Source organism: Lagenorhynchus albirostris, chromosome 4 (assembly GCF_949774975.1).
Source record: "Lagenorhynchus albirostris chromosome 4, mLagAlb1.1, whole genome shotgun sequence".
Lineage (NCBI taxonomy): Eukaryota > Metazoa > Chordata > Mammalia > Artiodactyla > Delphinidae > Lagenorhynchus > Lagenorhynchus albirostris.
Genome location: NC_083098.1, coordinates 122,220,531 through 122,292,619, shown reverse-complemented (window position 1 = coordinate 122,292,619; position 72,089 = coordinate 122,220,531).

Below are 72,089 nucleotides of genomic sequence, written 5' to 3'. Positions count from 1 at the left end.
CTAAAATGAAAAACATGCTAGAAGGAATTAAGAACAGACTAATTGATACAGAAGAATGCATAAGTGATCAGAAAGGATAATGGAGACCACCCAATCAGAACAACAAAAAGAAAAACTAATTTAAAAATGAGAACAGTTTAAGGGACCTCTGGGACAACAATAAGCATACTAACATTTGCATTATAGGGGTCCCAGAAGGAGAGAAAGAGAAAAGGGTCAGAAAATGTATTTGATGAAATTATTGCTGAAAATTTCTTGAACCTGAAGAAGGAAACATATATCCAGGTATAGGAAGCACACAGTCCCAAATACAATGAACACAAAAAGACCCACACAAAGACATAGCATAATTAAAATGGCAAAAGGTAAAGAGAGAATTCTAAAGGCAGCAAGAGAAAAACAAAGAGTCACATATGACAGAACCTCCATAAAGCTATCAGCTGATTTTTCTGCAGAAAATTTGCAGGTTAGAAGGGAGTGGCGTGATACATTTAAAGTGATGAAGGGGGAAAAAAACTGCAACCTAGGGTATTCTACTCAGCAAGATTATCATTCAGAGTTGAAGGAGAGAGAAAGAAATTTTCAGACAAGCAAAAAAATGAAAGAGTTCATCAATGCTACACCAACCCTTAAAGAATGTTAAAAGATCTTTCTTAAGTGGAAAAAAGGCTACAGCAAGAGATAAGAATTAATAGGAAAGGAAAAAAATCCCACTAGTAAAGACTATTTAGTAAAGGCTGTGGGTCAACCATTTAAATAAGCTAGTTCAAAGATTAAAACGCAAAAAAACTGTAAAATCGTCTATAATTATAATAAACTGTTAAGGGATAAATTTGAAGATGTAAAATATGACATCAAAAACACAAAATGTGGAGGAGGGGTTTAAAAATGTGTAGATCTTTTAGAATGTATTTAAACTTAAATGACTACCAGTTTAAAACTAGTAGATATAGGTAAGCATGTATATACCCATGGTAACCACAAATCAAAAACCTATAACAGATGCACAACTAGAGAAAGAGGAACAGAAGCATATCATTAAGAAAATCATCAGGGCTTCCCTGGTGGTGCAGTGGTTGAGAGTCCGCCTGCCGATGCAGGGGACGCGGGTTCGTGCCCTGGTCCGGGAAGATCCCACATGCTGCGGAGCGGCTGGGCCCGTGAGCCATGGCCGCTGAGCCTGCGCATCCGGAGCCTGTGCTCCACAACGGGAGAGGCCACAACAGTGAGAGGTCCATGTACCACAAAAAAAATTTTTAAAAAACCCACAAGGGAAGAAACCAAAAGAAGAAGAAAATAACAGATAAGAACTGCAAAACAACCAGAAAACAAGTAAAAAATGGTAATAGCTACATACCTATCAATAATCAGTTTAAATGCAATGGACTAAATGCTCCAATTAGAAGATATAGGGTGGCTGACTGGATTAAAAAACAAGATGAATCTATATGTTGCTTACAAGAGACTCACATCAGAGCTAAAGACAGACACAAACTGAAAGCGAGGGGATGGAAAAAGCTATTCCACACAAATGGAAACAAAAAGAAAGAGAGGGCAGCAATACTCAAATCAGACAAAATAGATTAAAGAAAGTTTATAACAAAACACAAAGAAGGGCATTAGATAATAATAAAGGAATCAATACAAGAAAAGTGTATTCTCTGTAACACATATGCACCCAATACAGGAGAACCTAAACATATAAAGCAAATATTAACAGACAAAGGGGGAGAAATTGACAATAATACAATAATAGTAGGGGATGTTAAAACTCCACTTACATCAATGGAAAGATCATCCACACAGAAAATCAACAAGGAAACAGCAGTCTTCAATGACACATTAGACTAGTTGGACTTAATAGTTATCTACAAGACATTCCCTTCAAAAACAGCAGAAGACACATTCTTTTCAAGATCACATAGACCATTCTCCAGGACAGATCACATGTTAGGCTACAAAACAAATCTCAACAAATTTAAGAGGATACAAATTATATAAAGTATTTTTTCTGACCACAACAGTATGAAACTAGAAATGAATTACAGGGGAAAAAAATGGCAAAAACACAAACACGTGGAGACTAAACAACATGCTACTAAAAAAACCAGTGGGTCAATGAAGAGTTAAGGAAGAAATCAGAAAATACCTTGAGACTAATGAAAATAAAAACACAACTTTCAAAAATCTATGGAACTCAGCAAAAGCAGTTTTGAGAGGAAAGTTTACAATGATACCTCAAGAAACAAGAAAAATCTCCAACAAACAACCTAACCTACCACCTAAAGTTATTAGAAAAAGAAGGAACAAACCCCAAATTCAGCAGAAGGAAGGAAGTAATAAAGATCAGAAGGGAAATAAATAAAATAGAGACCAAAAAACAATAGGAAATATCAATGAAATTAAGAGCTAGTTTTTGGAAAAGGTAAAGAAAAGATAAAGAAAATTGATAAGGCTTACCAAAAAAAATGAGAGAGGACCCAAATAAACAAAATAAGAAATGAAAGAGGAGAAATTACAACCCATGTCACAAGGAACACAAAAAAATTATAAGAGAATACTGTGAACAGTTCTATGCCAACAAATTGGACAACCTAGAAGAAAGTGATAAATTCCAAGAAATATACATTCTTCCAAGACTGAATCAGGAAGAAATACACAATGTGAATAGACCAATCACTAGTAGTGAAATTGAATTAGTAATAAAAAAAACAAACTTATCAGCAAACAATAGTCCAGTACTGAATAGTTTCACAGGGGAATTCTACTAAACATACAAAGAAGAGCCTATCCTTCTCAAACTATTCCAAAAAATTTGAAGAAGACAGAACACTCTAAAATTCATTCTATGAGGCCACAATCACTCTGTTGGCAAAACCAGACAAAGACACTACAAAAAGAGAAAACTATAGGACAATATCTCTGATGAATATAGACTCAAAAATCCTCAACAAAATATTAGCAAAATGAATTCTACAATATCTAAAAAGGATCATAGTCAAGTGGGATTTATTCCAGGGATGTATATGGATGGTTCAATATCTGCAAATCAATCAGTGTAATACACCACATTAACAAAAGGAAAAATACAAATCACATGATCATCTCAATAGACACAGAAAAAGCATTTGACAAAATTCAACATTCATTCATGATAAAAAACTCTGGTCGAATTTGGTATACGTGGAACATATTTCAACATAATAAAGGCGATTTATGACAAACCCTCAGCTTACTCATACTGAAAGTATAGAAAACGCTAAAGTCTCCACCAAAAAACTATTAGAACTAATAAATGAAGTCAGTAAACTTGCAAGATACAAGATTAGTATACAGAAATATGTTGCATTTCTATATACTAATAACGAACTATCAGAAAGAAAAAGCAAGAAAACAATCCAGTTTAAAATCACATCAAAAAGAATAAAATACCTAGAGATAAGCTTAACCAAGGAGGTGAAAGATCTCTGCTATGAAAACTATAAAACATTGATGAATGAAATCAAAGATGACACAAAGAAATAGAAAGGTATTCTGAGTTCATGAATTAGAAGAATGTTAAAGTGTCCATACTGCCCAAAGCAATCTACAGATTTAATGCAATCCTTATCAAAATACCCATGACATTTTCAACAGAACTAGAACAAACAATTCTAAAATTAATTTGGAACCACAAAAGACTGAATAGCCAAAGCAGTCTTGAGAAAAAAGGACACACCTGGAGGTATCACAACTCCTTGACTTCAGACTATTCTACGAAGCTGTTGTAATCAAAACAGTATTTTATTGAAACAAAAATAAACACATGGATCAATGGAACAGAAGAATAGGAAATGCAGAAATAAATCCACTCACTTATGGTCAATTAATTTATGACACAGGAGGCAAGAATATACAATGGAGAAAAAACAGTCTCTTCAGTAAGTGGTGCTAGGAAAACTGGACAGCTACATGTAAAAGAATGAAATTAGAACATTTTCTCACATCATATACAAAAATAAACTTGAATTAAAGACCTAAATGTAAGATCAGAAACTATAAAACTCCTAGAAGGAAACAAACCGAACACTCTTTGACTTAAATTGTAGCAATATTGTTTTGTGTCTGTCTCCTATGGCAAAGGAAACAAAACCAAAAATAAACAAATGGGACTTAATTAAACTAAAAGCTTTTGCACAGCAAAGGAAATTATCAACAAAATGAAAAGACAACCTATGAATGGGAGAAAATATTTGCAAAGGATATGACCAATAAGGAGTTAATATCCAAATTATATAAAAATCCAAATTATATAAAAATCCAATTATATAAAAATCCAAATTATATAAAACAGCAAAATATATATACAACTCAGTATTAAAAAACCCAAACAACTCAATTAAAAAATGGGCAGAAAATCTGAACAGATATTTTTCCAAAGAAGAAACACGGACAGCCAACAGGCACACGAAAATATGCTCAACATCGCTAATCATCAGAGAAATGCAAATCAAAACCACGATGAGATAACACATCACACCTGTCAAATTGGTGTGGCCACTATGGAAAACAGTATGGAGCTTCCTCAAAAAAATAAAAATAGAACTGCCATATGATCCAGCAATGCCACTCCGGGTATATATCTAGAGAAAACAAAAACACTAATTCTAAAAGATATATGCACCCCAATGTTCATTGCAGCATTATTTACAGTAACCAAGATATGGAAGCAACCTGTTTGTCCATTAACAAATTAATGGATGTGGTATTTATATACAATGGAATATCCCTCAGCCATAAAAAAGTGAAATTCTGCCATTGACAGCAAGATGGACCTGGAGGGTATTATGCTTAGTGAAATATCAGACAAAGAAAGACAAACACTGTATGTTATTACTTATATGTCAAATCTAAAAAATAAAACAAACTAATGAATACAACAAAACAGAAACATACAGATATAGAGTACAAACTAGTGGTTACCAGTGAGGAGAGGGAATGGGGGAGGGGAAAGATAAGGGTAGGGAGTTAAGAGGTACAAACCACTACATATAATATATAAAATACACAAGCTACAGGATATATTGTACAGCACAGGGAATATAGCCAATATTTTATGATAACTTTAAGTGGAGTATAACCTATAATAATATTGAATCACAATGTTGTTCACTGAAACTGATATAGTATTGTAAATCCCCTATACTTCAATTTTTTAAAAGGCTACAAATATAAGATTTTAGAATTATTTAACCTGAAGTAGCTGAATACAAAGCATGGAAATAAGGATATACACACACACACACACACACACACACATATATTTTAATATATGTAAAGGTCTGTGACCAAAGGGATTTTATCAATAGCAGGAAAGTTTAGTGGTTTTGAGGAGACACTTGGGAATTGGACACATTTGGGTTAGAGTCTATATTGTAAATTTTTAAAACTTCAGATTTTCCTGATGCCTCAACATCCTCATAAACAGGCTGTGGGTACCACTCCCAGTTGACCAGGTACACCAGTGTGATAAGGCTGGTCTCTGAAGAAGTTCCCCTTCTTGCCTTCCTCTGATTGACCTAGTGACATTCAAACACATTGATGAAATTCCCCTTACCTCTTTGCTTGCGTACCCCACCCTGACTCCCAATAAAGGCACTTGCCCACAGATCCCCAGTCTCTCTTCTCCCCATCTGCTTTGCTGAGTTCACTCCCATGGCCCTCCTCCTGTGTGGTCCCCTGTTTGTGGCATGGCATGGTGTGGCGTGCCTCCCTCTTCTAGGACTCGTGGGTGTAATAAGTCTCTTTCACTTTCATATGCCTCTGCATGGTGTTATTCCATATCCACACTAGACCAACCATCAAAAAACTCCATTTTGAGTGACATAATTATTCCTTGTAACACAGAGTCTTAGCCTCTGTTTCTTCATCTAGAACAGGTTTGATAATTGAACCTGTATTATAAGGTTATGATGCTGCTTCAGTATCATCATGCTCATAAAGTGCTTAACTTGGAGTTTGATGCTTGGGGACTGCTCAATAAAAGTTAGTTGTTATTATTGCTAAAGTATTAGAAAACAGAAAGAAAGCAAGAAAGGCAAACAAGCTTGTGATGAGGAAATCTGGTGATATTTTATACTCTGGAAGAGTAGCATATGTGAAGGAGAGTAACATGCTGGAATCTTAAACAAATGACTTTAGGAGAAGCCATGATTCCAGGTGCTGGCATAATGGTAAGGAACACATGCAGGGTGACAGTGCTCTTGAGTAAGTTTGCCACACAGCCTTTGTTCAATACGCCTCAGTGCCAAGAAGGTTTGGAACACACCAAAACTTTCTTGATGTGTGGGTTTTAACTAGGAGGAACCTTGGCTATTTTACTGTGGAAATTATAAGATAGATATGGTTCCAAAACCAAATTTTCTTGCACATGCCCGAGTCCTTGCATGAGCAGCATGGCACCAGTGGCTGTAACATCCAAGGTTTTGTTCATACAGGGGATGATCAGAAGACCAGCATGCAGTAAAACTCCCGTATTGCCTGGCTTCACAGAAATAAAATACACAATTCTTATCCAATGTGAAACATGGTATGAGAATACATTCAAGAGAACAAAGAAAAGGTGAAACATAGCCATTGGCTATTTTTGCAGTGCAATATACAGCAAACCTCAATTACTTTGTAACTTTTTAAAATTGAAATATACAGTATAATGCAACAAGGAGAAAGAAAGGACTAAGGATGAAGGGCACAAGTTCTGGAATTGATTAAATTCATAAATTTATTATTAAGTCCTCAACAAAGTGCTGGAAAAATTAGGTACTCATAAGTTAACTGGTTTTGTTCACCTCTTTTGCTACTTTCCATCATCCGCTAAAGCATTATGGAGTCAGCATGTTTAGAGCAAAACCCATCGTTCTCACACAAACATAGTGCCTTTGAAATCAAAATGAAACCTTTTTTTAAATGGCAGAGTGATTTATTTTCTGACCACATTTTAATAAGAGCAAGTAGATTTATGCTGTGAATGAAAGAGAATAATTTATAGCTGGAAGATCAAGTAAGTTAGAAATCAGGATCATTAAAATGAGGATCAATGACCAGGGCAAATCATCTTACAGATTTTCTATTTCTACTGTTACTTCCCTTATCATTATGTATGCTTACATAAAACAAATGATTAAAAAATAGAAAATAAATTATCAAGGGCAGTTAGAAATAGAAGGTGGAGTGAGTGAAGGTGGTACTGTCTTTATCTCAATGCCTTACAGTGGAGATGGTGGCAATAAATTTTTGGAATTAGATGTGTATGAGTTCATGAGCCCAGAGGAAACATTCTCCTTCTCCTTCTTGGACTGTCCAGATAGGTCCTATCCTATAAGCCTGGACCTTATCACTGTTCTGCCAGTACCTTACCAATCTGTTTCCAAGGAAAGAAATCATATCACTCTAAATATACCAAGAAAAATTGAGAATAATTTGTACTTTTAGTTGTATTCTTCTTTTAAAAGCAACAGAGGCAATTTAAATTAAGATCATAAGATAAATATTTTATAATGAGATTGCCTAAATATTGACACTGAATTCCTGGATATTTATAGATGTAGGAAGAGAATCTTTATATTAAGTTCTTTAAGCTACTTCTGAGGAAGGTATACATGAGGCAGATTCATCATCTATAAATAAAACTATTATAACTTGAATTCACCAAAAATATGGAAATCAAATACATGCAGTGACTTGAAGCCCTGTGTGTTCATCTGACAAATATCTATTGTATGCACAGCAGTTATTAGATGTATATGAGAAAAAAATGATAAATTAGACATGGTCTCTGTTTAATAAAATGTAGGAAAAAATTATAAAGGTAATATATATGGAAATATCTAAATAGTTTGCTTTCATGAATAATATATAATGTCCATTCCTTGATACAACTAGTTATGAGAAGATAGGAAGAAAGGATGCGTTCATAAAACTTAAAGGGTGTTTTTCTATAAGGTAGTAAGTGAATGGTAAGAAATATACTAATTAATAAGGTATGTCAAAGTTAGTCATTTCCACTAAAAATATTTTAAAATGAGAAAATGGAAAAAAGAAAACATTTCCTGAATACTGACAACTGCATTATCTCATTTAATTATTTTATAGATGAGAAAACTAAATCAAAGAAAGGTTAAGTGAAAAGATAATAGGCAATAAAGCCGGGATTAAAATTAATATACTGGAATGACAAAATTGAAACAGAATATAATTCTCCAAGGTTCAGCCTGGTCAAATTCTCCTGGGCTCTTCACATGTTAATATTCGTGTCTTCTCCATGAGGCCTTTGAACACTGTGACAACCAATCACATAGTACGTACCAGGGTCAGCAGAAGACTCGAGAAGAGCCTTAGGTAACTTTGGAAACTTTTCCCATGAAAAACATCTGCCAACCGAATGCCATTATAGGCTTTTACTATAGAATTGGTCACGTGAGGGGCAGTACAAGTAGGAAGAAGAAATGGGTGCTTTTAACATTAAGGGATTTCAGTGCTCAACGGGATCATTATCGTTGACTTTAAATTGACCTAGAATATATTTAAATGAAGAAAATAAATACTACTACTGACCAGGAGAAGTGATGCCTTTCACCCACATCTATAAAGTAATTCAGTAGTTTTCAGTTGCATCTAATTTATTGACTAGCTATTCATTTTCCCTAAGGATAAAACAAAATGAACTTGGATGAATAAATTAATTAGTTTTGTGGTAAGTGGAATAGTCTCCCCGAAGATGTTCATGCTCTAATCCCCAAAATCTGTGAATATGTTACCTTATATGGCAGAAGGGACTTTGGAGATGTGATTAAGGGTAAAGGTCTTGAGGTGGGAGATTATTTTGGATTAATTGGCTGAACCCAATCTAATAACATGAATTCTACTAACTCTACTAATTCTACTAACTCTACTAACTCATGAATTCTACTAACTCAGAGCGATATGACATCAGAAAGGCTTGGTCCACTACTGCTGACTTTGAAGATGGTAAAAAGGGGCCAGGAGCCAGGGAATGCAGATGGCCCTAGGAGCTAGAAAAGTCAAAGAAACTGATCTCCCCTATGGTTTTCACAAAAGAATCAGCCCTGATAACACCTTTAATTTAGCCCAGTGAGATCCATGTTGTACTTCAAACCTACATAATATATTTGTGTTACCTTAAGCAAGTTTGTAATAATTTGTTGAAGTAGCAATAGATACATAAATAATAGTAAATATAAGCAATGTATATTATATATGTGATAAATATAAGCAATAGAAATAGTAATAATATCGACTATATATATTGTACAATGCAGTGGTAAATCCACAATAAATATAAAATATGACCCTTAAACCACAGTTCACCTTGCTAAAAGGAGCAAGGCTTCCAAACATGAAACAATTAGAAGATAATACAAATTATTGTGTATACAAGCGTTAACTTGTTTGATTCAGACAAAATATTTAAGACTTCAAAGAAAGATGTGTTTGAATATCAATGTGAGCCCATGGAATTAGATATGCCTTCTCCTTGAGTAGGAAATATGAGTGTTATATGGAAGATGTGAGAAAGATTTCCTTGATAACATTGACCATAATAAATAGCTGGCATTAAAAGAAAGCTTTGAATTCTTATTTCTGTACAACTCTTTTAGATCACAGATGAACAGTGTCTTTGTTTTTTGCGTTTTTCTCCTCAAAACAACTTGGTTTGATTGATAATGAGGCCCTGAAGAATACCTGAGATAGAACCTGAGATCTTATTTGAACTCAGTAGGATGGTGCCATGATCAATTAGAGATGTGTATTAGCGTCATAGGAAACATGCTTAGTTTGGATATTACCAGGGCTGACATTAGTATGTACTAGTTGATAAAATATGGACCTGTACTGACCTATATCAATTATTCAGGTTGATAAAAAGTGGCTCCCTAATTCCCCAAATGCTTTACTGTTACCTTGGTTACTTGGCTTCTACACCAGAGCCCTGAACCATCCCTTATCCAGCACCTAAAGGACTAATATATGGTGCAGTGGTCATACTGGTTGTTGCATATTTTGAATATTATTTGGATATTACATTGAATGAAGATAGGATGATATACTAGATGATTTTTCAAGGTCTGTTTGAATCTTATGTTTATGCAATACGTAAAACAATATATATACTGGGCCAATAGAATATACTGATTTATGTTTATAGACATAATTTATTTGGAATCAAACAGAAAAGTAGCTGTATTACATTTACTTCTCAGGAAAAGCCTATTAATCACCAGCGTGGAAAAGCTCTTGGTATAAGCACTTTATAAAATGCTTAGCAATGACCTCACAATAGTAGCAGGAGCTGGCAGATACATGCCATTGAGCTTTCTCAGGCCAAACAGTACAGTTTCTTGGCATACTTGGAAAAATTCTAAAAATGGCATTTTCCATGTACAAAGCAATGAGAATGGAATGTCTATTTTGCTACTACCATATGTGGAAGGAATCCAGAGTTTCTTATAAACATATAAATTCGTTGTGGTAGCTAGACACAATACCAACATGTGGTGGATAGACAAGCAGACATTTAGAATTACCTCACATAACATAATTTTAAAAAACCTCTTCCATTAGCAGTCATGTTGGGAGAATGTGTGACTATATTTCAGTTGTGACCATAGAAAAACAATTAAGTAAGGAAACTGCACCATATCCAGGTACAGCTGCTGTTCTCATCTGTGCTTTTATCTAAGAGGTCACTGATGACATGTTGAACTAGCCAAAACTTGACATTTTCTGTAAAAAGTGGACAGGGTGCCAGAGTCTACTTCACTTTATAATATTCCTTCTGTGTTTCTCAAACCTGTGCAAAATTTACCTATTCCATATGTCTACCCAGTCTTCATTCAGATTTTCTACTTTACCTGAAATCTTTGAGCAGTCTGGGAAATAAACCAGTGGAATAATTCTAGGGACTATTATACAGACCATGAGAAGTTTTGAGGAAACATTCATCAAAATAACAAAAATGAGAATGACCCAGAATTTTATTACTCAGTTTTACTCCGCCATTAATGATATGTGAATTGCATTGTCGCTAAATCTAGACCTGAAATTTCCCTCTACTTGTTATGGAAGTACTTTGGGGCTTGGAAGTATATTAAACTTTACATATGAATCAAATGAATATTAAACTTTACATATGAATCAAATGAATATTAAACTTTACATATGAATCAAATGAATATACGTAATTCATATGTATAATTGTGAATTTTAATTCTAGCATCACCATACTTTGACTTGTACTATAATTAGTTGTGCATATGTATATTTTTCTTGCAACACTGGGCTTCTTATGGATAAAGGTTGTGGTGTACCAACTTTCATTTATCAAGAATAGAGTTATTCTTGGAAAAAGATAGTAAGCACTCAAGACACCTTTTTTTTTTTAATTGAGTTGAGTTGAACTGAATTTCATTTTCAAAGTTTTATGACACAGATATTTTGGGGACAACATTCTGCTTGGATGATGCCCTGCATTGCTTAAGTAGGGTAGTATAGTTGAGTATAAGAGTTTTAAATTGATTTTTTGGTGAATTCTAGGCAAACCAAAATGTATTTTCAGAGATATTGCTGTTGCTTTTCATCTTTTGTTACCATAATGTTATTCATAACCTTAAATAACAAAAAAAATATCTAAGCATATGTTACTTTTCCCTTCAGCCCTCAAAATTGTCCCCCCAAACACAATATTAAAGAACCAGGGTTTCAAGCTTCCCTAGTGGTGCAGTGGTTGAGAGTCCACCTGCCGATGCAGGGGACACAGGTTCGTGCCCTGGTCCGGGAAGATCCCACATGCTGCGGAGCGGCTGGGCCCGTGAGCCATGGCCAATGAGCCTGCGCGTCCAGAGCCTGTGCTCCGCAACGGGAGAGGCCACAACAGTGAGAGGCCCGTGTACTGAAAAAAAAACAAACAAAAACAAAACAAAAAAAACTACAAATAGAACTACCATAAGACCCAGCAATCCCACTACTGGGCATATACCCTGAGAAAACCATAATTCAAAAAGAGTCATGTACCAAAATGTTCATTGCAGCTCTATTTACAATAGCCAGGATATGGAAGCAACAGATGAATGGATAAAAAAGATGTGGCACATATATACAATGGAATATTACTCAGACCTAAAAAGAAACAAAATTGAGTTATTTGTAGTGAGGTGGATGGACGTAGAGTCTGTCATACAGAGTGAAGTAAGTCAGAAAGAGAAAAACAAATACCATATGCTAACACATATATATGGAATCTAAGAAAAAAAAAAAGGTCATGAAGAACCTAGGGGTAAGATGGAAATAAAGACACAGACCTACTAGAGAATGGACTTGAGGATATGGGGATGGGGAAGGGTAAGCTGTGACAAAGTGAGAGAGTGGCATGGACATATATACACTACCAAACGTAAAATAGATAGCTAGTGGGAAGCAGCCACATAGCACAGGGAGATCAGCTCGGTGGTTTGTGACTACCTAGAGGGGTGGGATAGGGAAGTTGGGAGGGAGGGAGACACAAGAGGGTAGAGATATGGGAACATATGTATATGTATAACTGATTCACTTTGTTATAAAGCAAAAACTAACACACCATTGTAACGCAATTATACTCCAATAAAGATGTTAAAAAAACCCTCAACAATAAGAAATAAACAATTAAAAGCATCACTAATCATTAGGGAAATGCAAATCAAAACCACAATGAGATAACACATCACACCTGTCAGAATGGCTACCTTCCAAAATGCAACAAATAATACATGTTTGTAAGATGTGGAGAAAAGGTAACCCTGTGCACTGTTGGTGGGAATGTAAATTGGTACAGTCACTATGGAATACCGTATGGAGGCTCCTCAAAAATTAAAAACAGAACTGTCATATGATCCAGCGATTCCACTCCTGGGTATATATCTAAAGAATATGAAAACACTAATTTGAAAAGATACATGCACCCCAATATTCATAGCAGCATTCTTTATAATAGTCAAGGTATAGAAGCAACCTAAATGTCCATCAACAGATGGATGATGAAGCTGTGGTATATACACAGAATGGAATATTACTCAACCAAAAAAATGATGAAAATTTGAAATTTGCAACAACAAAGATGGACCTGGAGGGTGTTATGCTTAGTATGTTTTTACTTATATGTGGAATCTAGAAAATGAAATAAATGAATGAATAAAGCAAAATAAAAACCAACTCACAGATACAGAGAACAAACTAGTGGTTATCACTGGGGAGAATGATGGAGAGAGGGGAAAGCTGGGGGAAGGAGATTAAGAGGTACAAACTACTAGGTATAAAATAAATAAGATACAAGAATGTAATGCATAGCACAAATAGTATAGCAAATATTTTATAATACCTTTAAATGGAATATAATTGATAAAAATATGGAATCACTATGTTGTATACCTGAAACTAATATAACACTGTAAATCAACTATATTTCAACTTAAAAATAAATTTAAAAATAGGTAAAAGATCTAAATAGAGACTGTATCAAAGAAGATATACAGATGGCAAATAAGCATGTGAGAAAATGCTAAATGATTTGTCAATAGGGAAATGCAGATTACAATAATAATGAGATACATCAGATACCATTACAAACCTATTTAAAGGGCTAAAAAAAAAGATAATACCAACTGCTGGCTAGGATGCAGAGCAACAGAAACTCTCATTCACTGCTGGTGGGAATACAGTACATAACATACAAATGGTGTGGCCACTTTGGAAAACAGTTTGGCAGTTTACAAAGCTAAACATACTATTACCATATAATCCAGAAATCACACTCCTAAGTTTTTATCCAACTGATTTTAAAATTTATGTCTACACAAACACCTGTACATGAATGTTTCTAACAACTTTATTCCTAGCTGCCAAAAACCAGAAGCCAACAAGATGTCCTTCAGCAGGTTAATGGATAAACAAACTATGATATATCCACACAAAGGAATCCTTTTCTGCAATAAAAAGGAATGTGCTATCAAGTCATGAAAAGACATGTATGAACTTCAAATGCATATTGCTAAGTGGCAGAAACTAGTCTGAAAATGCTACCAACGTTATGATTACATTTATATGACATTCTGAAGACAAATGTCTATAGACAAATGTCAAAAGACAAAACTATTGATCAAAACAGCAAAACGAAACAGCTAGAACAATTTGAGCAATAAATAATATTGTATGATAACTTAAATTATAAAATAAATGTTCCTTATTCCATACAGATATAAATAACTGATTAAATACACAGTTCAGTGAGATCAGAGAAATCTGCTGCAATAGAATTGCAAACAATTATTGTAGATACTCTACCCACAAGAAGATAGAGCATAACTCCCCGCTACTTAAGTATGGGCTACTCATAATGACTTTCTTCCAAAGAGTAGATATAGGAAGGCAAAGGAAAGAGTAACTTTATAGTCAAGAGACCTGGGAAACACTTCCTCAGGTTACCAAAGTTAACAACAGTGATACATCTTGTACCCTTGATATGTGATGAAAATGGCACTTTACCTCTGTGGTCTTCCTACCAAAACCTAGAACCACACCCTAATCACAAGAGAAACATCAGACAAATCCCAGTAGAGGAAAATATACTTAACTACTACTCCTCAAGACTATCAATGTCATCAAAAAATGAGGAAAGTATGGGAATCTGTCACAGCCAAGAAGAGACTAAGGAGATGTGATGACAAAATATAATATGGTATCCTAGATGGGATACTGAAATATAAAAAGACCATTAGGATATCTAAGTATGAACTTTAGTTGATAATTATGTATAAATTGGTTCATTAATTGTGACAAATATACCATACTAATATAAAATGTTACTAACAAGGGTAACCATGATACTCTCTTCACACTTTTCTTTAACTATAAACATATTCTAAAATAAAAAGTTTATTAAAAATTTTAAAATTTTAGGTAAAACAACATGAATTTTAGATGTATAGATCTGTAAGAGACCTTATGTGTCAATTAATTTATTTCCTCACTTTACAATACAGGAAACTGACCCCCAGAGGAAGTGACTAAACCAATATCACACAAGTCTAGAACCTTTGTCTATAATACTGAGCTTTATCATATGCCTTGAGAAATTTCTAAAGTTTCTTCAAAATTCAAAGTGTGAAACACATTCATATAAATAAATATGCAAAAAGTTAATAACATGTTTTATAACTCCTTTTAACATAACATTAATTTGAATTCTTCATAAAATATATTTTGTCAAACACACTGAGTTCAAGGAAAGCCATAAGTGTTTAACACGTGACCTTAGTGTTACAGATAAGACAGAACTATTTATTCAGAGTAATGGTACTATAATAATACTGCCCTCTGGGACAGTCTGCTCCAGGAGTAACTTTGCAAGACAAGCCTAACTTTCAGAAAAGACTTCTGGAGAGGGCAGACGGCAGAAGCAAGAAGAACTACAAAACTGCAGCCTGTGGACCAAAAACCACATTCACAGAAAGATAGACAAGATGAAAAGGCAGAGGGCTATGTACACAGGTGAAGGAACAAGATAAAACCTCAGAAAAACAATAACATGAAGTGGAGATAGGCAACTTCCCAGAAATAAAATTCAGAATAATGATAGTGAAGACAATCCAGGACCTCAGAGAAAGAATGGAGGCAAACATCAAGAAGATGCAAGAAATGTTTAACAAAGATCTAGAAGAATTAAAGAACAAACAAACAGAGATGAACAATACAATAACTGAAATGAAAACTACACTAGAAGGAATCAATAGCAGAATAACTGAGGCAAAACGGATAAGTGACCTGGAAGACAGAATGGTGGAATTCACTTCTGCGGAATAACAAAGAAAAAAGAATAAAAAGAAATGAAGACAGCCTAAGAGAACTCTGGGACAACATTAAACACAACATTAAACACAACATTCGCATTATAGAGGTCCCAGAAGAAAAAGAGAGAGAGAAAGAATCAGAGAAAATATTTGAAGAGATTACAGTCAAAAACTTCCCTAACATGGGAAAGGAAATAGCTACCCAGGTCCAGGAAGTGCAGAGAGTCCCATACAGGATAAACCCAAGGAGAAACATGCCGAGAAACATAGTAATCAAATTGACAAAAATTAAAGACAAAGAAAAATTATTGAAAACAGCAAGGGAAAAATGAAAAATAACATACAAGGGAATTCCCATAAGGTTAACAGCTGATTTCTCAGCAGAAACTCTACAAGCCAGAAGGGAGTGGCATGATACACTCAAAGTGATGAAAGGGAAGAACCTACAACCAAGATTACTCTCGCCAGCAAGGGTCTCATTCAGATTCGATGGAGAAATCAAAAACTTTACAAACAAGCAAAAGCTAAGAGAATTCAACACCACCAAACCAGCTCTAAAACAAATGCTACAGGAACTTCTCTAAGTGGGAAACACGATAGAAAAGGACCTACAAAAACAAACCCAAAACAATTAAGAAAATGGTCATAGGAACATACATATCGATAATTACCTTAAACATGAATGAATTAAACACTCCAACCAAAAGACACAGGCTTGCTGAATGGATACAAAAACAAGACCCATCTATATGCTGTCTACAAGAGACCCACTTCAGACCTAGGGACACATACAGACTGAAAGTGAGGGGATGGAAAAAGATATTCCATGCAAATGGAAATCAAAAGAAAGCTGAAGTAGCTATATTCATATTAGATAAAATAGACTTTAAAATAAAGAATGTTACAAGAGACAAGGAAGGACACTACATAATGATCAAGGGATCAATCCAAGAAGAAGATATAACAATTATAAATATATATGCACCCAACATAGGAGCACCTCAATACATAAGGCAACTGCTAACAGCTATAAAAGAGGAAATAGACAGTAACAAAATAAAAGTGGGGGACTTTAACAACTCACTTACACCAAAGGACAGATCATCAAAAATGAAAATAAATAAGGAAGCAGAAGCTTTAAATGACATAATAGACCAGATAGATTTAATTCATATTTATAGGACATTCCATCCAAAAACAGCAGATTACAGTTTCTTCTCAAGTGCGCATAGAACATTCTCCAGGATAGATCACATCTTGTTTCACAAATAAAGCCTCAGTAAATTTAAGAAAATTGAAATCATATCATGCATCTTTTATGACAACAACACCATGAGATTAGAAATGAATTACAGAGGAAAAAGGTAAATACACAAACACATGGAGGCTAAACAGTACGTTACTAAATAACGAAGAGATCACTGAAGAAATCAAAGAGGAAATCAAAAAATACCTAGAGACAAATGACAATGAAAACATGATGATCCAAAACCTATGGGATGCAGCAAAGGCAGTTCTAAGAGGGAAGTTTATAGCTATACAATCCTACCTCAAGAAATAAGAAAAATCTCAAATAAACAATCTAATCTTACACCTAAAGGAACTAGAGAAAGAACAAACAAAACCCAAAGTTAGCAGAAGGAAGGAAATCATAAAGATTAGAGCAGAAATAAGTGAAAAACAAACAAAGAAAACAATAGCAAGATCAATAAAACTAAAAGCTAGTTCTTTGAGAAAAAAAACAATATTGATAAACTATTAGCCAGACGCATCAAGAAAAAGAGAGAGAGGACTCAAATCATTAAAATTAGAAATGAAAAGGGGAAGTTACAACAGACACTGCAGAAATACAAAGCATCCTAAGAGACTACTACAAGCAACTCTATGCCAATAAAATGGACAACCTGGAAGAAATGGACAAATTCTTAGAAAGGTGTAACCTTCCATGACTGAACCAGGAAGAAATAGAAAATATGAACAGACCAATCACAAGTAATGAAATTGAAACTGTAATTAAAAATCTTCCAACAAACAAAAGTCCAGGACCAGATGGCTTCACAGATGAATTCTATCAAAGATTTAGAGAAGAGCTAACACCCATCCTTCTCAAACTCTTCCAAAAATTTGCAGAGGAAGGAACACTCCCAAACTCATTCTATGAGGCCACCATCACCCTGATACCAAAACCAGACAAAGATGTCACAAAGAAAGAAAAATACAGGCCAATATCACTGATGAATATAGATGCAAAAATCCTCAACAAAATACTAGCAAGCCAAATCCAACAACACATGAAAAGGATCATACACCATGACCAAGTGGGATTTATCCCAGGGATGCAAGGATTCTTCAATATACGCAAATCAATCAATGTGATACACCATGTTAACAAACTGAAGAATAAAAACCATATGAACATCTCAATAGATGCAGAAAAATCTTTGACAAAATTCAACACCAATTTATGATAAAAACTCTCCAGAAAGTGGGCATAGAGGGAACTTACCTCAACATAATAAAGGCCATATACAACAAACCCACAGCAAACATCATTCTCAATGGTGAAAAACAGAAAGCATTTCCTCTAAGAACAGGAAAAGACACGGATGTCCACTCTCACCACTATTATTCAACATAGTTTTGGAAGTCCTAGCCAAGGCAATCAGAGAAGAAAAAGGAATACAAGTTGGAAAAGAAGAAATAAAACTCTCACTGTTTGCAGATGACATGATACTATACATAGAGAATCCTAAATATGCTACCAGAAAACGACTAGAGCTAATCAATGAATTTGGTAAAGTTGCAGGACACAAAATTAATGCACAGAAATCTCTTGTATGCCTATACACTAATGATGAAAAATATGAAAGAGAAATTAAGGAAACACTCTCATTTACTATTGCAACAAAAAGAATAAAATACCTAGGAATAAACCTACCTAAGAAGACAAACGACCTGTATGCAGAAAACTATAAGACACTGATGAAAGAAATTAAAGATGATACCAACAGATGGAGAGATATACCATGTTCTTGGATTGGAAGAATCAATACTGTGAAAATGACTACACTACTGAAAGCAATCTATAGATTCAACGCAATCCCCATCAAATTACCAATGGCATTTTTTACGGAACTAGAACAAAAAAAATCTTAAAATTTGTATGGAGACACAAAAGACCCCGAATAGCCAAAGCACTGTTGAGGGGAAAAAACGGAGCTGGAGGATTCAGACTGCCTGACTTCAGACTATACTACAAAGCTACGGTAATCAAGACAACATGGTACTGGCACAAAAACAGAAACATAGATCAATGGAACAAGATAGAAAGCCCAGAGATAAATCCATGAACATATGGTCAATTAATCTATGACAAAGGAGGCAAGGATATACAATAGAGAAAAGACAGTCACTTCAGCAAATGGTGCTGGGAAAACTGGAGAACTACATGTAAAAGAATGATATTAGAACACTCCCTAACACCATACACAAAAATAAACTCAAAATGGATTAGAGACCTAAATGTAACACCGGACACTATAAAACTCTTAGAGGAAAACATAGGAAGAACACTCTTTGACATAAATCACAGCAAGATCTTTTTTGATCCACCTCCTAGAGAAATGGAAATAAAAACAAAAATAAACAAATGGGACCTAATGAAACTTCAAAGCTTTTGCACAGCAAGGGAAATCATAAACAAGACAAAAAGACAACAGTCAGAATGGGAGAAAATATTTGCAAATGAATCAACGGACAAAGGATTAATCTGCAAAATATATAAACAGCTAATGCAGCTCAATATTACAAAAACAAACAACCCAATCCAAAAATGGGCAGAAGACCTAAATAGACATTTCTCCAAAGAAGACATACAGATGGCCAAGAAGCACATGAAAAGCTGCTCAACATCACTAATTATGAGAGAAATGCAAATCAAAACTACAATGAGGTATAACCTCTCACCAGTTAGAATGGTCATCATCAGAAAATCTACAAACAACAAATACTGGAGAGGGTGTGGAGAAAAGGGAACTCTCTTGCACTGTTTGTGGAAATGTAAATTGATACAGCCACTATGGAGAACAGTATGGAGGTTCCTTAAAAAACTAAAAATAGATTACCAAATGATCTAGCAATCCCACTACTGGGCATATACCCAGAGAAAACCATAATTCAAAAAGATACATGCCCTCCAATGTTCACTACAGCACTATTTACAATAACCAGGTCATGGAAGCAACCTAAATGCCCATCGACAGACGAATGGATAAAGAAGTTGTGGTACATGTATACAATGGGATATTACTCAGCCATAAAAAGGAACGAAATTGGGTCATTTGTTGAGACATGGATGGATCTAGAGACTGTCACACAGATTGAAGTCAGTCAGAAACAGAAAAACAAATATCGTATATTAACGCATGTATGTGGAACCTCAAAAAATGGTACAGATGAACTGGTTTGCAGGGCAGAAATTGAGACACAGATGTAAAGAACAAACGTATGGACATCACGGGGGGAAAGCCGCAGGGGGGGGTGGTGGTAGTGTGATGAATGACGTGATTGGGATTGACATGTATACACTAATGTGTATAAAATTGATGCCTAATAAGAACCTGCTGTAAAAAAAAATAAAAATAAAATTAAAAAATTAAAAAAATTCAGGTGAAAATAAAAATTTCTTTAAGAAAATGAGAAATTGATCACCAATTAATATTTGCTCTCATTGGATTTTCCACATATTCATAATTATTTTGCCATAAAAAAATACTTCTGACTAAAGAAAAGACATGAATGCTCGAAAAAAAATTCTGTGCTTTTTATTTCCCTGCCAAATAGAGAAATAATTATCCCAGAAAATAATAATCCTAGAAAATTGTGACCCAGACGAGTTACATGAATTCCTTGTAGTAATTTATTAAGTCAGTGGCATAATTCCTTGTTAGTTCATCTAGTTGACATTTCTAGATCCTATATACCATAATAATGCCCAAATTACTGAAACATAATTTGATGACATCAAATAAAATTGGGTACATTCGAACCCAAGAAATAAGAGATCTTCACTGAGGGCCTCACGGGAGAGAAGTGAACATGCCTTGTCTTTTTTCAATACGTTTTTTTACCAATGTCTCCTCTGACTTCTTCCTTTAAAAATTTCAAAGTTTAATTTCCAGAAACAAAAGTGATAAAGCAACATGATACCCTTTAAACCCTATGGAAATATTAAATCTATTTTGCTAGGTTAGCCAGTAGCTAAAGCATTCAATATTGCTCAATTATTCTCATCCATCTGTTCAATATGGTAAAGTGACATTCCTAGCCATCCTTCTCTCCATCAAAATAAAACAATGTAGAAAAAAATTCAGTAGGTCTCACAAAGATAAATAATAAAGGAAATAGATTATTATTAAGCCTCATGAACAGTCCTTAAAAAATGTTTCTGTAGTTTGAATCTAAATAAGATAGAGTACTGTGGAGCAAACAACAGTTATAAAACAAAAACAAAAATGTTATTTTTAAAGCCTTAAAAGAGAAGCACAACTTGCAGGGCTTCTTCAGCATCTGTTTTTTCTTACCATTGTTTTATTATATAAACTCTACAGAGCTTACATCTGGTAAAAAGATCTTTTAAAGGACCCTTAGGTCCTTTACGTTCCCTTCTTTGGTGATAAAATCATATTTCTAGGCGACTTAGGTGAACAGTAATTTTAATACTTCTTGAAAAAAACAAAAGTTAAACAATTAAACCTCAGAGTTCTAAACCTTCAATATTTTTTCTGGGTCTTTATGAAGTCCATGAAATATTGCATTTTTCTTTCTCTCCCATAAGTGGTCTTTCTGTTAACATTGTTCACTGATTTGCTCGCTTTCTTTCACTGTCTCCTAGCAGTCTTGATTATTATGTTACCTTTTAAGTTATTTTACTGACTAACATCAAACAAATTCTATTATTTCCCCTCTCTTCACAGTTTAATCTAGCCACTCCTTCCTCTGTAAACTTCATTCCTTTTACATACCAGGACATTTTCCCCCCTTCTTTAATTCTGCAAATCATCTTTTAACTTCATGGATTTCATATTACACATTCAGTTTAAGGACTTAAAATAGCATACATATACTAAATTTCATTTTCACCTCGCTCAACTTATTTTTTTAAGCTCCTTGGGCTAATTCTAGTAAAGAGTGTGAAAATATGGTTCATTACGATTTCATGAGTGAATAAATAGCTTTAATAAACTGAAACCGTGCTAGAAAGGAGATGCCCTAAAAATGGCATGAATTGCTTATTTCATATCATACTGATGGGCTGACTGACAATGCTGAATGCTAGGTAATAAAATTAAATGAATGCAGAACATGGTGAAGCTGGTCAAAAAAGATTGATGGACATATTAAGTTGAAGGTTTCTCTTTCCTTCTAAAAGCCAAAGTAAATTAACAACTGAAAATACAAAATAGCCTTTTATTTTTTCCTATTACTTTACGTTTGGAAATTAAAGTTTCCAAAAATTAGAACACGGTTGCCTAGCTTATTATTGTTTAGAGTTAAAAATCATTCATATGTCTTGCAATGATGTGTGTGTGCATGAATATACACACACACAATAACATGATACAACTGATTTAGGTAAAATAAAACCTCACCAAAATCTTCTCTCTTTGATGCAATACCAAAATAATCTACTAAGAAAATAATTCAAATATAAAATTAATCACTTTTTACAAAAGTATGTTGACTATTTTGCATTTTATACATTATTACTGATTTTTCTGGGATATAAGTATTAACAAAAACTTGTTTGAACTTAAGAAACCTAACATGTAGTCTAGTACAAGGGTTGACTTGGTCTTAAATAGGTGTAATATGAGATAGAGAAGTGGCTAAGAGAAGTATGAGGAAAGGATTTTGGAAGTTTGGACAAAAAAGTTTCTCTGTGTGTGTGTATGTGTGTTGGCAATTTGGGGAAAAATTTTAGTTGAACCCTGCAAATTCACCAGAACTCAAACATGTTAAAATGGTACCATAAAGACACTTCTGGTATTCAATAAGGCATGGAGGAATGGATACAAAAATAACATGTATGAAAAATATTAAGGAATTCAAATTTGCCGAGAGGGTAAAAATTAAATACAGTGGTAGAATGTAGTGCTGGGAAGGCAAATTTGGGTCAGATCATTTAGGATTTTGAATTTTTAAACAATGAGACTAACTGTGGGCAATGGGAAGTCAATAATGCTTTTAGGATAAAGGAGTAACCTGACCTGTCACAGTCAGCATCATGATAATGCTTTTGACAGCAGACTGTAAGAATGGTAGGGGAGACAAGACACTGAGAATGCCTTAGTTTTTTTTTTTTTTTTTTTTCAATTTGACAGGGAAAGAAAGATAATAAAGAAGGCAGAGATTTGGTAAGAGGACCAGAGAAAGGTTTTGTCAATTCTCATTTGGGCTGAAAGCCATGAGGTCACTATTGTCCCTAAATGGATGTAAGTTGAAAAGTATCACCATCAGATACAAGATAAAGAGATTTAGGAGAAGATACCATCTAGCAGAGTTAATAATTGTCTTCCCATAAGGAATCATGCATGCATGCAAGATTCTCCAAGAGGGGAGAAGGAATAAGAGTTGAAGGAGATGATGGAGGATATTTCAATGTTGGTGGGAGTGCCTGTGAATTTTCCCAGTGCTCCTGGTTGAGTTTCTGGGATGGAGGTGGGAGATGGGAATCACTTAGAACCACCTTAATTCTCAGCTAAATTTGGACCAAATCCCAATTTCCTGTTCAGAATTCTGAGGGCCAAAAATCTAAGGAGAAATTTCTCATGTCACAGTTATATGTTAACAACAAATTAGGAATGGCAAAGTATAATATCTTGGTCAGAGAGAGTCTGATGTCCACACTCTGAATATCCTAAGACCTAAGGCCTAAGTGTCACAAGAGAGCAGCTGAACCTTCTCTACCAGAGAAGATGGAAGTTAGCTAAGGAGACACCAGAGTGGATGATGGAGTGAGCATTTGAAGACCATGACTGGGCCACAGATATCACAGCAGAATGAATGGGATAAATGCCATGACTAGACTTCATGGTTCCTGCTGACTGCCTTCTGCTCCTCACCATAGACCACTACCTCTCTGCATTTGGTACTTACATTTTTAAAGAGAAAGACATAATTTGTTCAAATGGAGTTTAAGTGTAAAGATTACATATTGAAATGTGAAATATGAGAAAAAAAGAGACCTATGTAAAAGTTTTTTTAAAAAATCTGCAGTACTATAATCCACAAGGCAGTGAAATATGTGTCATAAACAGGCAACAGACCAGTGAAATCCAGACAAAGCTCCATTTAATGGTGGACCAGCAGACAAGGGAGCAAGTGATACCTGCTGAGGAAGTCACTAAAAGCTGTATTAAATTGTCAATGCGGGCTAGTTTCTGTGATGTTTTGTCAGAGTCCTACAGAGCACTGAGATGAGGCTTGGTGGAAATGAGCATTTTGACACATTCATCTTACAAAGGTTACAGTATACTGCTGTAAAAAAAAAAAGGATAAATTCTGAGCAAACCTCACCAGGAGATGTGAAGTGTGATGATATCCAGTGAACTTGGTTTCTGTCATCTCAGTTCCTTAAGGGAAACAGGGTTAGTTTGGAAATAATGGTATTCAACCTGTCCCAGGTGAGGTCCTGCCCTGAAATGAGAAGCCCAAACTGGGTTTTACCAAATCTTTTATACTTTAGCAACATCATGAAACATCAGCATATTTATGTATAAGTAGTAAATATTGCCTTTAACATATCACATCACCTAGCTTCTTAGTTCTGGGTTCAGTTTCTTCCCACGTCACCCATGGTCTCTTCATATATTGTCCAGAGATATATAATAATGTCTAGGTATCACACAAGGTTACCTGTCTATCTATGTATCTCTCACTTGATTTTAGTCCTTCAGCTGATCATAAAATAATAAAAACTTTTGTCTTTACTCCACTTCCTGGTCTGTTTTATAAATTAAATCCTACTTTCCCATCACTGCCCTTCCCCAAAACTTTAATCCTAATTGAAATTGTTATGTTTAGAATATAAGATCTATGAAGGCAGGCACTTTTTTTTTCTGTTTTGCTCAATGTTCAGGGTGTACAAACATGCCTAATAGCTTGCAAGTGCTCAATAACGAATGTACGTCTTCCCACTGGATTGTAAGATCCATATGGCATAAATGGACAAACATTGCACACTTTACTCTCTATGGTAGAAAATTCATTTTGGAGATTTATACAGTGACATTTCCAGCTCCTCACTCCTTGGGCCCCACTGACATTTCTTCTCATTAACTTACTAGATAATCCAGCCTGTTAGCAATGCCCCGACTCCCTTGATACATATCCACTAATCTACTTAAAATCCAATCAATTCTTTAAGATCTTGCTCAAATCAGGCTCTAGGAATACAATTAAAGTTGTATAATCTGGGCTTCCCTGGTGGCGCAGTGGTTGAGAATCTGCCTGCCAATGCAGGGGACACGGGTTCGAGCCCTGGTCTGGGAAGGTCCCACATGCTGTGGAGCAACTAGGCCCGTGAGCCACAACTGCTGAGCCTGCGCATCTGGAGCCTGTGCTCCGCAACAAGAGAGGCTGCGATAGTGAGAGGCCCATGCACCACGATGAAGAGTGGCTCCCGCTTGCCACAACTAGAGAAAGCCCTCATACAGAAACTAAGACCCAATACAGTAAAAATAAATTAATTAATAAAAACTCCTATCCCCAACATCTTCTTTAAAAAAAAAAAGTTGTATAATCAAACACAATTCATCTAATATTTAATTCACCTAACAAAGTATTTGAAAAATTCATTTTGGTAAAATATATAACATTTTCTATGTCATAAATAAGTTTGCCTTTGAGAATTTTTACATACATATTTTTACTTTGCATGCTTTTGCATCTTTCAAAATTTCTTATTTAATTTGCCTAAAGCACCTCAGCCTTGATTCTACATTGTTATATTATTCAGTTTGTGTTATATTAACAATTACGTGTATATATATATTACTCATTTAAACATCTTTTCTAGATATTTTGAAACATTTTCATAAATTTGTAACGAAATTCAAATTAACATTATATATAAGTATTAATAAAATTATTACTTCACACCAGACTCATCTAATTATCCCTTTTGTGCAGCTCTGTGAAATCAAGTGACTTTTGTACAATAATAATTTTTATTTACTTTTAATGAATAATTATAATACCATTTTTATTAATAGCAGAAAAGTTACAGTTATAATTCAGGGTATTTCAGAAATACTTTGTTACACTGAAAAATATTTTTTTGACTGTATAAAGATATAAATATAGATATATAATTGTTTAGATAAAGTCTAATTTGTGGGTCTTTAGTATCAAATGTTCTTTACGGATCCATATCTTGAATCATGCTTAATTTTGTCCAAGAAACCTTTTCCACTTTATTTAGAAAAGGGCAATATTGGTAGCACTCCTTAAATTCCAAAGTCTCAGAGGACCAAAGATGATGCCAACCATAATACATTCTTCTACCAGCTCACACTTGAATCTGGTATTTAGTTCCAATGTTTGCTTATAACTGTTTTATTTATGTTAGATACTTACAGTGCTTTTTTCTACAGTTTTCAAAGAGGCATTGCAAAGAGGTTAAGATGGCAAACAATACCCAATTGTTTAAATGAAAAATCTTTGCCAAACCACATTCCTTAGTAAACTATAACCTTAAAATTTTGCCAGAGACTAGAGGTTCATGTTAGTCAATATTTAAGCTGGGAGGTCCTTTTCAGTCAATAGTTAAATGGTACCAATGTTTCTGAAAACCGATTAAATCTTCACAATCTACTTTTTCATTCCAGCTGCCACATCCAAGGATATATTTTTGTTAGAAGATAGCAAACTATCATATAATGAAGAGCTTCTAAAGAATTTGGGACAGTCTCCTACAAACCATAGTGTGTAAGACACTGATTTTTGCCCAAATCCAAGGAAATGTCTAAAATTCCTCTTAGGTAAGAAGGATGAGGCATTCATCAGCAGTGCTAACTGAGGAATGTATATATTTTTATTTTGGCTTTAGTTTTTGCAGGTGTTGGTGGAGCATGTTTTCCTAAGAAGAATCTGTGCTTCCTGATTTTTCAACATTTGTGGAAAAGTGTGCAAAGGACATACAAACAAAAATAGTACAGCAGGAGAATAACAGGACAGGTGAGCTTTTTTCTCCTTATTTAAGAAAATGTTGAAAACACCACTATTCTTACAAGTTAAATCCTGGACAGGATAGCCAAGAATGCAGAGTTAAAAAACAGACATAGCTATGCTCAGGTGAAGGCCAGGAATGAAGTACAGGCATACCTCAGAGATATTGTGGGTTCTGTTCCAGACCACCAAAATAAAGTAAATATTGCTATAAAGCGAGTCACACAAATTTTTTGGTTTCTCAGGGCATATAAAAGTTATATTTACCTTATACTATAGTGTATTAGGTGTGCAATAGCATTATGTCTGAAAAAACAATGTACATATTCTAATTAAAAATGGTAATCATTATCTGAGTCTTCAGTGAGTTGTAATCTTTTTGTTGGTCAAGGGTTTAAAATATTATCAGAATTACTAACACGTGATGCAGAGACAGGAAGTGAGCAAATGCTATTGAAAAACATAGTGTCAATAAACTTGCTTGATGCAGGGTTGCCACACACCTTCAATTTGTAAGAAACACAGTATCTGTGAAGTGCAATAAAATGAAGCAAGGTATGACTGTATTAAACAGATCAGAAGTTCTTTCTAGACCAAGAAGAGAGCACAGGAAAACTCCAATAGCTATATGGATATGGTATATGACAAAAGATATGCTGCAGGAAAAGAAGGGAAATTTCAATAAATTATGGTGAGAGGAATAGTTAACCAGAGGAAAAAAAGAAATTAAACATCAACCTCACAACAATATAAAAATCAGTTGTAAATAGACTAAAGGCTTAAATATAAAAGGCAAAACTTTAAACCTTTTAGAAGAAAATATAAGGAAAAAAATCCTTTTGTTGTTTATTCCATATAAGAAAGAATTTTTTCCCAAGGGAACAAAAAAGTACTGTCCATTAAAATTTTAATTAATGTGCTTATATTAAAATTAAGAACTCCTATTCAATAAAAGATATCCGTTCTCCCCCCGCCCCCAAAAAAGAAGAAAAAGAAGTTATAAACTACAAACTGGAGTGAGGGATTTGTAATACATATAACTGCCCAATGATTCATAAACCAGAATACATAAAGAAAATGTTCGAATAAGTTTAAAAAAATACAAAATATCTAATAAAAGTATGAGTAAGAGAATAGCCATTTTACAGAAGGAAAAACCTAAATGAATAATAAATATATAAAAATATATTCAACCTTAGTAATCAGCGAAATGAAAATTAACACCCAAATGATTTATACGTACTAGACCAGAAAAACAAAAATACTTTGACAATTCTGAGCTTTGGAAAGTTTGTAGATAACCAGAACTCTTATGCATTGAGGTGGAAATGTAAAATAATACAACCACTTTGGAAAACAATTTAGCATTATTTTGTAATGAATATTCACATACCCTGTAACCCATCAATTCAACTCCTCAAATATATACTCTAGAGAAATTCCTGAAAATGTGTATCAAAATACAAAAAAAAGTCTTAGTACCACTCATTATCACTCTTTCATCACTACTCATTACAGAAAAATATTGAAAGCAACACCAGCATCCAAATATAGGAGAATAAATGATCAATTGTGATATATTCACACAGCCGAATATCACACAGCAATGAAAAAGAGCCACATGCAATAAAATGGATGGATTCTAGAAACACACTTTTGAATAGAAAAAGAAAGTCATAAAAACTACATATATAGTATGATACTATTTTTACAAAGCTAAAACACAAGCAAAACTAAACAATGTATTGTTAAAAGACTCATACATGTGCAATGAAACAAGTTTAACAAATAGAAAGAAAGCAATAAACACAAACATCAAGATACTGGTTATCTTCCAGTTGGGGTGGGGGAGGGTATAGGAGGATGAGCTAGTGGGGAAGCCACCTGCATGTATATAACATGTAGTCTTTCATTTATCCAAATTAGATAATAATATAAAATTGGGCCAAACAATCATTATAGCTTAATCAGAAATGGCAATCTAGGCACTTATATAAAGAGGTCCTTGTTTGAAGTGATAAAGGTTCTGAGAACTTCTGAGGCATAATTTTCCTAAGAGCATCATCTGTGGCAATACATGGGAAAGGAACAAACAATGCGAAAGGAAGCCACAAAGCTTACCATAGCTGGTGAACCTGCATGCTTCTAGAACAAGAATTCTCTGTAGTGGCTAGTTAACTCAGCCTAATCTGGGTTCTTTTCCAATTTGAGGGATGTCCTAATCTGGTTAATTTTACAGGATTTTATCCTAATTTTATCAAAGCTTTAAAGGTAAATTTATGATTAATGAATTTGGTTATCAACTGGTATTTTGTATTTAAATGTACATAGCTAGCTCTACTTATATCAATTATTATAGTTTCCAATTAACTGAAGCATAATAATAACGGTATTTTATTTTCTGATTAGAAATAATAGGCTGAATTAATTTTTATTAGGAGGCCAAGTCAATTCCAACTTTACCTGATTAATTAATTAGGACAAATCAGTGTTAACAATACTATCCTAACAAGAATTAGGAAAAATCAGTGTAAACAAACCTATCTTTGTTTCTCATTCTTTATTTGGGAATTCACGTGCATAGGTACATAATATCTGTAGCACAATTTATGTATTTATTTTTTCATTTTTTGCTTTTTTCTGAGCACACTCAACCAAGGATTTATGAGTTTTATTCTTGGAATTTTCCTCTGGGTCCTGTTAAAAATCCATGAATATGGCTTCCTAGTTCTTATTTTTGCTTTCTTAGCCAGGCTAGGTTTACATATTCCCAATCATCTCAGTGCTACCATTCTCAATGATGTATTCTTTACTTGCATATTGTATGTACCTTCTCTAGAAAAGATTAGGTCGGGTGTCCTAGGGTGCAGGAGGGTGTGTTGCATGTAGCCAAGAATTACAGTGAATAGAGAAGCTTAACATGCCTGTACATTTCAGGGCAAGAGAGAGGTACAGGCCCTAAGCTAACAGCAATATCATAAAAGGTCTTTCAACATAACTGAACACTGAGTTCAGCTCCTTTAGAGAGCAAGGGTTCATTGGAAGACCTGAGGTAAACTCCCTATTTGAAGGGAGAACAAGGGAGAGATCACTGGGCCTGTGTCCTGCTTTGGGCCATTTGTGAGAGAATAAATAAGCAGAGAAGAAACTTGCAGAGCAGACAGCTTATAAAGCTGTTTTATAAAAACACTTCTCATTGGTTTGCTCAAGAGAGAGGTACACTAAAATAGGTAGTGGATGGCTTTTTAGAACTCCAGTTTTTGATATTCATCCCACTGGTCAATACATTGATATGAATGAGGGACATCTGCCACAAGAAAAATATTCTTTTAACACTAGTTGTGACCAGAGACAACAAAGAACAGTAAAAGTAAGAACAAAAACAAACTAGCAAAATGATTGCATTCAGTATAGTAATTGATTGGTGAGAAGCTATGATAATGGAACTCCAGGAAACCTTATTTTTCATTTCTCTGGTTGACTTTTGTTGCTTTTTTCAACACACAGAGTATGAAAAAGTAAGCCCTACATACTAAAACACATGATACTCATATAATAGTTAAAACCCTTTGGTCTCATTCATTAATTAGATTTCAATTTAAATGTCCTTCCCCCATCTTCCCACAGTACCTTTTAACTCCCTCATCATAGCATTTATCCATGTCACAATAAGAATGTGTATTTGATTTCGACAAAATTCAACACCTATTTATGATAAAATCCCTCCAGAAAGTAGGCATAGAGGGAAATTTCCTCAATATAATAAAGGCCATATATAACAAACCCACAGCAAACATCGTCCTCAATGGTGAAAAACTGAAACCATTTCCACTAAGATCAGGAACAAGACAAGGTTGCCCACTCTCACCACTATTATTCAACATAGTTTTGGAAGTTTTCCCCACAGCAATCAGAGACGAAAAAGAAATAAAAGGAATCCAAATTGGAAAAGAAGTAAAGCTGTCACTGTTTGCAGATGACATGATACTATACATAGAGAATCCTAAAGATGCTACCAGTACTAGAGCTAATCAATGAATTTGGTAAAGTAGCAGGATACAAAATTAATGCAAAGAAATCTCTGGCATTCCTATACACTAATGATGAAAAATAAAAAAGTGAAATTAAGAAAACACTCCCATTTACCATTGAAACAAAAAGAATAAAATATCTAGGAATAAACCTACCTAAGGAGACAAAAGACCTGTAAGCAGAAAATTATAAGACGCTGATGAAAGAAATTAAGGATGATACAAATAGATGGAGAGATATATCATGTTCTTGGATTGGAAGAATCAACATTGTGAAAATGACTCTACTACCCAAAGCAATCTACAGATTCAATGCAGTTCCTATCAAACTACCACTGGCATTTTTCACAGAAATAGAAAAAAATTTTTCACAACTTGTATGGAAACACAAAACATCCCGAATAGCCAAAGCAATCTTGAGAAAGAAAAACGGAGCTGGAGGAATCAGGCTCCCTGACTTCAGACTATACTACAAAGCTACAGTAATCAAGACAGTATGGTGCTGGCACAGAAACATAGATCAATGGAACAGGATAGAAAGCCCAGAGATAAACACACGCACATATGGTCACCTTATCTTTCATAAAGGAGGCAAGAGTATACAGTGGAGAAAAGACAGCCTCTTCAATAAGTTGTGCTGGGAAAACTGGACAGGAACATATAAAAGTATGAAATTAGAACACTCCTTAACACCATGCACAAAAATAAACTCAAAATGGATTAAAGACCTAAATGTAAGGCCAGACAGTATCAAACTCTTAGAGGAAAACATAGGCAGAACGCTCTATGACATAAATCACAGCAAGATCCTTTTTGACCCACCTCCTAGAGAAATGGAAATAAAAACAAAAATAAACAAATGGGACCTAATGAAACTTCGAAGATTTTGCACAGCAAAGGAAACCATAAATAAGACAAAAAGACAACCCTCAGAATGGGAGACAATATTTGCAAATGAAGCAACTGACAAAGGATTAATCTCCAAAATTTACAAGAAGCACATGCAGCTCAATATCAAAAAACAAACAACTCAATCCAAAAATGGGCAGAAGACCTAAATAGACATTTCTCCAAAGAAGATATACAGATTGTAAACAAGCACATGAAAGAATGCTCAACATCATTAATCACTAGAGAAATGCAAATCAAAACTACAATGAGATATCATCTCACACCAGTCAGAATGGCCATCATCAAAAAATCTACAGGGCTTCCCTGGTGGCGCAGTGGTTGAGAGTCCGCCTGCTGATGCAGGGGACACGGGTTCGTGCCCCAGTACGGGAAGATCCCACATGCCGCGGAGCGGCTAGGCCCGTGAGCCATGGCCGCTGAGCCTGCGCGTCCAGAGCCTGTGCTCCACAACGGGAGAGGCCCACGTACCGCAAAAAAAAAAAAAAAAAAATCTACAAACAATAAATACTGGAGAGGGTGTGGAGAAAAGGGAACACTCTTGCACTGTTGGTGGGAATGTAAATTGATACAACCACTATGGAGAACAGTATGGAGGTTCCTTAAAAAACTAAAAATAGAACTACCATAAGACCCAGCAATCCCACTACTGGGCATATACCCTGAGAAAACCGTAATTCAAAAAGTGTCATGTACCGCAATGTTCATTGCAGCTCTATTTACAATAGCCAGGACATGGAAGCAACCTAAGTGTCCATCATCGGATGAATGGATAAAGAAGATGTGGCACATGTATACAATGGAATATTACTCCGCCATAAAAAGAAATGAAACTGAGTTATTTGTAGTGAGATAGATGGACCTAGAGTCTGTCATACAGAGTGAAATAAGTCAGAAAAACAAATACCACATGCTAACACATTTATATGGAATCTAAGAAAAAAAAATGTCATGAAGAACCTAGGGGTAAGACAGGAATAAAGACACAGGCCTACTAAAGAATGGACTTGAGGATATGGGGAGGGGGAAGGGTAAGCTGTGACAAAGTGAGAGAGTGGCATGGACATATATACACTACCAAATGTAAAATAGATAGCTAGTGGGAAGCAGCCACATAGCACAGGGAGAACAGCTCTATCAGCTCGGTGCTTTGTGACCACCTAGAGGGGTGGGATAGGGAGGGTGGGAGGGAGGGAGACGCAAGAGGGAAGAGATATGGGAACATATGTATATGTATAACTGATTCACTTTGTTATAAAGCAGAAACTAACACACCATTGTAAAGCAAATATACTCCAATAAAGATGTTAAAAAAAAAAAAAAGGATGTGTATTTGACTGTGTCTTTCATTAGAATGTACACTCCATGAACATACCAGTCATATCTGTTGCTTACCATCATGATATCTTTAGCCTTTATTGAAGTTCCTAGAGCATGATAGTTGCTTAGAAAATATTTTTGCATAAGTGAATAAGTGAAAGTGTTCTAAAGATGACTTTACTGGAACATAAGCATGGTGACATTAATCATTATTTCTCAGTTGTAGGTTGTGCACTTTTCTGAAACTAGTTCCATCAAGCACACACAGTATCATGTATTCAGTTTATCCAAATGCTTACAATCTCCACATTGCATCATTCCAGGATACTTCACACATCAAAGTCTAAATCAGATGCCCTTCGATTTATGCATTACCAGCCCAAGTGGCCACACATGGCAGCCCTGACCTGTGCTGACCTATAGTACCACCTAAGACCATAATGGAAGAATGAGAGCACAAGGTTTAAGAGCACAAGAAATCCATGGGGAGTCTTAATCTTACTAAAAACCCTCAGTCATGCATTACTAACTTTTTAAAAAATGATAAAATTTAAGAAGAGTAATTTTCATTAGATGTGATTGGTTTATTTTTTTTGGTAATGGTTTTAGAAACAAACCTTTATAAGATGTGACCGTGTCCTAGTTAAGATCTATCAAAATTATGAATTTTAGGAGACTTCCCTGGCAGTCCAGTGGTTAAGACTTCACCTTCCAATGCAGGGGGTGAGGGTTTGATCCCTGGTCAGGGAGCTAAGATCCCAGATGCCTCGCGGCCAAAAAACTAAAATATAAAACAGAAGCAATATTGTAACAAATTCAATAAAGGCTTTAAAAATGGTCCACATCAAAAAAAAATCTAAAAAATAAATTATTAATTTAAAAAATGTTTTCCCTCTATTCATCTGAATTATACCAACCACTGTAGAGAACACGCAATCCTGTTCATTCAACTTTTATTCACATCTCCAACTATAGATATACCCCCTTCTACTGAAATCATTTTAACACATTTTGTTTACGTAAGTCTTTGACGAGGCATTCTGACACGTGAAATGCATTATCATTTGACACATGCATACTGTCATTCCTAAAATCTTGGGATAATGCACATACTGATGCCAGCTCCTCAACACCCAACGGTGTGATTTATGTAGAGGGGGTACTGACTACTTAAAAGTTGAAAAGACCTGGCCCCAAGCATGATTGGATCCAGGGATTTTATCCTTATTGTCCAGAAACTTTTACTTTTCCTTCTGTCCAACTCTCATTTCTTCTTTGTTTTTATTCTTAATTTTCTCAATATGGTGGCCAAAAAGGCTTTGATAAACCCTCATTTCCACCCTCCCTTTTAAATGGGTACATAGGATTCATACCTACATTTCAACCACTATTAACCTTTGACATTTTAATGTAAAATTTCATGTGCTTATCATCATATTGCATTAAAGAATCCCTTTAAAGTATTCAGTATTGAGGTAGAACAGAGTATTAAAATAGATTTGTTATAGAACCTAAACTCTCAGAAATATCCTGTATAAACAGTGTCTTCCACGTTATAGTGGAATGATTTTTTTTTTTTTTTGAAGCAGTACAGTAAATAAAACCTGTTTCACCACATCATAAGTATGTTGTAGTGGGGAATGATTCACTCACTTTCCTTCCTGATTAATATGCACTTTTGTTTTTGTGCTTAGAAAAGCTTAAGTGAAGTTTGTTTCAAATGGAATGTTTCTCTGTGTTGCTTCTTTCAGGAAACACAGATTCCTGAGGTAATTAGGAAAGAAAGTAATAATATTAGCAACCCTGGAAAGAAGCCCTTTCTGCTTATGTATGGTCAAATGAAATGTCTACAGTAAATAGCTTAGGTTATTATTTCTGCAACTTAACTGTGTATAAAACAGAGGCTTATTTTCCAAGAGTTGGTATCTGTGTTTTTCAGCTGCTGCTTCTCTTTGGAGAATTGTCTTAGGGATGAAATGTAGAAAGTATGCACCCAAATGGCAAATGCTGCATTTACATCGACACTACAGCACAGAAAACATATCCAGCATTTGCCATCCTGGTAAATGCCCAGATAGCAGACGTGAACCCAGACAGTAATGCACATTTTCCAGCTAATACCCGCTTAGGTATGCACCAGGCATACCCTGATATGCCACACAGTCTAGAGCTGTCTTGGTTCTTCCCAGTGAACGGGTCAGAACAGAGATGGCATGATAGTGGAATGAGTGACATCTCAAAATGAGGAAGGCAATAAGGGCAGCCAAACCAGGGTTAAAGGACGCCTAAGTCTAAGTGGAAAGTATGTGAAAAAGCTGCTCTGGTGTCATTTCTTGCCAAATACTGTCAGCAGGCCTTGGAGATCAGAAACATGCCTGAAAGGTGGGTATTTGTGCAGGGTCTTTGTTTTGATAAGTGGTGCACTTATCAAATCTCTATTTCAAGTTATGCTGCACCATCCCAGGCGGGCAGCATTGTTCCCTCCTCTTGCATCCTCTTCTGCTAACACCTAGCATCCTGGCATTCATCAGCACAGATGACTCTGTGTGGCCATATGGGGCCCTGAGTACAGACAACCGTCTCGTCTCTTAGCTTTGGAATGGCTGTCAGCTTTCATGCCGTTTCCATGGCTCTGTGATCCTGAGATGCTGCATTCTCCTGGGCATGAGGAGAAAATTTATATTTTCACTTAATATTTTGAACCATCTTTTATAAATCAGAATACTAAAAGCATGATACTCTTCATGAGTGCATACATTGTGTCACGAATTACAAATACTTAAATGTTGTTATATAACAGGTTTCATGATGTATTCAATTTCAATTTCTGCCCAACAAAACTGCCACAATTTAGCAGCTAAAAAACCACACACACATTCATGACCTTACAAGTCTGTAGGCCAGAAGTCTGAAGGGGTCTCATCAAGGTGTGGCAAGGTCGCATTCCTAGCTGGAATCTCTAGAGAGAATCCATTTCCTTGCTCATTCAGGTTGTTGGCAGAATTCCTTTTCATTATAGGATTGACATCCCCAGTTCGTTAGTGGCTGTCTAGAGCCACTTGAATTTCTTGACTCCTGGCCTCCTTCTTCCATCTTCAAAGCCAGCGACTGTGGTCCAAGTTCCTCTGATGCTTCAAATCTCTCATGCTTCTTTCCTGGTCACATTTCTTACCGATTCCTCTGTCTTCCTCTTTCACTTACGAGTTCATGTGATCACACTGGAACCAACCAGGCAATCCAAGATAGTGTCTTCTTTGTAAGGTCAGTTAATTAGTAACCTTAGTTCTCTCTGCAAAATCCCTTTTGCTATGTAAGGTAATATACTCATAGGCTCTGGGGATTAGGGTATAGACATCATTGGAGGGTCATTATTTGGCCTATCACACACACTTTAAAAAATCTCTTTTAAAATATTTACTCACATAAAGCTGATTTTTATGAATTTTTACATAAAATAACCCTAATCAGTGATGGGTACCTAATATTAAACTCTTTCCTTTGACTTCTTTTCCTACAAAATACTGGTTATTACTTTTCTCTGTTGGAAGTATCTAGGATGGAGCTAAATTTCTGTAACCCTTGTTTCAGTCCCTGAAATTCTTCAGGGGATAAACAAAAAAAGAACTGTTTGACATTTGTAGCTTATTACTTTACTGCATTCATTGAATGCATTCATAAACCCTTCCAACGATCTTGAAAAGTTCTTCTAGAAGTCATCCAGCTAATGCTATCGTTTTTGCTTCACCTCATCTACTTCTTGGCAGACATTACCTAAATTTAGCTATTCTAAGCAGATAGGAATCTCCATGCTCATTTAATGACAATGAGGCTCTAAGGCTCCAGTCTATCATTTTTTTGCTCATGCATAACATACTTTACTGTCTGGAAATCTTTCTTTGAACTTAACCCAAAGAGTTCCTGATATAATTTAAACCTTTTTAACTTCCTCTTTTAGAAATTAGTGGATTCATACCTTAAAGTGCTAATGAAATTGTATGGCTCTTCTGATCTCTTCTCCCCAAAAAGTCTATTTAAATCCCAGAAGTTTCAGTAAAATCAAAATAACATCCATAGGAAATCACTATTACTAAAAATCATGTAATAATACCAAAATACGTTTGTCAATAATACAATGACTTTTTTTTTTTTTGGCTGCTTTGGGTCTTCATTGCTGCATGTGGGCTTTCTCTACATGCAGAGAGTGGGGGCTACTCTTTGTTGCAGTGCACGGGCTGCTCATTGCAGTGGCTTGTGTTGTTGCTGAACATGGGCTCTAGGTGCGCAGGCTTCAGTAGTTGCGTCATGCAGGCTCAGCAGTTGTGGCTCGGGGGCTCTAGAGTGCAGGTTCAGTAGCTGTGGCGCATAGGCTTAGTTGCTTTGAGACATGTGGGATCTTCCTGGATCAGGGCTCGAACCCATGTCCCCTGCATTAGCAGGCAGATTCTTAACCACTGTGCCACCAGGGAAGCCCTACAATGACAAATTATGAAGGAACAGAATCTTTATGAGTAGAACTTGTTAGCCAAAATGTCAATATGAAAGTGCAATTAAAAAACATAAAACTATTTTTGTGCCTCTACTAACAAAGAACAAATTTTGTGTAAGAAAATGTGAATTCTTTTGACTCTACCACTAAATTAAGAAATGTACTTCAATTAAAAACAGGTGTTGGGGGGCTTCCCTGGTGGCGCAGTGGTTGAGAGTCCTCCTACCGATGCAGGGGACATGGGTTCGTGCCCCGGTCCGGGAAGATCTCACATACCGCGGAGCGGCTGGGCCCGTGAGCCATGGCCGCTGAGCCTGCGCGCCCGGAGCCTGTGCTCCGCAACGGGAGAGGCCAAAACAGTGAGAGGCCGGCCCGCATACCGCAAAAAAAAAACAAAAAAACAACAAACAGCAACAAAAAAAAAACAGGTGTTGGCTAGCTCCTATGAATTCTTTCTGTGTCCAGCGAGTGTTAATGACAAGGAAATTCTACAGTTTGGGATAAGAAATACTTAGCTGTGGAAAAAGAAGGATACTGGGAAGACAGGTCAAATTCCTTCCAGTCTAGAGAATTCTACACTTATGAATTCCCACAGCATTTTATCTGAACTTTGTCAATGGAGATTTTCACTAACTACCTTGTGCAATAATTATCATGAGCATGTATATCTTCTTTGGAATAAACACTGGACTCACAGAGCCATTGATTTGAATCCTGATTTTACCCCCCAAGTTCATGTCAAGCACATGTTATACAGAGTGTTAAAACAGAGTTCCTGCTCTCAGTGTAGTTTGGTACTCCAGTGAAGATAAAGGCTGTGTTGGAAATATTCATAGGTGTCACATAAGCTCAGAGGCAGCTAACCCTCTCTGCTATTAAAGATTTATGAAGGAGGTAACTGCAGTGGGTTTCAGCAAGCTGAAGAAGGACAAGGGTGCAGGGTAGGTGTTCTTGTAATGGGAAACAACATAAAAGGTAGGGAGATAGGAAACATCCTTCTAGAGCAGCATTGAGGAAACTTACAATTGAAGCAAAAGTAAAAGGAGATAAAGGTGGAGACATAGGCAGGAACCAGATGCTGGAGTCCCCAGTGTACTAGACTAGCTCAGGAATCCTGAATTTTTCCTAAAGTCTGTGTGGGCTTGGGTAATGTTCTGTGGCCTGTTTCTGCACCTGTAAAATGGTGATAGTGCCTGTGTCAGATGCTTTTTAAGAAAATAAAACATGCAAAGAGCTTAACAGATGCTTGTCAGAGAGTAGGGATTTGAAAATGTTAGCTATCTCCATTTCTTTTATTCATGTCATTTCTAAGGAGTCCTAGTACATGGGCCTTTTCTTGGAGATAGTCTAGTCTGGGAGAAGTTTCAGTGGTACTGACCCTAAGTCCATGCCTCCTTCACAGACGCTCTCACTGGTTCTTCATTCTTCTGAGCATTCTTGGCATTCAGTTCTCTGGGCTGCTTTTGCCATGGACACTGTACTCCCAGGACTTGGGAGAAGCAATTTTCCTTCAAGTGTCTTTAGATCTTTATGTTAGGCCGAGCTACTCTTTAGAAGAGAATGTGGATAACTTACTCCTCAACGGGTTGTATTATTCTTTCAGTTTTAAGGTCTTTCCTATTGAGAAATGTAGAGCATTTTTTTAAGCTCTGAGCTAGAATTCATATGAGTGATACCATAATGTTCTATCCACTCCATCACTGGGCATGTGTATTTGGATTTTTTTCCCCCTACTTTAGAAATTCCCCAAGTTTCTGGAGCTCTAAATCTCCCTAGAAAACAGAGAAAGCAGAGCACCTTTGTGCTCCCACTACCACCACTGCAGGACATTTGACACAGGGTTGAAAGCCTGATTTCAGTCTCACAATCCCCTTCATCATTTCTCCCAGGAAGCCTAGGGATGCTTATGAAAATGAAATTTGATGTAGTCTCCTTTCTTATACAAGAATTCCTTAGGTAGGTATGCCCATTGTATCTACTTTTCTATATATACTCCTCACTGTGCCTCACACATATAGTAAGCATTCAGTAATTCTAGTAAATATTACTAGAAAGTAAAAGAAAGGGAGAAAAAAAACAAACCAATCAATCAATTTGGCCTGGTGCATACTAAAGAAATTAGTACATGTTTTAAATAAAAATGAATGATTAAGTACATACAAAGTTCATCCCATTTAAAAATGTAAGTTATCTCGAGATTAAATCACTGAAAAAGAATGAGACCAATATATGAACAGAAATGATTAAATTCCTAGTCACATGTTTGAGATGCATAGTTTAAAAAATTAGTAAAGGGAAGACAGTGAAGTCCAAGAAAGTGTATGAAGAAGTTGGAACATAAATTGTAACTTAAAGGACAGGTAAGTAATGATTTTTAATCACTCATATATATTCTAGAGATAAATGTGGAGCTGGGGGAAGGAAAGTTAGAACCTTTTTGTGAATAAAGGCCCAGGAGCAAAAAGTACAGAGAATATATTTGTGTAACCTGCTGCATGTTTTCCATCTTTAACACAGAACTCATCAACCTTGGTAGGTTACTCCATTCCACCGTTCTCCACAACCATGAATTCAAAGCCTTGAAAATTATACAGCTTTTTCCCTGCCACAAATCTGCCAGCAGTGTCGTCAATTACTTTCACCAAGGACAATGACACAATAACTGCTCTACGGTTCAGCTGAGATTGATAATATGCCTCACAGATCTGGAGATAAAGATTTTAGAATAATGATATATAGATGTAGATTCATGTGTATTTTTCCAGTATCCCACAGTAATACACTATGCAGTTAGTCTTTTTTTTTTTTTTTGTAGTTAGTCTTTTGCTGTGAGCTGTGGGAAGATATATTGGACCATATATCAGACTGAGCAGAGCAACAAGACTTTTACTAAACATGAAATCATGATCTAATTTCTGCAATAAAAAGTAATTCAGTGAGTCTTTAGCAGCATTCCTTATTGGAAAGCTAGGTGAATGAGAGGAGACTATATATAATAGAATTAACCAGTGAGCCATTACTCATAAGCACAGGGTTATGGAGAATAATAGTAAGAATACCTTTTTAAGTACCTTAGTTAGACTGAAATGACAACCCAAGAAATTAAGAGACTAGACTGCAGTAATAGGTATGAAATTGAAGATACAATTAATTAGAAGGCCTGTAAAACCAAACATCTGTAGCTCTATTGTCAGAAGAGAAAATTAGGGTAAACATACACTATTTTAGAACAATTTATTTATCATCCTCCATCTATTGATCAATCTATCTGTCACATATTTTATTTTAATTCATTGCTTTCTGATGTTGCTTTATTTTTCAAAGATGCCCGCCTTTACAAATCCTAAGGTAAAATTATTAATTGTGATGTTAAAATTACCTTATTGGTTCTAGTTATTTTATATTCACTCTAGATCTTAGTAAAAAAATAATTATATAGATTGTCTATACTACAAACCAATATGACTATGCTTTTCCATGTTTCATTGAAGAACAATATACATACAGAAAAGTGTATTTCATAAAGTACTCATAGCCATACAATGAACCTGGACAGAAATAATGAAATAGTCTAAAATATTCTTCAATGATTATTAACTAGTCAAAAGATCAAAACATCTAATCTTCTATATCATTTATGATAGTAAATGCTACATAAGGCTCACAAAGCTATTGAAATTAAATTGAACCTTCAGAATAGTTTATAATTGGCTCCATTATTATTCTTGGAAGTCACTGCAATAAAACCAGTGAAATCTCTCCTTTTTGTTGAATTAGAAAAATATCACAGAACTAGATCCTCAGTTGTTTAGTTATATATTTCTATATAACAATATTACCATGAACTTTGCAGCTAAAAACAATATACATATATTATTTCACAGTATCTGTAGGTCAAGAATCCAGGCATGGTTTAGCTGGGTCCCCTGCAAGGCCACAGTGTCAGACAGGACTGGGTTCTCATCTGGGATCACCCGGGAAAGGATCTACCTTCAAGCTCATAAAGTTATTGGCAGCTTCTATTTGCTTGCAGGCTACCAGACTGAGGGCCTCAATTTTTTGCTGGGTGTCAGCCTAAAGCTGTCCTTAACTTCCTGCTGTGTGGTCCTGTTCATACGGCATCTTACAACATGGCAACTTTTTTTTTCAAAGCCAGCAAAGGAGAGAGCCTCTTAGCAAGATAAGTATTTCAATCTCATGGAACATAATCTTGCATCTCCTGTCACCTTTGATATATTTTGTTGGTAAGTAGCAAGTTGTAGTTTTTAATGCAGAGAAATTAAAAACTTAAACAAAAGGGTCCATAATCAAACCCCACAAATATGCCTGTTAACACAGTTGGGATAGACTAAATCACACTGTGTTAACTAACAGTTTCCAAAACATCAGTGGCTTAAAACAAAAATATTTATTTTTCAATTACACCAAATGTTCATCACAGGTCCGCTAGGAATCTCATTAGAGAGTTAAGCTCTGTTCAGCAACCACACTATAGAACACAGCTGCCCAATTTTCAGAACTATAGGTCTGAAAAATAATCTTTCAGAAAGCTAACTTATTTGTGAATAATTTTATTGAAAAATAAATCTCATATAAGTATTAAACCTCATTTTACATTTTCCCAAATGAATCAATTTACAAATAATTTTGAGGAACTTGTTTACTGCATAAAATTACTCAGATACATCATAACCAGTTGCATTTTGTTAACCAAAATTAAAAGTCATGAAAATCTGAAGAACAGGAAGAAAGACAGATATTGAATTAATTAACTATTAAAAAGAAAAAGAAAGATAGGCATGGTAAAGGAATGAGGAATTCTCAAGATGATTTACATCCCTTCCCGCCTGTATGCAATAAAGTGAGCTGCGTAGCAATGCCAGATTTCTTTCAACATGAAAAGTATGATTATATAACTTCAAAAAACAATGCAATTATAATGCGTTTCTAGAAATAAATATTGCTTTCTTTATAGAAAAAAGGTGATGAGTGTTTCTGTCCAACATGAAATTATGCTGTCAAAAAGCCATTTGTTTGAATAACTACATCTTCACTTTGTTAAGTAACTGCTTTTCTTAGGGCATATTACCAATAAAATTTCTAGCATTGGATAAAATTATGTAATAAATATTATGAAACTTGATAGAATGCCTGCCTTATAAAAATCTGTTCTGGCAATGACTGAAAATAGAACTTAAAATAGTTTATCTAGTCAGATTATTTACATTAAAAGTTTAAACTATGGAGAGACTTCCGGGAAGATGGCGGAAGAGTAAGACGCGGGGATCACCTTCCTCTCCACAGATACACCAGAAATACCTCTACACGTGGAACAACTCCTACACAACACCTACTGAACGCTGGCAGAAGACCTCAGACCTCCCAAAGGGCAAGAAACCCCCCACGTACCTGGGAGAGGGGGTTAAGAGCGCTGCATAAAGGAGCTCCAGAGACGGGCGCAAGCCGCGGCTAAAAGCGCGGACCCCAGAGACGGGCATGAGACACTAAGGCTGCTGCTGCCGCCACCAAGAAGCCTGTGTGCAAGCACAGGTCGCTATCCACACGCCCCTTCCGGGGAGCCTGTGCAGCCCGCCACTGCCAGGGTCCCGGGACCCAGGGACAACTTCACCGGGAAAACGCACAACGAGCCTCAGGCTGGTGCAACGTCACGCCAGCCTCTGCCGCCGCAGGCCCGCCCCGCGCTCCGTGCCCCTCCCTCCACCACCCCGGCCTGAGTGAGCCAGTGCCCCCGAAGCAGCTGCTCCTTTAACCCCGTCCTGTCTGAGCTAAGAAGAGACACCCTCTGACGACCTATACGCAGAGGCGGGGCCAAATCCAAAGCTAAGCCCCTGGGAGCTATGAGAACAAAGAAGAGAAAGGGAAATCTCTCCCAGCAGCCTCAGAAGCAGCGGATTAAAGCTCCTCAATCAACTTGAAGTACCCTGCATCTGTGTAATACATGAATAGACAACGAATCATCCCAAATTGAGGAGGTGGACTTTGAGAGCCAGATTTATGATTTTTTCCCCTTTTCCTCTTTTTGTGACTGTGTATGTGTATGCTTCTGTGTGAGATTTTGTCTTTATAGCTTTGCTTCCACTATTTGTCCTAGGGTTCTATCCATCCGTTTTTTGAAAGATTTTTTTCTTTTAAATTAATAATTATTTTTTTATTTTAATAACTTTATTATATTTTATCTTATGTTATTTTACTTTATCTTCTTTCTTTTTTTCTTCCTTCCCTCCTTCCTTCCTTCCTCCCTCCCTCCCTCCTTTCTTTCTTTCTTTCAACTTCTACTACTTCTTTCTTTAACTTTTTCTCCCTTTTATTCTGAGCCGTGTGGATGAAAGGCTCTTGGTGCTGCAGCCAGGAGTCAGTGCTGTGCCTATGAGGTGGGAGAGCCAACTTCAGGACACTGGTCCACAAGAGACCTCCCAGCTCCACATTATATCAAACAGTGAAAATCTCCCAGAGATCTCCATCTCAATACCAGCACCCAGCTTCACTCAACGACCAGGAAGCTGCAGTACTGGACATCCTATGCCAAACAACTAGCAAGACAGGAACACAACCCCACCCATTAGCAGAGAGGCTGCCTAAAATCATAATAAGTCCACAGACACCCTGAAACACACCACCATATGTGGACATGCCCACCAGAAAGACAAGATCCAGCCTCATCCACCAGAACACAGGCACTAGTCCCCTCCACCAGGAAGCTTACACAACCCACTGAACCAACCTGAGCCACTGGGGACAGACATCAAAAACAACGGGAACTACAAACCTGCAGCCTGGAAAAGGGAGACCCCAAACACAGTAACATAAGCAAAATGCGAAGATAGAAAAACACACAGCAGATGCAGGAGCAAGATAAAAACCCACCAGACCTAACAAATGAAGAGGAAATAGGCAGTCTACCTGAAAAAGAATTCAGAATAATGAGAGTAAAGATGATCCAAAATCTTGGAAATAGAATAGACAAAATGCAAGAAACATTTAACAAGGACCTAGAAGAACTAAAGATGAAACAAATAAAAATGAACAACACAATAAATGAAATTAAAAATACTCTAGATGGGATCAATAGCAGAATAACTGAGGCAGAAGAACGGATAAGTGACCAGGAAGATAAAATAGTGGAAATAACTACTGCAGAGCATAATAAAGAAAAAAGAATGAAAAGGACTGAGGACAGTCTCAGAGACCTCTGGGACAACATTAAACGCACCAACATTCGAATTATAGGGGTTCCAGAAGAAGAGAAAAAGAAAGGGACTGAAAAAATATTTGAAGAGATTATAGTTGAAAACTTCCCTAATATGGGAACGGAAATAGTTAATCAAGTCCAGGAAGCACAGAAAATTCCATACAGGATAAATCCAAGGAGAAATACGCCAAGACACATACTAATCAAACTGTCAAAAATTAAATACAAAGAAAACATATTAAAAGCAGCAAGGGAAAAACAACAAATAACACACAAGGGAATCCCCATAAGGTTAACAGCTGATCTTTCAGCAGAAACTCTGCAAGCCAGAAGGGACTGGCAGGACATATTTAAAGTGATGAAGGAGAAAAACCTGCAACCAAGATTACTCTACCCAGCAAGGATCTCATTCAGATTTGATGGAGAAATTAAAACCTTTACAGACAAGCAAAGGCTGAGAGAGTTCAGCACCACGAAACCAGCTCTAGAGGAACTTCTCTAGGCAAGAAACACAAGAGAAGGAAAAGACCTACAATAACAAACCCAAAACAATTAAGAAAATGGGAACAGGAACATACATATCGATAATTACCTTAAATGTAAATGGACTAAATGCTCCCACCAAAAGACACAGATTGGCTGAATGGATACAAAAACAATACCCATATAATTACTGTCTACAAGAGACCCACTTCAGGCCTAGAGACACATACAGACTGAAAGTAAGGGGATGGAAAAAGATATTTCATGCAAATGAAAACCAAAAGAAAGCTGTAGTAGCAATTCTCATATCAGACAAAATAGACTTTAAAATAAAGACTATTAGAAGACACAAAGAAGGACACTACTTAAGGATCAAGGGATCAATCCAAGAAGAATATATAACAATTGTAAATATTTATGCACCCAACATAGGAGCACCTCAATACATAAGGCAAATACTAACAGCCATAAAAGGGGAAATCAACAGTAACGCATTCATAGTAGGGGACTTTAACACCTCACTTTCGCCAATGGACAGATCATCCAAAATGAAAATAAATAAGGAAACACAAGCTTTAAATGATACATTAAACAAGATGGACTTAACTGATATTTATAGGACATTCCATCCAAAAACAACAAAATACACACTTTTCTCAAGTGCTCATGGAACATTTTCCAGGATAGATCATATCTTGGGTCACAAATCAAGCCTTGGTAAATTTAAGAAAATTGAAATTGTAACAAGTATCTTTTCCAACCACAATGCTATGAGACTAGATATCAATTACAGGAAAAGATCTGTAAAAAATACAAACACATGGAGGCTAAACAATACACTACTTAATAAAGAAGTGATCACTGAAGAAATCAAAGAGGAAATCAAAAAATACCTAGAAACAAAAGACAATGGAGACACAATGACCCAAAATCTATGTGATGCAGCAAAAGCAGTTCTAAGAGGGAAGTTTATAGCAATACAATCCTATATTAAGAAACAGGAAACATCTCGAATAAACAACCTAACCTTGCACCTAAGGCAATTAGAGAAAGAAGAACAAAAAAACCCCCCAAAGTTAGCAGAAGGAAGGAAATCATAAAGACCAGATCAGAAATAAATAAAAAATTGCAGCTCTATTTACAATAGCCCGGAGATGGAAACAACCTAAGTGCCCGTCATCGGATGAATGGATAAAGAAGATGTGGCACATATATACAATGGAATATTACTCAGCCATAAAAAGAAACGAAATTGAGCTATTTGTAATGAGGTGGATAGACCTAGAGTCTGTCATACAGAGTGAAGTAAGTCAGAAAGAGAGAGACAAATACCGTATGCTAACACATATATATGGAATTTAAGAAAAAAAAATGTCATGAAAAACCTAGGGGTAAAGCAGGAATAAAGACGCAGACCTCTTAGAGAACGGACTTGAGGTTATGGGGAGGGGGAAGGGTGAGCTGTGACAGGGCGAGAGAGAGTCATGGGCATATACACACTAACAAACGCAGTAAGGTAGATAGCTAGTGGGAAGCAGCCGCATGGCACAGGGATATTGGCTCGGTGCTTTGTGACAGCCTGGAGGGGTGGGATGGGGAGGGTGGGAGGGAGGGAGACGCAACAGGGAAGACATATGGGAACATATGTTTATGTATGACTGATTCACTTTGTTATAAAGCAGAAACTAACACACCATTGTAAAGCAATTATACCCCAATAAAGATGTAAAAAAAAAAAAAAAAAAACAAATAAAACCATGTATGTTTAAAAAAAAAAAAAGAAATGAAGGAAACGATAGCAAAGATCAATAAAACTAAAAGCTGGTTCTTTGAGAAGATAGACAAAATTGATAAACCATTAGCCAGACTCATCAAGAAAAAAAGGGAGCAGACTCAAATCAACAGAATTAGAAATGAAAAATGAGAAGTAACAACTGACACTGCAGAAATACAAAAGATCATGAGAGATTACTACAAGCAATTATATGTCAATAAAATGGACACCCTGGAAGAAATGGACAAATTCTTAGAAATGCACCACCTGCCAAGACTGAATCAGGAAGAAATAGAAAATATGAACAGACCAATCACAAGCACTGAAATTGAAACTGTGATTAAAAACCCTCCAACAAACAAAAGCCCAGGACCACATGGCTTCACGGGCGAATTCTATCAAACATTTAGAGAAGAGCTAACACCTATCCTTCTCAAACTCTTCCAAAATATAGCAGAGAGAGGAACACTCCCAAACTCATTCTATGAGGCCACCAACACCTTGATACAAAAACCAGACAAGGATGTCACAAAGAAAGAAAACTAAAGGCCAATATCACTGATGAACATAGATGCAAAAATCCTCAACAAAATACTAGCAAACAGAATCCAACAGCACATTAAAAGGATCATACACTATGATCAAGTGGGGTTTATTCCAGTAATGCAAGGATTCTTCAATACACACAAATCAATCAATGTGATACACCATATTAACAAATTGAAGGAGAAAAACCATATGGTCATCTCAATAGATGCAGAGAAAGCTTATGACAAAATTCAACACCCATTTATAATAAAAACCCTGCAGAACGTAGGCATAGAGGGAACTTTCCTCAACATAATAAAGGCCATATATGACAAACCCACAGCCAACATCGTCCTCAATGGTGAAAAACTGAAAGCATTTTCACCAAGATCAGGAACAAGACAAGGTTGCCCACTGTCACCACTCTTATTCAACATAGTTTTGGAAGTTTTAGCCACAGCAATCAAAGAAGAAAAGGAAATAAAAGGAATCCAAATCAGAAAAGAAGTAAAGCTGTCACTGTTTGCAGATGACATGATACTCTACATAGAGAATCCTAAAGATGCTACCAGAAAACTGCTAGAGCTAATCAATGAATTTGGTAAAGTAGCAGGATAGAAAATTAATGCACAGAAATCTCTGGCATTCCTACACACTAATGATGAAAAATCTGAAAGTGAAATCGAGAAAACACTCCCATTTACCACTGCAACAAAAAGAATAAAATACCTAGGAATAAACCTACCTAAGGAGACAAAAGAAATATGCAGGAAATTATAAGACACTGATGAAAGAAATTAAAGATGATACAAATAGATGGAGAGATATACCATGTTCTTGGATTGGAAGAATTAACATTGTGAAAATGACTCCACTACCCAAAGCAATCTACAGATTCAATGCAATCCCTATCAAATTACCACTGGTATTTTTCACAGAACTAGAACAAAAAATTTCACAATTTGTATGGAAACACAAAAGAACCCGAATAGTCAAAGCAATCTTGAGAACGAAAAACGGAGCTGGAGGAATCAGGCTCCCTGACTTCAGACTATACTACAGAGCTACAGTAATCAAGACAGTATGGTACTGGCACAAAAACCAGAAAGATAGATCAATGGAACAGGATAGAAAGCACAGAGATAAACCCATGCACATATGGTCACCTTATCTTTGATAAAGGAGGCAGGAATGTATAGTGGAGACAGGACAGCCTCTTCAATAAGTGGTGCTGGGAAAACTGGACAGGTACTTGTAAAAATATGAGATTAGATCACTCCCTAACACCATACACAAAAATAAGCCCAAAATGGATTAAAGACCTAAATGTAAGGCCAGAAACAATCAAACTTTTGGAGGAAAACGTAGGCAGAACACTCTATGACATAAATCACAGCAAGATCCTTTTTGACCCACCTCCTAGAGAAATGGAAATAAAAACAAAAATAAACAAATGGGACCTAATGAAACTTCAAAGCTTTTGCACAGCAAAGGAAACCATAAACAAGATGAAAAGACAACCCTCAGAATGGGAGAAAATATTTGCAAATGAAGCAACTGACAAAGGATTAATCTCCAAAATTTATAAGGGGCTCATGCTGCTCAATAACAAAAAAACAAACAACCCAATCCAAAAATGGGCAGAAGACCTAAATAGACATTTCTCCAAAGAAGATATACAGACTGCCAACAAACACATGAAAGAATGCTCTACATCACTAATCATTAGAGAAATGCAAATCAAAACTACAATGAGATATCATCTCACACCAGTCAGAATGGCCATCATCAAAAAATCTAGAAACAATAAATGCTGGAGAGGATGTGGAGAAAAGGGAACCCTCTTGCACTGTTGGTGGGAATGTGAATTGGTTCAGCCACTGTGGAGAACAGTATGGAGGTTCCTTAAAACACTACAAATAGAACTACCATATGACCCAGCAATCCCACTACTGGGCATATACCCTGAGAAAACCATAATTCAAAAAGAGTCATGTACCAAAATGTTCACTGCAGCTCTATTTACAATAGCCCAGAGATGGAAACAACCTAAGTGTCCATCATCGGATGAATGGATTAAGAAGAAGTGGCATATATATACAATGGAATATTACTCAGCCATAAAAAGAAACGAAACTGAGCTATTTGTAATGAGGTGGATAGACCTAGAGTCTGTCATACAGAGTGAAGTAAGTCAGAAAGAGAAAGACAAATACCGTATGCTAACATATATATATGGAATCTAAGAAAAAAAAATGTCATGAAGAACCTAGGGGTAAGACGGGAATAAAGACACGGACCTACTAGAGAATGGACTTGAGGATGTGGGGAGGGGGAAGGGTAAGCTATGACAAAGTGAGAGAGAGGCATGGACATATATACACTACCAAACGTAAGGTAGATAGCTAGTGGGAAGCAGCCGCATAGCACAGGGAGATCAGCTCGGTGCTTTGTGACCGCCTGGAGGGGTGGGATAGGGAGGGTGGGAGGGAGGGAGACGCAAGAGGGAAGAGATATGGGAACATATGTATATGTATAACTAATTCACTTTGTTATAAAGCTGAAATTAATACACCATTGTAAAACAATTATACTCCAATAAAGATGTAAAAAAAAAAACACACACAAGTTTAAACTATGAATGATGTTACATATTTTAAACAAGGCATGCCAAAATAATCAAACTATGGAGATGTAACTTAAAGGAATTACCTATATAAAATTTAATGTTTTAAAAATATTTTAGGTTCTGGATTTACCTTTTAAAGACCTAATTTTAAATAGTGTATAGTCTGTGATTGATTACCATAGTTAGTGTTCCTACTTTATTAATTATCATAGCACCCTTTTGTCTTGGCCAAATTAATTGACATTTACATCTAATCCTCACCGCAACACCATGTAATGACTGAGGCTTAATGACTAGGCAAATTTATTTAAAATGTATAGGCCAGAGATCTTAAAAAATGAGTAAAACTATATAGTACAAGCAGAAGACTGACAGGAGGGACTGAACTATGAGGAGAAATTAGAGGTCATTTGAAGGAGGATAATCTGACAAAGAGAATGATAAGTGTCTATAATAGTGGCATAATTCAATGGGAACCTTGTAAAGACAGATGAAGTTTCCATGAGAGTGCAGAATGGTTTTCAAAGTGTGGTCCGCAGAGCAAAGGCATCAGCATCACCTAGGAACATGTTAGAAATGCAAATTCTCAGGTCCCACCTCAGACCTACTAAAACAGAAACTCTGGGGTGGGACCCAGCCATCTGTGTTTCTGCAGATTTTGATGCACTCTCAAGTTGGAGACCCACTGGTATAGTGTCATGAAAACTAAGAAAGGAAAAAAGAAAGATGGAATGGTCCACATATTGAATGATACTGACAGCTTAAATAAAATGAGGATATGAGAGTACCCATTACAGCTGAGCGTGGAAGTCTCTGGAGATTATTATGCAAAGGACACTGACACACATGTACTCTAAGATGTATTAAGGAAAGTGTAGAAGCAATAGAGTCAGTAGGATGCCCAAGTTCCCTTTTCTATTCCTCATACCATGGGCAGCTGGACAAAACATGGAAAGTGCTGCATGAGAAGGACTCTCTCCCTGTGGTGGGACATACATTTATTGGACAGTTGAGAAAAGACAGGGAACTCTGGTCAACCATGTAATAATGGAAGCTCTCTAAAGAAGTAAAAATTGTTGATAACTCAGAAAGATGTGAGGCCAGTTTTTTTTCCTATTTTAAATATGGGAGATATTAGCCCATATTGGTGTGCTGAAGAGAATAATTCAGTGGAGATGTAGTATTGGTAATTCAGAACTGAGAGGGGACACTCAAGTTAGCCAAGATATTTGAAGAGATAAGCAGAGATGGAATCGAGAGAACTGTCATGCATTTTGAACTACGAAAGAAGAAAAAGAAAGTCTGAATGTTGTAGGTTTTGAAGGCATTTATTATTAACTTGATCATTTCTTGGTCTGGACCATCTTTCTCTAAGACCATGGCTCGGCTGTGTAAGTCACCAAGTTTTCTCTCCATGGAGAGATAGAGAAGAAGCACTGGGTCTCAGGGTGTAATCAGAATAAGATGATGCAACACAAGCTGTCACACCTCTAGGAACTGTGGCTAGGGCTTGGTGTGTTTACAGTGGTGCCCTCCCTGTTCTGTGCATACTGCAATGACCATCTATGCACTGAATAGGGTCAGTGCCCCATCCACGTGTCCATGTGCCTTGAAGCTGCTACATCAAAGTAAGGACAGTTTTTTGACTTTTACACTAGCAATCCCCAATAAGAGAAAATGGTTTTAATCCTCTTAGAAAATGATCGCTTTCATATAGGGCAGGGCTCATTTCTTCAGGTCAAGATGCAGGAACAAACACATTCTTTCTTTCCCTCTTAAGATTTTCTTCCTTCTCTTTCCTGCTGCTTATACACAGAAGGTGAATGAAAGAGAAACGGCAAACTGCAATAGTAAGAAAATGTGAAATTTCTTATTGAAGACTTTCATTTTTGAGGCTATTTTGGAGTACACTATGCACTTGGAGTTTATGTGGTGAAAGAGTTGGAAATACCCAACAAGGATATAGCGTATAAAAGTATAAAGTAATGCACTATAATCCCAGCTCTATTATCCCTTTAATGGAAACAGGCCAAAAAATATTGGTGATGTATACTTGATCTTCAGAGAAAAAAAATCCATTTAGTTTTCCCATTAAAGCTCTCCATAACACAATATTAAGACAAATGAATTTTTAAGTGCTGTTTTGTAGTGCTTCATTTATGCTGTGGCCTGTTTTTAAAGTGATTTATCGAACGTGATAAGTGAAAATAAGCCATAACACCATCTGCCTGACAGAACAATCTTACCAACAACTATAAATCATGTGTAACCACTTGGAACATAACACACTGTATTCTCAGCAAAATACAACTGTACAGGACATTACCCTCTCATTGTATAATATTTATAGAAAACCAACAGTGCCTGGAGCATGAGATAAAGTCTGAATCCTCTATTATTCTATATTTCAGCACTCTGAAGGCACTCTAAAACATAAATTGAAATGCACAGTTCTTTGATATTGATGTCAGGCTCTATGTAAAAGTTTGATGACCTGAGGAATTAACAATGAAAAGTAATGGCCTATTATAGTTCAAAATAGACTTTTTGCTGAAATAAAGAGTTAAATTTTCCCACATTGTCTGCCACAGATAGTTAAGAGGAGCATTTCTCTCATTTGGCTTTGCTAATCATAGAACCATGCTGCCTGACCTACCATAAATTCATGCTGACTATTTTCAGTTGGGCTCTCAAAGCTACTTGACAATCTTATTATTCATCTCTAGATCATAAATTAGTCCATCGCTTACAACTCAAATTCCGAATCTTTTCTCATCTTCTCAAATTCTCTTGCCTGAATTTCCTACACACTCCAGGTCTTCACTTAGCCTTGCCTTCTTGTTTATTGAAGACATTAATATTGACTATTAAGCTTAAGTGCTCACTTCACTTATTATATTTTACCTCTTTATTAGGTATTCTTTGGTTGTCTCTCAAAGGAAAAAGTGATCTGCTTTTCCAATCAATTCCTATGGCATTTTGTTCCACGGATATGGTACTTATTTTATGCTTGATGTGTTGCAATTATTGCATACATGGTCATATCTTCTTTTATATTACAGATTTCTTATGTGTAATACTAATGAATATCTCTCACAGTGCCAAGCCTTTTACACAAACAATTCTCAATTCATATTTGCTAAATGAATGTATTCAGGAAGAAATGACAAAACCCTGGCTTCTATTACCTTGGTCATTGTTTCAAAATAAAAACAATGTAAAGATATTCTACAGACTGTGTAATTTATTTTTAAATTTAGAAGCCAGTAAAAGGAGAGAACAAAAGCTACCTTGTGTAACAAAGGATCTCAGAGAAGGAATTTTAATACAAATGGATAGATTAATGATTCTGCTATCTATTGATTGGCATTTCTTTTAATTACCTTGGTGTATGTATAGCCAAATTCCCTAAGCCTGTGTGCCACAGTATGCATTTGGAACACAGGTGTCACTCATGATGGTAAGGGGTGTTCTGTAAAGAGAGTTTTATGATGAAGAGGTTATGTTTTATAGTATGATCTCCTCTAGAAAATTCACATTGTGTCGTAAGCTATTAAAGTATCTAGAGTCCCATAGTAAAAAATATCTCATTTAACCCAGCATTTCTAGAAATCAAAGAACTCTGTTTTGTATCACATTAACATCTAACAGACCATTCGTGTTTAACGAACCATAGTTTGGGAAATTCCTTCTTAAAGGAACTTGGAGTGATATGGCTTTATTTGGCCATGGAGTCTACTAAAACAAATCCTCTGGGATCTATATTATGTTATGAATTATTAATGTATTCAAATACTTTATTAATCCAGTCCATAACCATGAGTAACAAGGAAATGGGAGGGTACCAAATAAGACTGTAGATTTTTAGCCCCCCCCCAAAAAAATGGTAGGAATGGCCATTGGGTAGGCAGCAAACAAACTTTACATGCTGTCAATAGAATTACTTTTATCTACTCTTGGCCAATACGTATAAGAATAATTTTTTTTTACTTGACCTATTAAATTTGCTGGAATGTACTAAGGATGTTGAATATAAAAGGTGACGGTAAGCATCCTCAGTTCTTTTTGTTTTTTGTTTGTTTGTTTTTGTTTTTGTTGCAGTACGCGGGCCTCTCACTGGTGTGGCCTCTCCCATTGTGGAGGACAGGCTCCGGACGCGCAGGCTCAGCAGCCATGGCTCACGGGCCCAGCCGCTCCGCGGCATGTGGGATCTTCCCGGACCGGGGCACGAACCCGTGTCCCCTGCATCGGCAGGAGGACTCTCAACCACTGCGCCACCAGGGAAGCCCTCTTTTTGTTTTTAATGGTTTTAGCATTTGTAGATGTACTTCTTTTATATGGTAATTAGATATTGGTTTTGATGCAGAGAATTTTTCTGTTAAAGAGTATGTTTATCCCACCTTAAAATAACAAATAGTCTTACCTTAATTTTATTCTTACTTCATATATTCTATGTTAAATGCTTTATCCATTTTCTTTATTTTCTCACTTGGTTTTTATTTTCTTTGAGGGCTATGTGTGTGTGTGTGTCCTCCATCTGATAATTCTTTTTTTTTTTTTCTTTTTTCAGTTGTGGCATGTGGGATCTAGTTCCCCGACCAAGGATCGAACTCAGACTCCCTGCATTGGGAGCACCGAGTCTTAGCCATTGGACCACCATGGAAGTCCTATAATTCTTTTTTTTTGTGATAAAAACCACATAACATAAAACATATCACCTTAACCATTTTAAAATGTAAAGCAAACTATATGCACACTGTTATACAACAGATCACTAGAACTTTTTCATCCTGTAAAACAGAAACTCTGTATCCATTGAACAACAGTCACTTTTTCCCTTCCCCCAAGCCCCTGGCAACCACCATTTTACTTTCTGTTTCTAAGAGTATTCTAGATACCTCATATAAGTGGAGGCATAAATATTCATCTAGTATTTGTCTTTTGGTGACTGGCTAATTTCACTTAGCGTAATATCCTCAAAGTTTATTCATGTTGTTATATGTGGCAGAATTTCCTATCTTCTTAAGACTGAATAATATTCTATTGTATATAATATCTTTTCTTTATCCATTCATCAGTCCATGGATATTTAAGCTGTTTCCACATCTTGGCTATTGTGAATAATGCTGCAATGAATATGGGGGTACTAATATCTCTTCAAGATCTTGATTTCAATTTTTTAAATAATTACCCAGAACTAGGATTTGCTGGATCATATGGTAGTTTTACTTGTAATTTTTTGAGGAAGCACCATACTCTTTTCCATAATGGCTGTGCCATTTTACATTCCAACAAACATTACACAATGGTTCTGATTTCTCCATGTCCTCACCAACACTTGTTGTTTTCTGTTTTTTAGTAATAGTCATCCTAGTTGGTATGAGGTAAAATCTAATTACAGTTTTGACTTAAAATCCGTAATGATCAGTGATGTTGACCATATTTACATAGTCCTGTTGACATTTACATTTCTTCTTTGGAGAAATATTTGTTCAAGTCTTTTGCCCATTTTAAAATGAAATGTTTTTGTTTTTGTTTTTGAGTTGTAGTTCTTTATGTATTCCATATACAACCCTTTATCAGATATATGGTTTAAAAATATTTTCTCCCATTCCAGGGATTGCATTTTTGCCCTGTTGGTTGTTTCATTTTCTGCACAGAAGTTTTTAAGTTTGATGTAGTCCCATTTGTCTATTTTTGCTTTTGTTGTCTATGCTTTTGATGTCATGTCCAAGAAATCATTGCCAAATTTAATGTCATGAAGTGTTCCCCCTGTTTTCTTCTAGGAGTTCAGGTCTTATGTTTAAGTCTTTAATCAATTGTAAGTGAATCTTTGTATATGGTATAAGGTAATGGCCCAACTTTATTTATTTATATGTGGATATCCAGTTTTTCCATCACTATTAGTTGAAAAGACTACCTTTTCTCCATTGTGTAGCATCAGCAATTTTGCCAAAGATCACTTAACCATAAACATGAGAATTTATTTCTGGGTTCTCCATGTTGTTCCACTGGTCTATGTGTTTGTCTTATGCAGGTAGTATACTGTTTTTCTTAGTTTACCTTAAGGGCTTGTCAATTTTGTTGATTTTTTTCAGAGAAACAACTCAGTTTTTTCAATTTTTCTATTTTCTTATTACTTATTTCTACTCTGATCTTTCCTTCTGCTAAATTTGGGTTTAGTTTGCTCTTCATTTTCTAGTTGCCTGGGGTATAGGGGTTCAGTTTTTATTTAAGATCTTTCTTATTTTTTAATATATTTACCACTATAAACTTCCTCTTATTACTTCTTTTGCTATATCCCATGTTTTGATTTGCTGTGTTTTCATTTTCATGTCTTCAATATTCATAAATTTCCCTTGTGATTTCTTCTTTTAGCGATTGTTCAAAAGTGTGTTGTTTAATTTTCATATATTTGTGAATTTTCCAGTTTCATTTTGCTATTGATTTCTAGTTTTATTCCACTGTGGTCAGAAATGACAAATGGTATGATTTCAATCTTCTTAAATGTATTAAGTTTTGTGACCTAACGTATGCTCTATCCTAAAGAGTGTTCCATATATGCTTGAGAAGAATGTTAGTTCTGCTGTTTTTGTGTAGAGTGTTCTGCATATGTCTGTTAGGAATAATTGGTCTATGGTGTTGTTCCAGTCCTCAAGTTGTTTCCTTGCTGATCATCTGTCTGGTTGATCTATCCCTAATTGAAAGTGGAATATTGAAATTGCCTACTTATATATGTGTTCTAATGAGTCTATTAAAATACTTTTAATTTTTAATTAATTTATGTTCCTAATCGATAGAACATTTCTAACCTATTCCAGAGTAAATAGGATATAAGTAATAAATAAGTAAATTAGTGGAAAAAAACAGACAAAATTGTAAGTATGAGGTACATGTATGGCGTTGCTGAGTATTTTTCTTTCTTCCCTTTCCATATTAATTAATGTTCCATTTGACTATTAAAATTTGAGAGCAACCTAGTATTACTGTATTTATTCCCCCAAAAGAAGAAAATATTCTACTTTTCTCAAGGAGACTCGTAGGGGAAACTAGCTGCATTCCCACAACGTTTAACCAAAAATGAGGGAACTCTAAGCAGGGCAGAACATCATTCCTCACTCCCCATAAGTGAGGTTGGATAAAGAGAGAGAGTGTACCTTCCTACTGTCAACACCATGGAAATATGACATTATGAAGAATAAAGTAACCCGCAAAAAGTTGTCTAGAATTTATGATCACAATTATTCTTCCTACTGTTTGAAGGCAGTGAATGTGGTATCCATAATTTTAAAATGTAATTTTTACGTTTTGTATTATGTTTTTATTTATTAATGTATGGGAATTGTTCCATGAATATTTACCTAAATGACAGATGAAATGTATATGTGTATATTTTATCAATATAATTCAGTATAATTAATTTTATCAAATAAATCAAATCCTGAATCTCATATAAAATATTTAATACCATTTTATTTATCTCCTAAAATCATTTTGTTTTTATGGGTGTTAATAGGTTTCTGCTACTCTATTTACTTAATTCTTCATTTGATCTATTAGTCATATGCATATTTTCAAATTTTCTTTGTGGAAGTTTCTTCTTGCTCACAATATAAAGCCTGTCGCTATGACTTCTTCCTTATCTCTCCTTATTTGTTTGAATCAGTCTGTTACATCTTACTCATTTTCTCCTGTCATTTATGAGTATTATTAAAAGGCACATTTTTTTCTTTTTTCTTCCAGCTTTACTGAGATATAATTGACATGTAACACTGTGTAAATTTAAGGTGCACAACGTGATGATTTGGTACACAAATATGTTGTGAAATTATTAACACAATAATAAGGTTAGTTAACACCTCCATCATTGCACATAATTACCTTTATGTGCATGTGTGTGGTAGAACATTTAAGATCTATTCTCTCAGCAACTTTCAAGTATGCAATCTAGTGTTGTTAACTATACTCACCATGCTGTACATTGGATCCTCAGAACTCATTCATCTTATAACTTATTCATCTTACAACTTTGACCAACAACTCACTTTCCCCACTCCCAAGCCCTGGCAACTACCAGTCTTCTCTCTGTTTATATGTTTTTTAGAGTCAACATATAAGTAATACCATACAGTATTTGTCTTTTTCTGACTTATTTCACTTAGCATAATGCTCTTTCGTTTCATCCACGTTGTCGCAAATGGCAGAATTTCCTTCTTTATGATGAATATTGCACTGTATATACCTATTCCACATTTTTTAAATGCACATAGAAGTATTTTATGTGAAATATTGTTTTCTTTTTTACAGACAATATCCCAGACAAATGTACACCCTTTTTATTGTTGGGAGTAGACCACACAATATCTCATTTACTATGAAAATTAAATGATGAAGAAAGAAAAATAGGAGGAAGAGGATGAGAAGAACAAGTAAAACAAGCACACGGAAAAGAAGAAGGTACTAGTAATTAAGGTCTTTTGCAGTTAATATGCTTTCATGTGAACAAAAACAAAAAAATAAAAAAGTGATTAGGTATCACTCTTTTTTCCCATTTAAAAAAATGAACATGAACTGTCTTATACAAATATATGTAACACTAAACATGCAAAAGTAAATCTAGTGTTAATATATTTTACATCTAGTATAGCTAATGGTCAATATGTATGTTAGAAATGGTATAAAACATGGATTAAATATTTATTCAAATACTACACAGTCATGGTTTTATATTTATTTTTCTAAAAATATATCTGATGTTAAAGAACTTGCATGAATATATGACTCTAATTAAGCTTATTTATTTTCCAATATGTTGTAACATGATTAAATAATCAGTTAGGAATACCAAGTCTTCATTCGTAACTAGCATCACTTTGAAAGAAAATTCTGGGAGATGATTAGAAGGGGAACCAATGAAAGAAGGAAGATGAAGGAAAGGAAATAAATAGGCGTTTACTAGCAAGAAATCAGGATTCCTGTCTTGTTATTTTAAATAGTAATAGAGAACAATAGAACTCTTAGTAGACTACAAGTTACTTGACGGGGACACAGAGATAGCATGTAACAAGAACTGAATGTCAACTTAGGCAAGTTTATTCATTTAAAGAAAAGAGAATTAGAAGTAGTACCAAGCGTTTGATCTAAAAATTGTTTAACCCTTCAAACAAATTGAGGTATAACTCTTCTTACTTCTCTTTCATGAACTTTCTTTTTCCTTTGAACTCACAATACTTACACATCTCTTTCTGTAAAATCCTACAGTTTTGTGACATCTCATAAATTATATTATTATTTAATATTTGGTGTGAATTCAAAATGCTATCACATCTATTTTATAAGCATCTCTACAGTAGGGCTCTTCTTGGTATGTGAAAACACGCCTACTGTAACGCTGTACACCTCCTGCTGTAATTATCTCTGTGCCCCATCCCACTCAGAACAAAAGATTGTTCAGGCCCTTATATTTCTTGTTCCATCCCTGATTGCTAATTAAGCAAGAGCTGGCCTTCAAGCAGCCTTCCCTTCCCTCCCTTCCCTTTCCTATTCTCTTTCTTTTCAGACATTAAGATTTTTCTCACCAAATAAACCATATTCATGTGACAGGCTTATAAAAAAAATTGTCATCTTTATCTTGCTTCCATACTGAGCTGAAATTTCCAATATTGTGATATTTAATTACAATGATAAATAAGTAGACATGAAAAGATATTATCTCATTTTTCTTCTACAGCTTCAAAGATTCTCACTGTGTACCTTTTTCTGGGACCTGATTACATTTAAAGTCTAGAAAGCATTTTTCATATTGTTTCCTTTAATAAGTTGTTTCAGAGATACAAATCTCTCTCCCTGGTTTACATTTTGATTTATAGGAACTACAGATGTTTAAATTTTTAGATCATTATTTTCCTTTCTATTACATGTTCTTACCCCCAAACTCACATAAACACAGCGCTTCTGCAAATATATATATTGAACAGATACAGGTTACTGATTAGTAAGAAGCTTTGTGAAACAGGAAGGAAAAAGGACATAAGAAATGTGGCTGCAATAAAAAAAATAAAATTCCACTAAAAGATATTTTAGTTTGGCCTATGTAGAGCCTACTTAAGCATTATTAGAATATTCCCATCCAGAAGCCTGTGGTGGAAATTTTAATCTTTGAATGTATATAAAGTAATAATATATGTGCATGCTTATTTCCATGTGTATATATTATACGATGTGTCCATAAGCATACATAAGTAAATGTACAGTGTGAAGGGGAGCAAGAGTGAATCATATAAAGCTAGAAAAATTTACAGATCACTGAAAGTTAGGTGATAAATCAATGAGAAATAAAATTTTGAATTAAATTAGTAGTTTTCAAAAAATTTATATATTTACAAATACACCTTTAACCAGAAGTGAAAAACTGGTGACCTGCAGGAAAAATCCATCACACAAATTTATCTCAGTTGTTCAAATGAGCATGTTGGTCATCACAGTTTCTTAAATTAAAAACATATATATTTGTTAACATTTAAATATATGTGAATTCCCATAAAATCTAGATATTGGGTCTCTTTAAAAAATCAAATTTCCAGTACAAATGACCCTGAGTTCCCAAAAGACAATGATCAGCTGGAGAGATGTTGCAACTTATCCTCATGGTTTTAGGGCATTTCCATCTTCCTATTGTTTCCGCTGGCATGAGGACAAGTGTCAGTAGCCTAACGTTTTTATAGCCGAGAATTTAAAAAAAAAAAAAAAAAAAGAATGAAATGTTTCTGGTACCCATATTCTGTCCAAAATAGGAAAATAAAAGGTCAGCAGAGAGGGTTATGTATTTCAAAATAAAGTGGGAGTAAGGGAGGGGAAGGGCATATGGTGCAGGCATAGACTGTTTCTACATGTTCAATACCAAGCGATAAAGGAAGGTTTTGTAAGAGTAGTCTTGCCTGCTCTACTTATTTATTCATGCCATTCAAAATTGTAAACTTTGCTTTTAAAAAACTTATCTGTTCCTGTTTCCTTATCAAGTAAGAAAGAATAAAGAGAATATTCTAACACTGCCAAATTCAAATTCCCCTTGTTTGTTATTCATCTTACCCAATGCTTCTTCTATTTCACCACTTATGTTAAAAATGTTACCATGTGTTAAAAATATTACCATGTGTTTTAACTCTGTGGCAGTGGTTTTCAATCCTGGCTGCACGCTAGAATCACCCGGGCCACTTAAAAATACCACTGCCATACCTCGACCCCTAGAGGTTCTTATTCAATATGTATAAAATGTGGCTTTTGCATCAGTGTTTTTTAAAAAATCTCCCTATGTGGCACTAGTGGGCATCCACAACTAAAATCACTGCTCTAAGGACTTTGCTGCCTTTTCAACATGGAGTATATGCACCCTCTGCCCTCTCTCATTTTGCAAATTTCATGAGTGTATCCACTTAACTTGCTTAGGTCTAATATATTTCTTTATAAAATGCTATACAAAGTGTCACAGGGTGAGTTCTTCTGGAAGCCAACTTAAGACAAGGATCCAGTGAAAAAATATAATACATGCTTCCAGGAGTAATCAGAAAGATGGTGAGGAAAGTGGAATAAGGGAAGCGAGACAAACAACACACAGGTGAGTTTTCAGAAAAATTCCTAGACAGCCTGAAATCATGAGGAGCTCTGGGGTGTAAGTTACACCCCAAAGTTGATCACACACACAGGCAAAGAAGCTGGGCTTTTGTACTCCTGCACCAGTCATCGATCATGAGGGATAGGGGAGTAGAAAATGTTCTAAGAACTCTCAGTACTTCTAGCAACCTCTACAGGTGAGAAGCTCCATTGCAATCCTCCAAAGGTCACAGGGAGGAGACATTAGCAGGAAAGCAGCCAGAAGCTGGGGATGCGTACAGGGAGCTAGAATACGGGATCCTATAGGGGCACCTCTGTGGGACACCACACACCTGCAGAGGGAGAGTGCGGGATGATGGTGAAGGACGTGTTGATGTTGAACTAGAAGATTTCTAAGACCTTTTTTAGGTTAAAGAAAATAAATAAATAAAGCTACAAATTGCTGTTTGAAACAAGCCCTTTGCATCTTTATTTTCTAACTAATAAACATTTAAAGATTCTACTTTCTCTCTGCCTCAATAATCTTTTGATTCCTATTTTGGTAACTGCTTGACAGTTTGACAAGGATACTAATTAACACCTATAACAGTTCTTTCAAGGAGGGTCAAGGAAACACTTCAGAGTGTTAATAAATAAAAGATTCTTCACTATGGTACTTGTTCAGTCTTAATGTTATGTATTTGTAATCAAATTTGGAGTCATGTAACAAGACCAAAGATTAACATAAATGAGCATATATGTAGAAGATATATTTTTATATTTGTCCAATATTTAAATAATTATATGAATATGTAAAATAATGAATGCATTAAGCAAAAGACATCTATTTACAATTTAGACTCTGTCATCTATTTTAATTAGAAATGCCATAAAGGGCTATGTAAGACCACGTTCAGATGATTTAGGCTTACTGCAATTACATTTCTTACTTGTAGAGAATTAAGAGAACAGAGAGCAAGAACAGATTTTCAGGCAGTTTAAATCCTTTTGCTAAGGAAAACCATAATAAATGAAACATATTTTCACTCCAAATGAAAAATGGTAACTAAGTAATCTACCCTAAAAAGTACAGCTGTAATCTTAAGGATAATATTTTCGAGTATATTAAATTTGACTTGCTGAGACAGTAATGTCTTGGAAGAGCACCAATGTTACAGAAATTCACGGTACAACCTCAATATTCAGCCACAGAAAATAAATCTAGGAATTCTGACCCAGTTTTCTGACCACAGTTTCTGCAACTTTATTTACCCTCTTTAAAAATATGTCAGAATTGGTTTTTGTTATAGTCAGCAAATTGCCAAAATACCTATGCTAAATAAATAGGACAGGACTAGAGCATAGTCAAAAATTAAATTCTTTGACACCCTTTTCTTTAAATTAGGAATTAAATGGAATAAATCAATGTTATAAGAAGAATGGATGTGTGTGCGTATGTGTGTTAGGAGAAGGAAATAATTTTATGTATCTCTTTGCCTACTTTATATCATATAAATTATCTCATTTAATACGTACAACAGCCCTAATATATATGCTAAACAAAATTATAGGGTAGGAAACTAAGATTTAAACAGGTAAAATTATTTGTCCCAGGTGACACAGCTATTTTCACAGACTGAAATCTCAGTCTGTCTCCCTTCAAAGTTTATGCTCTTATTTGCTACACCAAACAAGGAAAAGAAGGTACGTGGTTCAAAAACATACGATCACCATGAAAATTTCTGCCTTTTCCGAGATCAAAATCTATTTTTACAGATTCTGGGTGTAGAATTAGGTGAATTGAGTCCATCTTAATGGTCCTTCTTTTGAAAATTTTTACTTTTTACATTGCAATGAAGAGAGTCATTTTTAAAAAATTTTTCTCTGTAGAAGCATCAGAAAATTCATGAGAAAAAGGAAGTAAAGTTGCCTGATGACCTTGTCCTTCAACCCTGTTCGAGGGCAAGAATGGAGAGGATTCATGCTGGCTTCCTGACATCTGAATTTCTTTATGCCTGGATAATGAATTCTGATAACAACCCACACTTTCTTTGTTACCTGTATTTTGTTTAAGAAAAAAACATAAAAAGGAATAGAAAAACATTGTTTCCATGATATTATTCAATATCAAGGAATTTGGCAACACTGGCAGAAGCATTTGTTTCCTAACAAAAAACAGACACTTAATCTCAGGTGTTCAGTGTTTTGAAATGACACCTGAAGGTAAGGATAGAATTGCTAATCAGGATCCCAAGAGCAAAGACTGTCAGTAAAGAGTGATTTTTGATGTGGAAGACAGGATTTGACTATTTCATATTATGTAGGTATTCTCTCTTCCAACGCTGACATTTTATTTACGTTTTTGATGAAGAAATTGAGTTTCTTTCATCCTGTTCTAGAAGCATATTTTCTTCATTTGATCTCACTGAGGTGAACAAGGTTTCTGTGTGGAACACAGTGATATCTGTTACAAGCACCTGCCAGGATCCGGGACTTCTCCTAGTGCTGACGATAGAAGAGTGAGCAAAGCAGACAGTAACCCTGCCCTCAGGGAGCTTACAGTCTAAAGGGGAATCAAGTGATAAGCAAAATAAGTAAAATATGTAGTATGTTAGATAGCAGTATGTACTCTGCAAAGAAAAAAAAAACAGAAAAGGATATGAAGGGTTGGGGGTTGAAATTTTAGAAAAGATGGTCAAGGAAGGCTTCGCTGAGAGTAACTTTGGGCAGGACAGGAATAAAGATGCAGATATAGAGAATGGACTTGAGGACATGGGGAGGGGGAAGGGTAAGTTGGGACAAAGTGAGAGAGTGGCATGGACATATATACACTACCAAATGTAAAATAGATAGCTAGTGAGAAGCAGCCTCATAGCACAGGGAGATCAGCTTGGTGCTTTGTGACCACCTAGAGGGGTGGGATAGGGAGGGTGGGAGGGAGACACAAGAGGGAGGGGATATGGGGATATATGTATATGTATAGCTGATTCACTTTGTTATAAAGCAGAAACTAACACACAATTGTAAAGCAATTATACTCCAATAAAGATGTTACTTTAAAAAAAGAAAGTGAGAATGTAAATATTAGGGAAAGGAAATTTTAGGTAACGTAACTGCAACTACAAATGGAAACTTGTGAAGCAGCCTAGTAGATGGGTAATAGGTTGTACTTATTTCAGTAGTCCCATCCAAAGGAATTGAAGTTATGAAACCTAGCATAATCACTAGTTAAATCCGTTTCACCTGTAACCTACCTTCACTAACCAAGATCATTTTACTTGTTGCTACAAAAGACTTGCATGTCCTTCAAGTGGCATATAGCCTAAATAAGATGTTTGCCTAAGTGGTCCAAGAACTTGGAGTGAGCTGTATCCAGCTCCAGATGAGCCAGTTAAGATTAGATAGGACCACCGACCCTCCACCGAGGCATCTGTGAACGTCCACTGACGTGTCATCAGAGGGCTGAAAACTCCACCCTCAGATTGTACTAAGCGCCTCCGTTTTTGAATGTGCAGAGGCCTCTAGCTTAGTTACCCCTGCCCAAAACATTTGTCCAATCATCTTTCTCCATGCTCCCCACTCATAGATCACCCTGCTTCTTTACTCTTTATCCCAGAAATACCTCCAGCCACTTGCCTTCAGGTGGGCAGATCTGAAACTTGTCCTACCTTCTCCTCATTTGGCTGCCTTGTGAATAAACCCTCTCTTTGCTTCAAACCTCAGTGTCTCAGTGTTTTGGCTTGCTCTGTGTTGGGCAAGATGAAGCTGGTTCAGTAACAGTTACACTAGTGAGAGAGTAAGCTATGTATTCTACTAAATTCCAAATACATATGTCTTGGGCAAGTTTCCTTTGTTCACAAGTAGCTTAGAATTTTAAACAAGTTTAAATTTAAAAAAAAGAAAGAAAAGAAAGGAAATGTTTTGGAAGGCCTGTAGAGTATTTCAAGAAACGAAGAGAAATGGGGCCATGGCAAATGCCAAAATGGAAGGGAAAACAAACAAACCAGTGACATGGAGTATTAATTACAGAAGCAAAATCGTCATCTAGACAAATTGTCACCTAAAGCAACCTTTTTTGTATCTAATTGCTTTCAACTAAAGTGTATTGAGCGGCCTCACCTATGACTGTGTTTGGCTTCCCTCTCCACCTCTACTTCTCTGAGCTGTGGCTCCTGGTATGATGGAACAAGGATTACATTTAGAATCAGAACACCTGGATCTGTCTCATTTGCCCTTTTCACTAGGGCATTTTCGGTAAGTCACTTCAGTATTAAGCCTGTTTATTCAATAACCACCATAGTTGCTTTCCATTATAATATTGGAAATATAAAAATTCTTTCGGAAATATAAAAATCCATAACATTACGGAAAAACCCAAACAAACATGTTGGCCAACCCAATATTTTATGATGTTAGTAAATGTATGGGAGCTAATTGATTGTGTTCCACTTGAAATATACCCTTAAAATGAGATCACTCAAGAAAAAAGTTTAGAGAGAATGAAAGGACTGAAAATATCTTAGTGAAAATCTATTTTTAGAAAGTAGAAGGAAAAGAAATGAGGAGGGTGGAGAAGAACCAGAGGAGTAAAACTAATCACAGAAAGTAATAGAAGACACCGTTACTAAAAAAGAGCTGGAGATAAGTAGTGTCTTCTGAGCAGATGCAGAGCTCCATCACTCAGAAATAACTGCTAAAACTGGTGACAAGATTATTTGATGAGCAGTGAGGAAAAACAGGTTGGACTAAGTATCTATCGACAGATGAATGAAGATGTGGCACATATATACAATGGAATATTACTCAGCCATTAAAAAAATGAAATTAAGTTATTTGTAGTGAGGTGGATGGACCTAGAGTCTGGCATACAGACTGAAGTAAGTCAGAAAGAGAAAAACAAATACCATATGCTAACACATATATATGGAATCTAAAAAAAAAAATGGTTCTGAAGAACTAAGGGCAGGATAGGAATAAAGACGCAGATGTAGAGAATGGACTTGAGGACACAGAGCAGGGAAGGGTAAGCTGGGACGAAGTGAGAGAGTGGCACAGACATATATACACAATCAAACGTAAAATAGATAGCTAGTGGGAAGCAGCCACATAGCACAGGGAGATCAGCTCAGTGCTTTGTGACCACCTAGAGAGGTGGGATAGGGAGGGTGGGAAGGAGATGCAAGAGGGAGGAGATATGGGGTTGTAGGTATGCTGATTCACTTTGTTATACAGCAGAAACTAAAACACCATTGTAAAGCAATTATACTCCAATGAAGATGTTAAAAATAAAAAAGCAAAAAAGAAAAAGAGTAAGGCTAAGAGCTAAGAAGGGCCAAATTATTGGGAGCTTTGTAGGTGGCTAAGTTACAGTTGAAGGTAGCAAAGGACTAATATTTTTTAAATTTGACTTTTAAAACTCACTTTTTCTGTTCTGTGGACATTGGGTTATACTGTGCAAAACTGATAGCAGGAACACCACTTAGCAGAATATTTCACCCTACTGTGTTGAGGCATGCTGCCAACTAGGTACAGTGGGTGAAGAAATTTAATTTTGTCCATTGTGTAAATAATGTGTATCCCAAGCATTTGGAAGAGTGTTTGGCACATAATACTTAATAAAAATTTGTTGAATGAATAATAAAATGAACTAAAAAAATGAAAAAAAAAACAGGTTGGAGAGAGAAAGAGAGGATGAAGACTGGCTAGAGATGTAAGAGGCAAATTGCCACAAATTTTAAAGTGAATGGGTGATGACTGCAGAAAGGAACACATTACTTTTTTGAAAATTTGGTTAAATTTCTTTAAACTAATTGGAATACTGATCATGCTCCTTTTGACACACTTTTTTCTTTCAAACATGACTACAATCTAATGGCAATAAGTATATTTCATGGACAAATGACATGCACAATTAATAAATCCAGACAATGACACTGTATGTTACCTATGATCCGTAAGATTTGTTTTTTCCATAAAATTTTGACTGTGGAAAAATTTCTAACAAGAAGCAGATGCTCTCTCATCAAAACTTTCTGTGCCTTTGAAAAGCAATCAAGGATGTTAAATAGCATCTTCCCTGCTGCACTCACTCTGGTGGTCTTCTTGTTATATGATCAGGATGCATGTACTCTGTTATTACACACCAGGATGTCATTATTTTTAAATCTGAGGAATTGAAAGATAATAAGCTCTTTATTTCCCCTGAAATCCCACAGCTCCACATAATTAGAAAGTTCAGAATTTTCAGTTATTTATTTGAAAGAGACAAGAAAACGACTTTTTAATAGTTGGATATGAGCTCTGAAGTCAAGAGGATACAAGACTCAAGGTCAGCTAATGCAATGTAATAGATAATTCTCCACTTTTATTTCCCAAACTAAAGACACTTACTGATTCATTCAAGCAGGGAATGGCTATGGTTTTGGATCTTGGTCAAACCAGATTTACTATTTCTCCCTCTTATACATAAAGATGTAGATTTGGGCTTTGTTAAAAAGAAAGCTCTATAGGTTTTTATTTTAAATGCCAGGTTTAGAAAAAAATGTTATCCAAACATTATTGTTTAAATTAAAATATGGAATATAATCCTTTCTTTCTCATTTCCTGATCCTTCCTGCTCCCTCTCTGTCATCCTCAAGCTGGATGGAGTCACAATATTTTGATAACTACAAGAGAATTTAATCCTCCAGTTGAACATTCTTATAATTTTTTATGAAACCCTTTGAGAAAGAGATATATTATGAATACTGTCCATAGAAAAATACATATGCACACATAAAAAAAACATTTGCCTATAATTTCAGGGTTCTCTGAGTCACAGGATAAGAACCCTTGACCTAATCCAACCCTATAATTTTATAAATAAATAAAGTCACTAGGAGGGTACTTTTTCCAGACAACCAGTTGATATCTAACATGGTAGAAATTCAAAGCTATCGGTACAAAAAAACCTATTCAATACCCTTTTTACAATGCTACCTTGATTCTCTGTGAGCATGTTCCATACAAAAGTAGTTATAAATATCCAATACGTTTTAGCCGTACCAAGAGTAGAATGCACACAAGAGACTGGGATCGAAGCGCAAGGAGGTTAATAGTAGCTTTTGGAGCCAAGCAGGCCTGACATACCAGCTGTGGGACCCTGGACTGGAGATTATCTGATACAAGTGTCATCTGCTCATGAGCGATATCTCTGCAACCTACCTTATAAAGGCTTTTGGAGAATTACACAGTTAATAGATGAAAAGAGCTTATCAATATGCTTGAAATGTAGTGGTAAATAAATAATAAGGTACCTAGTAGAGTAGCTGCATTACTATTACTAAGTTATTCAGAAGTTAAATTGGCAGGATCCCCTGCCCTCAAGGATTACTTGGTTGATTAGGTTATATGCAAACTTAACAGCACAAGCCATTAACAAGCCCTATGACAGGTCCTCTACATTCCAGTCCCAAATACTTACGGGGCTATAAGAAGGGCACGTCAAGCCCCTATTTTGGTTCAAGTGTCTAGGTTGAGCACGGATGAATAAACCTGTTTATTTTTAAGGCTCACAATTGTAACTTGAGAATCAGTCACCAGATGAGCACTGTTATGGCTTTATGCTACAGCTTTATGACCAATGCATATCAGTTTCCCCATATATTTAGATACATGAGTCATCGTAAGCGAATAACCTATGTTTTTACTGTTTAAAAGATAGCGAGGGCTTCCCTGGTGGCTCACTGGTTGAGAGTCCGCCTGCCGATGCAGGGGACATGGGTTCGTGCCCTGGTCCGGGAAGATCCCACATGCCGTGGAGCGGCTGGGCCCGTGAGCCATGGCCACTGAGCCTGTGCGTCCGGAGCCTGTGCTCCACAACGGGAGAGGCCACAGCAGTGAGAGGCCTGCGTACCGCAAAAAAAAAAAAAAAAAAAAAAAAAGATAGCGAAGCGTTAAAGTCTATCATTTTAAACAAACACCATCTATGGCAAAATTTTATAATTCAAATACAGGCTTTTATGGCTACCCTGCTAAAAGCAGATGTCCCCCCCCAAAAAAAAATGTTCATGTTAAGATCAATGACATCACACACACCAGGAGCGTGTGAAATGGTATGGTTTATTACTTACATAATTGAAGCTTTTCTGAGCAGAGCAGGGCAGGCCTCCCAAGTAAGTCTGAAACAGCTTCAGAGAGCATGGGATTTTTAATGTAGTTAGAGAGCAGGGCCGGAAGAAGGTTCCCATGCATGGGCAGGAGCTTCCATGGTTTGAATCAACAGGGCCAAAGGAGGCAGCACCTGGGTTTTCTTATCAGCTTGTCCAGAGCTGGGCAAAGAAGAAGAGACAGGGTGGGCTTAGAAGTTGTCAACAGTCACACATCAGAAAATGGAGTCAGTCTTTATTACACTATGTATGGTGAGGCATCGTCACACTAAAATTAACCATCATCAGTGCTTAACCACTCTCAGTAGGTTATTTTAACCCTATTGAGAGAAAACATGAAACACACCTGGGTGCCTAAAGCCTCCTTTGGAACAGCCTCAACTGACAGGGCAACCTAAGCCTACTCCACTGAAACTTAGATTTCTTACAGCACTGTCTCGAGCATTTATACCAGGCTCTGTTTTTGCAAATACTTTAGCTACAGTTCTGCAACAGGAAGAAACTGACCATTTGCAACCATCCCCTCATATAATCAGGGACAAAAAGGAATAGCAAAAAATGATGGCTATGCTTGGCATATTTATTCATAACTATCGTTTTCTAATCAGCAACAGACTCTGTTCACATTTCAAGGATTTAAAATTAAATATACTTAACTTCTTTACTGAAGTTTATAGATTCGTGTAAGTTTATTTCTGGTTTTAAAAGCACCAGACACTCTTCTTGCTGAACATATTAAAAATAGCTTGCATAGCTGCACACCAAGCAGACGGCAACTGTGAATAACAGTGATAGACAATAGCTTCTTCCCACTGTAAGTGCCAAATAACCATATGGTGCACAACATCAGTGCTTCAGCGGCGCAGAAGGGAGACAAACCTTCTTGAAATGGACTGAATAGGTGATATCTGAGAGAAGACTGAGAGAAAGTAAATGGAATGAGGAAGAGGAAATTTCAGATAGGGAATAAAGCATAACAGTTACATGCATGGGTTAAGTGTTAATATAAGACCCCCAGTTTGAAAGCAATGCATGTGTGTGTGACTGTATTCTAAGTGTACTGGCACGTGGTTCCAGCACAAAATAACAGCAGAAAGGTAGCTGACTTTTCCTTACATAATTCAAGGAACGTGTATTCTTCACATTATAAAGAAACCCCTTTTTGAAAAAGTCATTAGAAGTCAGCTGAAATTGCCATATCTGGCTCTGAAACAAAATTTACAGAACAAAAAAACTACGTGAGAAATATGAAAAGTTATAGAGCTTTCAAAGGTGCTTCTGAGACTACAGAAAGGCTATTGAAAATATAGCATGGCTGGAACGGAAGGTCTATCTGAGAATTAAGCAGGGCCCCTTGAGAGCAGTAAAATCTGTCAGGAACCATGTCTGTTTGAATTCAACACCATGTTGCTGGTGCTTAAGCTAGTGCCTGAAACCTAGGAGGTGATCAATAATTTTTTAATGAATTAATAAACTTATTTTCTTGGGAAAAGTGCAAAAGTGTACTGCATAATATTGAGCTAATAAAAACATCTTTTGCAGAGAGGAGTTAAGAGTCTAAATTCAAAACAAATCCTTTTTAAAATGGACCATGTGTCTGCAACCTGCCAGTCACCTTAATTAGAAGAGAAACTACTCCCATTAGAAGACTATCCTACTCTTCAAATGAGTAAATTAATGTTATGATAAAAGCATTACTCTGAGAAAATGCACTGCATGAACATGGGAACAATTGGGATTTGTTTCAAGTCTAGAAGTGCAGGTGTTCTGTGTGTATCAGCATTCCAGCAGGGTTGCTATCAAGCAGAGGACAGAAAGTTCTCTTCAACATGTCAAGTGGAACATATTATTACCAAAGGAAGCTCCTTCCTTTGCTTTA